Genomic DNA, 72,089 nt, shown 5'->3' on the forward strand with positions numbered 1-72,089 from the left:
ACAGGTATTTTCATGATAAATGTTATAAATATAAAGAAAGACAAGGGTGGGATAAAATAAGGTGATACCAAAATAGCAAAATAATGTTGCAAAAAATACTGTCTAAATTTGTAACATACAAGACGTTATTTTTTTTTTATATATGATTAAATATGTTTTTTCTTTATTTATTTTCAAAGAAAGTTAGTAAGACAAAGTCCTAAAGAAGAGAGTGTGATAATTAAAAAATGACAAGGGAAATTGCGTGCAGGTCTTTAATTTGATATGAATTAAGATAGAAAGAAATAGAAAAAATTAGGGGTGTTGGTATGGGTATGAAGTTTGCGTCAATATGGTGTTATGTTTCATTATCATTAATGCTTCTCCAAACAGAAGTAGAGAACTCAGTTTCTAAGCCACACAAATTCATAGGAAGAGCCGTCCTACAAAGGGCATACCTAATACCTATCTACCATCCCACCTTTCATACTTACTCTATACGTACATACACATACACATACATCATTCAATCATTTTGTTAGGTTTTCCATTTCAGCAATGGCCCCATGCATCCAAATAAAGCTATTAACTCCTTTCTTTCTTTCTATTTCCTCATTCGTTCTCCTTGCACATGATGTTTGGATGCGTCAAAAGCCTCATGAACTCAACCTCAAGCAAAAGCAACTCTTCTAGTAACAAAATAATTATTACAACATCTGAATTAAACAACTAGATTAGGTATCTTATTCTTGTACGCAGTTTTTCTTCTTCTTTTATGATGTTTTTGTTCTTATTCACCTATATTAAAAAAAGTTATCATGTTTGGATTATGTTTAGAAGCTTTTTGTTTCGCGGATACGAAAGGTCTTAAAGTCTCTTATCACGTAAGTAGCTATGCCATGCATGGTCAATGGATTTAAAACAAAAGAACAAAACATGCGTATGGCTGCCCACATAGACATACCTTGGTCTTTGAAACTATGACATTATTTGACATGTTTCGAAAGTGTAAGAACGACTTTAAATAAAATGAAGATCAAAATATAACGCTTTTATGTTTGACATACCTTGTGGAAACGTAATGATTTTTAACACTTTATTTTTAACACATGTTCTTTTGCAATTTGTACCTATTATTGACAAAGAGCCCAATGTTTTGACAAAAAGCTTTGCATCTCTTCCAAACCTGTCAAAAATAGGTAAAATCTCATATATATATATATATATATATATATATATATATATATATATATATATATAAATTTATATATATATAAATTTAAGTTTTTTTGTTGTTGAAATTATTTATTGTGATTTTCATGATTTTTAGAAATATAGTATTATCTATTATATTACTACTGAAAAAAGACTTTTGACGTCTATTATTTTCGACATTTAACGTCAAATTCAGATCCGATGTCTTATCGAGAGATACCAATTGGACGTCGGATCTCCTTTCCCGGACGTCAATTTTGATGTCAAACCCCTCCTAAACCCACATTCTTTTTATTTTTATTTTTTTAAAAAGAAATTAATTTGTTTCTACAGTATTACCACACCTGAAATATAGAAAATCATTATAGCACATCATAAAATTGTATATACTGTGAGTTTCAAGCAATGGAGATTAGGCACTTGTTGCCGTTGTCAAGATTTATCAACTGACGAATAAAACTGCATCATAAGCCAAAACTAATCGGTGCAAACGAAATTTAATCGGTGCAAACTAAAGTTAATTGGTGCAAAATAAATTAATTGGAAGAAAATTAATCAAACATACCTTATACCAATAATGACGAATGCGAACGCGATCGAAGATTAATTGACGTGTGATTTAGGGGGCACTGACGTTTATTTTTGGACCGTTTAGACGTCTGATCTAGGAGGGGGCGGGGGGAGGAGGGAGAGGGGGAACGTCTAAATGGGGATTTGACGTCCGATCGGGAGGATCGATGTCTAAAGCTTACTTGACTTATCGTGAAGGAACCGACTTCTATAATAACGTTTTATTTACAAAGATGTCACTAGTCATTTTTTGCTTTGGATTTTATTTCGTTAAACATTAAACGCGTTAAACACTATTTATGCACTAGTGTATTTTATACATTTGTTTTTCTTTTTATGAAATTAGTGATTTTTTTAAAATTTACGAAAATGGATAATATTTTAAAGAAAGTTATGGATACAAGTAAGTCATACTATCTTTAAAAAGGTTTTAGTAATGATATGATTTTAGTGTAAAGTATTTTTAAAATGAATTCATATCAAAATGTTACAATTTTAATTTAAACTGAAATTGTGTTAAAATGATATGATTTTTATTCAGTATTAATAAAATTCATATTTAAATAATACGATTTTAACTTAAATAAAATTGTGAACTAAAATAATATTACCTTAACATGATTTATAATTTTTGTAAAATTACCCAATTTTGATAAATTTAAAAGAAAATTACACTACTTTGATAAAAAAAAAATCTATACATTTATCTGTGATTAAAAAATATTTTAATATTTCTAAAATATCTTTATTTACTATCCGTTCTTCTTTAAAGATACTTCGTATTTTTTTCAATATTTTTCTTTATATATTATTCATTATTGTCCGTTGTTTAAAAAAAGAAAAAGAATGCATAATTAAACCAATAATATAATATTAGTGTTTTTTCAATATTTTTCTTTATATATTATTCATTACTGTCAATTGCTTAAAAAAAGAAAAAAAATGCATAACTAAACCAATAATATAATATTGATGAAATAGATAAAGCATAATTTGAATGCAGTTAGATTTTCAAACCAGAGAGGATCTACATCCGAAACTTATATATTGACAAACTTTATCCAGCTTCAGATTACAAAGCAAATTGCACGATTCACAACGTAATCGAGGCCTTGGGTTGTTCACCAAAGGATTCAGGAATATTATGATTGTCTAGGGGAAATTAAACAAAACCAAACCAAACCAACAGATATAGTTCTTTTGTTAAAACACAGCAATTCCTATGACCTCCAATTCTCGAAAAATACGTTTTGGAGCATTGGAATCAATTTCTTACTTGCTATTCTTCTCTCCCCAGTTTGTTCCCGAAAGAGAAACATAAAGTCTGAACAATTGAACTCACATTATGTCACAAGGCTAATTTACTGTTTTCTGTATTTATAAAAGAACAAAAATACTTTCGGAAACCCAGCAAGCTCCTTTTCTGCTTGGTTCCTGTCCAGTTACAAAATGATCCATGGGGAAATTTACCCAGTGGTTAATTATATTTATTTATGTGTTGCTGTTACGTTAAAATCTGATTGCAACAGTTCCTTTATGGTAGAAGAAGCACTGTTGCACTGCACACATGTCTCGTGTTGATTTCATGTGGAACTACTATATATATTTTTTCCTTTTCCTCATCCCGTGAGTTATGTAAGAGTATGACAATGATATATATATGTGGCATAAGCATCTGCATTATTTTGGGTTGGCGTAAATCAGACACATGACAAAGACCCTGTAATACATGGTTATGTTATGATTACGGTTGCGAAGGAAAACAGTTCTCGACATCGAATCCCAAGATAAGACTAAAATACAGTATGATACTGTATTTAACCTTGCACTACTTTCCTTTTCCTATAAATACCCACTAACTTGTACTCTCCTATCATCGTAGCACATTTCCATTTCCAAAGAAACAGGTTTTATTTCAGCACTTTGGGACTCCAAACTCCCAAAGTTTTTTCCCCACTCTCTTCTGCAGATTAGGCAGAAAGAAAAAAAAAAAAAAGGATAACAAGAGAGCAAAGGTCATGGATGTTGCACATTTATTGTTTGGCATATTTGGTAGGTTTAACACCCTGTCAAGTTTTGCAGGAGTTTCTCTCATTTTTTCTTGTTACCCTGATGGAAGTTTTTCTTGTGGAGTCTTGGCTTCTGAACTTTTGGTTTCTCTGTTTCTCATTGTTCTTCTTTCTGGCACAGGGAATGCTTCCGCTCTGTTCCTCTTCTTGGCTCCAGTGTATGCATTACACAGCTTTCTCCTCCTCTCTCCGTTTCTCTCTCTTAAACTGTTGTGGCTTTACTTTCTTTTTCCCATGGATCCTGTTAAACTATTTTTGAGGTCTCACCTATACTATATTGGTACATGTATATAAATAAAACAACTCTGATGAATCACATTTTGAGATAGCCTTTTGGGTTAAGTTATAAAGCCAAATGATATTTGATATTAAAACTTGTTATTGTACTTGTTTAATTTATATTGGACTGCTGTTCAGTATTATGAGTTTCATGCTCAAAATATATAGTTTTTGTTCTTAGAGAACCTTTTAAAGATTTGACTAGTGATGTAAATAGAATAGTGCATGTGTAACCCATGTCTTACGAACTTAGTTTTTGGAGCTAAAGGCAACTCATTCAAAATCATGAACATGATATACCAAATCGAGCAATTCAACTATCTGTGAATATAAAAGTAGCATTTGTTTTTGTATTGTTAATCAATATGCGAAATAGTGCAAGTTTGAGTGAAATTTGTGACGAACTGGGGTTCGTAGGATCACATTCAAGAGGATTATACAGAACAGATCAACAGAGAAATTCTCGGGCATTCCATATGTCATGACACTGCTCAATTGTCTCCTTTCAGCATGGTAAGCTTCTCGCATGTTCTTTCTTTTTACTGCATGCCTTTGTGATCTCCTCCTCCTCCAAATCTTCTATCAGATCTCGTGTACTTTCTTTTTAAATTTTGTGGTGCTCATTTTCGTCACTTCTTTCAATTGTCTTTATTTATGCCTCCTTTTTCCTGATGTTAATTGTAAATTGTCAATTCTTATACCCGGATAATAATATTTTCGTAAGTTGCCTTTTGATTGACAGAAGTTGCTTGTCTATTGGTTTAATCATTAAAGTGTGCAAATGACAGGGACAAACTTTGTTTTTTGGGAGAGCTCAATAATTTGTCGGACTAGAATTCAAACAGTGGTTGAATTTTCGCTTTCAATTGCTCAATAAATCTTTGCGTAGGAAACTATATATCCTTATCTTGCTAGCTTCTATATGGTATATCGTTGTTTTGTTCTGTATTTGTAACCGATTGGTTTGTTTGCTCTCGTAATCTATTTTACATATTATGACTCACGTTCTAATCTGAAGTGTATAATTGATTAAAACTACTTTAAAACCAAGATAGCTAGTTCCTGGTAAATCTTTTTTGGCTGTTGGTAATTTTTAAAATCCACAGGTATGGTCTACCTTTTGTGTCTCCCCACAATATATTAGTGTCAACAGTGAATGGCACTGGATCTTTGATTGAGATCGTATACGTGTTGATCTTCATCGTATTGGCCCCCAAAAAGCAGAAGGCTAAAATTCTTGGTCTCTTCACCTTCGTGCTCTCTGTGTTCTCTGCTGTTGTTTTTGTGTCCCTTTTTGCCCTTCACGGCAATTCAAGAAAGCTCTTCTGCGGCTTTGCTGCTGCAATATTTTCCATAATCATGTATGGCTCTCCACTCTCTATTATGGTAAGCTAATCTTCCATCAAATTGAATACTACTAGTACTTGTTGATTCAAAACCAACTAAGTGTGGGTGTGTGTTAATGGTGGATTTAAAACTACGTGCAGAGACTAGTGATCAAAACCAAGAGCGTGGAGTTCATGCCCTTCTTCTTGTCGCTGTTTGTGTTTCTCTGCGGCACTTCCTGGTTTATCTTCGGTCTGCTAGGCCGTGACCCATTTGTTGCAGTAAGTCACTTTTCAATTTTAACTCTTTAACCGTAGAAGGTAGTTTTATGTTAATTTATTGGCAGTGAAGAAGAATAGAGTAAGGTTCATGTATGGTTTTTCAGGTACCTAATGGTGTTGGTTCTGCTTTGGGGGCAATGCAACTGATATTGTATGTCGTATACCGAGATAATAAAGGTGATACGGGGAAAAAAGCCCCAACAGTGGAGGAATTCATGGAGATGGGGGATGCAAAACCCCAACAAGGGAAGCAATCCAATGCAAATGGAACTCAAGGATGATACGTCAAGGAACACATCTGGCTTACAGAATAGTCATTGTCAGCTACGTAGTTTTTAATGCAACTGAGAGCAAACAACTCTATGATTTGGTCTTTTCTTATTTTAGTTCTATAAATGCTTGTAATTTACTTCAAGCTAAGGCAACCTTTAGCCGATAATATTGAACGGAAACAAGCATGTATGAGAGTTTACCTCCTTCCCCTGGTCTCAGGGATTTTATGTTAATGTATTTTCCTAGTGTATAACCTACAAATAAAAGTGCAGATTTTCATTTTCAACTAGAAAATTTTATGCCAATGTGAAGATGCTAATACTATGATAACTTTTTACTCTTTAAAGTTGGTGAGGCTTCCTCACGCTAAAGTCAGTTAAAAGTCAGAGCAATATTGTGGCTAGAGCTTCACTAATTACTTCATCTCAAAATTGAGTCAATAGTTTGGGATTTGAGAAATGCCTTAGCCTAGTAAAAGCTACGTCTGGAGTCCCTCTTGTATTTCCTTCAATCATGGATGTTGACTCTTGAAGAATAATAGGTAAGAGAAGGGAGAAATTTTATATGGTTAGTTATTTTAGGTGGGATTCTCTCAACTTGGAATTTCCCTTGTGCTACTAGAGAACTTATTTATGTTGTATGTTTTTCCGTTAACTTAGGCCTATTGGGCTACTATAAGAAGTTACGGTTCTAATTTGGCTCTATTGCGTTAGGATATATAAACCTGAGTCAGGTCATGAATTTAAGAATAAAAACGGTAGCTTATGCAAGCGTAAGGTGCCGACTTGTCAGCGTTGCTTGATATATATTTGTGTAGTGTTTATGCTTTCTTCTTCAACAATGTTCCTTTCTAAGATTTGATATTCATTACTCAAGTAGTTTTTTTTTAGTTTGAGATTGTTTGTCACTATGATTATCAAACTCTCGAGTTAATTCATAAACTCGTACGAGTTTACTTTTTCAGACATGACTTTTGAGTTAACTTGAAAGTAAACTTTTTTTTGCGTAAACTCGATAAAATTGACTGTGAAATCGGTAGGATCGTGTAAAATCGCGAATTTGGAGCGATTCTACAAGCTTGAAAAGTGGAAATATTAAGAAAATTGAGGTCGTTTGGGGTTTAGGGTTTCATGACCTGATTGTCACTATCTCTTGTGCCCCTCTGTCTCTCTCCATGGTCATCGCCATCGCCTCACCTCCTTAATGAAATGCATCAAAATTAATGAGAATAATTCAAATATTTATGTTTTACAATATTTATCTATAAATATTATTTATTTAAAGTTATATAATTTTGTAGACTTATTTGAATTAAGATATTATTTATATAATATTTTTTCATGTGAAGTAAATTTTTACGAGTTTACGAGTCGAGTTTCCTTGACTCTCACGAGTTTCCTTGACTCTCACGAGTTTACATAAACTCTCGAGTTTTCATAAATTCTCGAGTTTAATAACTTTGTTTCTCACTCTATTCCTCTTTATTATCGTTACCCAATTGATTATGGTTAGAATTGTTTGTTTTCGCATGTAGTACTACCCATTTTGTAGTCCAAATTTGATACTTTCACATCCATCAAACAAAATACATCTATTACATAATCCAAAATATTAATATTTTAATTAGATTTCTTTTATTTTTTAACTTAAAACACCAATATATATTAATATATTATTGAAATAGTTGTCATGTGGATCTGACTTTTTTGAGTGTTAAAGTATAGTTTTTCTTTGTAGTCTGTGTTTTATTGTGTAAAAGTGTATATGGGGATTGATTGTGCTGGGCTTATTGTAGGTCCAATTTGTAGAAGGCTACTTATTTCTACACATCCCTTTTTTTTTCTTCCCTAATCCCATAAAATTTGATATCTCCATTTTTACCCTCATTTAAATTATAATAAAAATCATAAATGATTAATCTTCAAGTCCCACACCAGACGCTACTACTCCTTCGGACTATGAATGACAACGGGTCGGGTCGGGCACGGATAGTGCCTACCCGCAACTCGACCCGACAAAAAAAAAATCCATCCTCTACCCGATCCGTTACCCGCACGGATACCCGCTTAAAAAATATTCGCGGGTATTTTAAAACCTGCGGATACCCGTGGATATCCGCGGATACCCACCAATATTTTAAAAAAATATATTTTAATAAATTATTAAAATAATTTAAATAGAATTACAAAAAATATATAAAATATAATATAAATTAAATTAAATATAAATTTAAATTCAATTTTAATTAAATTTAATCTTGTAAAATATAAATTAATGTTAATTTTAATTAAATTTAACTTAATAAAATATAAATTAAATTTTTATTTTTATTTTTTGCGGGTAGCGGGTATCCGCGGGTACGGATAGTATAATACCCGCACCCGACCCGTTTATATGCGGATATTAAAATATCCGCTACCCGCGGGTTACAGGTAGTAAATATCCGCAGGTATCAACTATCCGCCGCGGATTTTATCCGCGGGTACGAATTTTTTTGTCATCCCTATTTCGGACCCTATAACACCTGCTATGAATCCAAAGAAGCGTGAAGTGGAAAGGAAGGAGAAGAAAAAGTGGATTCACCAAATTCGAAAGTACTTTTTTAATATTTTTCGGATTTCACAGTCCAAAATTTATTTTAAAAAATTTACATTATAAAATACACATTTTGAAACGTATTTTGAAAATATATAGATTTTGTGATATTAACCAATTAATAGTTGTTAAACACTTATCAACTAACTTATTGAAATAAATAGTTATTTCTAGAAAGAGGTTGACTAAAACTTAAATACTTTGAAAAGTTTACACCAAAGATTTATTTGATACCATAGAGAATTGTTTATTGATTTACAAATATAACTTTCTCTTTATGTTTTCAAGTAGACAATATATGCGAAGCATTTAAAAATAAAAAATGAAAATGCACAAATCACGTATGTTTCTTTTAAGTCTTTTTACATTCGTTCATTTAACAAACTTTTATGCATGACTTTATTTCTATCTATAGAAGTCACAAAAAGATCTATTTAGATGCTTTGAGTTTGCTTTTGTTTCAGATTTTAATACATTATTGTCTTTATGCTAACACTTTTGTTGTAAAACAAATTTTGCCTTGACAAATTACAAACAATGCTTAGAAATAGGATGTGCAAATATCATAATCTTCTATGAAAATCACCTAATAACAAAAAGGAGAAAAAAAGCTTAAGTTTTATAGACTAGCACTAGTCTAAACTCATGTTTAACTAGTATAACTAGAAATTTTATCTTCATTATTTCATAATTATGTAGATACTACAAGGTGAATTATCATGTTTATGAAGAAATTATTAATAATTCTTTTTTTACAAGATATTTTTAATATGCATATATGAAAGAGAAAACCAAAAAGCCAAAAAAAAAAAATTAAGACAGTTCACAAGAAAATTGTATAGTATCGACAAACATAATTCATTAGAAATAACAAAAATTCGTTGATATTTCAATTTTACCAATGGATAACTAACAATAAAAAAATCATCGATAAAGTAATCGTCAATAAATTTTATCGACAAATTTTATGATTTACCAATAATTACTGATGACAACAATTTCGTCGATAAATATCTAAATGTTTGTTAGTAAATATTAGTTGGTAATTATTGTTGAATTTTGATCATTGATAAACTTCATCGGTAAAGTTAGCAACTAAGTCTTCTTCTTTCTTCTTATCGTCCTCTTCTTTTCCTCTTTTTCTTTTTGTCGTGTATTCACCATTGTCACTTTATCAACCGGTGCCACTGTTAGCTCATTTTCCTTATTTCCCTCTTCCTCCTCTCTTTCTTCCTTTTCATTTTTCTCTTCTATCTTCACCTACTTTAACTCTAGCAATCACTGTTGCGCAGCTCTGAGTCATTGTCTAACATTAACATTGCCTCCAAGTTGTCATTGTCATCATCATTGCACCCTTGCTCTCGCCATAAGCTCTGCCCTCCTTGTCATCCTCCTCCACCTCCTCCTTCTCTTCATTCTCTTCTTTTTCTCACTCATCTCCTCTTTATATATAACTTTTTTTTTTTTATCAAACTTGATGAGAAATGTAACGTTTAATTTGTCGACAAAAAAATCAATTAAAATTTAGAGTTATAATTTATCGACGGAACTCATTAACAAAATAAATCGTCAAATACATTACCAATTAAAGTATTCGTTACTAATACACATTCTAATTTACCAACAAATCTAACTATCGAAATCATTAGCGATAAAAAATTTCATTACTAATTTAAGTTCTAAATTCTGTTGATAAAATTTATTGTTAAATAAATTTGGATTTATCAACAAATTTATTATGAGAAATAAAAATTCGTTACTAATTACAAAAATGATCAAATGCCTTACTAAACTCTATACAAAAAATATTTTCAAAAACAATTTTAAAACTCACACCACACCATTTTAACGGTAGAAGTTCTATAATATAGAAAGTGACTCACTTTTGCGTTGTCTCCAAGTCGTCACTATTATATCATCATTTGTTTTATAATATGAAAAATGACTCACTTTTGCGTTGTCTCCAAGTCGTCACTATCATATCATCATTGTGCCCCTGTAATCGCCACAAGCTCTGGCCTTCTTGTCGTTCTCCTTCACCTCCTTTTTTTCTTCATTCTCTTTTTTTTCTTACTCATCTCCTCTTCATATATAAAATCCTTTATCAAATTGAATGAAAAATTTAACACTCAATTTATTGACAAAAAATATCCATTGAAATTCAGAGTTATTATTTATCGACAAAATTTATTGACAAAAAAAAAATCATAAAATACGTTACCAATGAAAGCATATCCGTTAATAATATAAATTCTGCAGTTGATAAATAACCAAGGAATTTATTATCTATGAAAATTTTCATCACTAATATAAATAATAAAATTTGTTGATAAATAAATTTGAATATATCAGAATTTATTTCCTTAGTAAAAATCTGTAGTAATTATAAAAATTCTTATTATCAAATGCCTTATTAAACTATATAGATAATATTTCCAAAAACAACTTTAAAACTCACACCATACCATTTCAGCTGTAGAAGTTCTATAATATGGAAAATGGCCCACTGCGGCAACTATTGAAGTTCTATAATATGGAAGTTGGTCCACAAATGAAGCAACTTGGAAGTATACAAGGATAATTTTCCCATTTCAACCTTCCAGTACAAAGTTTTTAAACTACCTAAAATTGATTATAAATGTATTGTTGGCTAGAACTGTACAAATAATTCCCCATTTTCTATTATGTTGGTTAGAACTGTTATTCAAGTTTGAACACTACCAACACTGAAGTTTGAACGCTAGTGAGGTGCTAAAATACTAATATGTTCATGGGTATTGGTTTCAAGGAAGTTGCCTCACTTGTTATAATCATAGGGAATAATTGATTCCTGAAGAGTCTGTAAGTACATGGACTACATGCCCAACCTATACATTACACTCTATAAGAATAAAAGACTTTCCTTTCTCTCTTTTTTTGTTCCCTATCTTTCAAAATGTCCCTCTTCCAAATTCAACAAACACAGCCAATATGATAACTTATTTGAATCACCGAAGGTCTAGCAATGAACACCCAATTTTCTTTTAGTTGAGACACAGCAATAAGGCCTTACTACCAGGAAAACTCAGTCAAAGGAAGCTTCTCACTGGAAGGAAGCAGACCTTGTTTCCTTGTATTCTATTGTGCAGCAATATCAGTTTTTTTCTTATGTGATGTGAACAAAAACTACACATGCAAATGACGTCCAAACAGGGTTTCAGAGTATAAAATGTCAGACAAGAACCTAGATCAAAGACGCTGCTGAAATCTATGATGTAGCAGTTGGTTATGCTTCATTCCTGTTCTACATAAACTGTTCATCTGGGTATGTGCTAATTCCACAAGTAACATTAATACTTGTGCAAAGACACAAACAGACTGAAAAACATCAGTAAACTCCAGCGGTGGTTTCATTTAATGAAATATTGTAGGGTTTTGCTATTCAATACTCGTCATTGTCATCTAAAGTACTGATTATAATACTTTTATGCTTACAAATGAACACAATGTGATATATCATTTTTATGAGTTGAATTGTGAAATTAATTTTTCTGTAAATATAATTTTATTAAGAGTTAAATATGTTTTTGTCTTTTAAATTTAAGAAAAAATTAAAATTAGTTTATTTTCAAAATTTTGACTTAATTTAATTTTTTAATTTTAAAAATATCATAAATTTAGTTTAAAAGTGTGTTAAGCCGTGTCAAATGTTACCATAAAATATATTTAAAATATTAAATAAATTTTAATAAAAATTTGATTAAAAAAACTAAATTCATGTTTTAAAAATAAAAAAATTAAATTAATTTAAATTTTAAAAAAAATAGTATTTTCATTTAAAATGAATTAAAAATATATTTAAATTTTTTTTATTAATAATGGTTTGACTGACTTCAGGAGAGATTTCCCTTCATTCCTTTGGAAATATTTCTTACCTTCTTAGTTTTGACAAAAGAAAATAGTAAAGCTCCCTCTTTTATTGTTTCAAATGGAGCTCATGGCTAAATTAAATTACTCTTACATGCTGGAGTACAAAGATGCTTGGGGTTGGAGAAGGTAAAGATAGTAGTTGTTTCCTATCTTTTTTTTTTAATTTTTAATTCCACTTTTTAATTTTCAATTGCACTTCATTGTACAAAGATGTTGATTTTTTATTTTTTTTAAATGAGGATTTAGGGTTTAAAATCATCGATTTCAAATGTTGGTATCGCTTTTGGGTTTCTCAAATAGGGTTTTGGGGTTTAAAATACATTCGATATCTGATTTTGGTATCTCGACATCAATCAATTGCCTTGGCCTTTGTTTCTTTTTTCTGATCTTATGTCACTTGCGTCTTGGTTGTATAATTTCTGTCACTTATATCGACATTGTCTTTCTGTTTATAATTTCAGTTTTCGTTTGTTTGTTTGACTGTGCTATAATTCTAGTTGCAACATAAGATTTTTTTTTATTAAGAAAAGATTTATTGTGGTTTTCCTGAATTGATTGATCAAGTCATCTTGCACATCATTTGTATTCAAAAGTTTGTTCCATAATTATCAGTTGCAGGTTCAACTAGTAGTAAACCGGTGATCAGTAGATTAAGAATGAATGGTTCAAGTATTGGATAATTTTTATGCTCCCATATAAAATGTGTTAATTTTAATTTTCTCAGTTGTTTTTTATGAGTTTAATGTGTGAAAGTATTGAATCCGAGTGAAGCAATAATTAAAGAGTCTTTCTGATAAGACAGACATTTATAGTTATAATCCATGAATGTAATGTCTAATACTATTGTATGATGAAATAAATAGATCATTAATGACATCTCCCAGGGTATAATGTCTGTCCTAAACATTAGTTGTTTGCATATTCTCTACACTTAATACTAAAAAGGGTTTTGGTATTTTTAGTTGATAAAGAATTTTAAAGTGTTTGGTCTGTTACCAAAAGACAATAATTTTTGTTCATAAAATGGTATTAGTTAGTAGCTATATATACATATCCGTACATATATATGGTCTTTGTTAATAAAGTCTTGATAGCCTAATCTAAAGACATGTTGAGTTATTTAGCTATATACTTAGCTATATAGGTTCTTATTTTCTTTTAAGGGTTAGTGATCTAGTCTGGAACTTAGTTCAATCTTTTTAGATGACGAATTGGAGAAAATAAGTACTTGGGGTCAATTTTTTCAATCCAATTTGCTTGCATCAGTAACAAGGATGTAAGCAGAACACTACACTGATTGTTGTTACAATGTCACAATTTTCAGTTTTTTCAGGTGACCTCAGTTTACTATTCTCAGTTTCAAAGTTCTACTGATGATGAGACAAGGTTCTATAAATGGTTTACGGAGGTGAGTTTGAGATTGGCTCCTGTGGCATTATTGTTGAGTGAAATCATGGGATTATGTTTTGATTTTGAGTGTCATTCTAATTAAGGTGGTGAGAAAGGAGAAGGGTGGCTTAAGAATCTTCATCATGATGTGTTTGGGCTCCGGAACAAGAAGTATGAGCATTTTATCAAGGTTGGCACTTAATTTCTACACTTTTTTTTTCTAAGATTTCAATTTGATTTTAACCACTGACTTACTGGTTGTTCTGGGTAAAGGTGTCGTTTAGGCCTATAACTAAGAATAACAACTCATCCAGTCGGAGTAATATCTTCTCGTATTATAATAAAAAAATCTATTTATTATTTAAAAAAATATTTGTGAGTATTTTAAAATTGATATTTTTAAACAGGATATTTTATAAATTTTTAAAATAAAATTACAAAAACATTATATAAAAAATATAATATAATATAAAATAAATATAAATATAAATTTAAAATAATTTAATAAAATATACATTAATTTTAGTTTCAATTAAATTTAACTTAGTAAAATATAGATTAAATTTTTATTTTGAATATTTTGCGAATAATGGATACCGTGTTGGGAATCCAAGTATGAGTTTAAGTTCTACATTGGATAGAAATGAGAAAGTAGAACATTATACAAAGATGAAAGACTCATTAACCCATTGTTGTATCTTCCTAGTGAACATCTATTCCATCTCCATTGTCCATGGAACCCGCTCTAAATAACCCCCTTTTGCTAGATTATTTCCGCTGTAATCATAAAAAGCTAATTTTTCAGGAATTTTAGATCAAGCTTCTGATAAATTTTGATTTTCGGCTAGTCCAGTACAACTCTTCAATGTATTTCTTGCTTGAAGTATCCCTAGATAGACCTAACAACCCGATACGGGTAGTATGACATCTGCACCTGATCAGTTTATAAGCGGGTATTAAAATACTCTCTACCAACAGATAATAACTATTAATCGCGAATTTATCTGCAAGTACCGTGGACACGAATATTTTTGTCATCCCTATCCATGATCGAGAGGTTGATCTTGACCCCTCTAAAAGTAGATCATATTCTTTTAACCCATTCAATTAGGATTTTTTTTAAAGACCTAGCCCCAAAAGTCCCATGTGAAAGGAGTTGGAACAGGATTTGGGTGGGACTATATAAAATGAGAAAAAAAATCTATGGATCTATAAAAATATGAAACATTTCAGATAAATTATGACTAACATTTTCTAAAATAATCTATATGTTTATAAATATCTATATACTCTACTATTTAATTTAATGTAAGTCAACGTCTACCACAAAGAACCAAAATACATTTCTTTTACCACAAAGAACCAAAATACATTTCTTTCAACTGTTACTTTCACATTGTACTATCTCATATTTTATATATCACATCAACTATTCCTTTAAAAATTTCAAAATACTAACGGGTTAAGACGTTTCTCTAACTTTATTTGTACTATGGAGAATGTTACCAAATTCATGCTAGTATAATGCAACTCACAACTAAGATTTAAGGAGGGTAACATGCATAAACATTATGTGGATGATTAGGAAGATGGGCAACAGTGTTAGACATGATAATTTTGTTTGACTATGCTCTGACTACTACGGAAACTAGTTGCTCTTTGGCAGGTAATATATCCTAGGGGATTATGGGAAACAACATACGAGAATTTACTATCTTAAAGCATTTCAACATCAACATCCATCCCATGAACACAAGGTCACAAATTTTAACTAGAGACAACCACTAGTAGGGATGACTAAATGTAACGTTGATTGATGCAAGAGGAGCACCTGGACCTTTTTGCTTCTGCTGCCATTTACCGTCGTAACAGTGGCGAATACATAGGAGGCTTCATTTTACTGGTAATGCGTTTGCCTTTAGAGTTGAACTGATGGAAACCATCCTTGCCATTGAATCAGATCTTAACAGAGGTTGGTTCTATCTTTGAATTGAAACAAACTCTATATTGGTTTTAGGAATTAGGACATTGTGACTTGGATATTAGAAACAAATGAAGAAGCTGTTTACAAAATATTAAAGGGATATAACTTACGATTACATACATATATAGAGAAGGAAAATGTGTGTGCAAATATATAGGTAAACATTGATTTGATATGCAAGTTGAGTTTTTTATATTCCTCTTATTTCCTCCTTCCAGTGGAGTTTACTTCTTTTAAAATAGAATCGTATTACCAGAAGTTAGGTTTTCTGAAATTGTTGTTGCTTGTTTTATGTATATAGCCCTCCTATGCTTTCCTTACCTTGTGAGCTCTAAACTCAAAGATGGAATCTTATATATATATATATATATATATATATATATATATATATATATATATATATATATATATATAATTCACTGATGTATTAAATAATTTATAAATTTATAAAGAATTTATAGATTTAATCAACTCAATAAGATTTTTAATTTAACAAATAAAGTATAATTTATTAAAAGAACAGCGTGGAAACAAAAGAAAAAACAGCAAAATTCTTGCTGAAAACCATCAGAAAACAAAATTTAATTCGTAAAAAGATTTCTTAGAGGTTGTAAGAATGAAATCAGGATTTACAAGTTCAAAGAATTATAACTAGCACAAAAGCAAAGGAGAAAGCTGGATTAGGCAGCAGAAGGAATTTTCTGCATATATACAGTGCTAAAACAGCGTTGTGATACAAAATTGAAAACATCACTGGTGGGAGTCCAGGAATTATAAATAGGCTTATGTCTTCTTTATTAGTTTGGGATCGGTTCTGCTGCATGAGTCAAGGTGGGTGTACTTACACATAGTTCATACTAAATAGTGTATGTGTCTAGTTGACGTAAGAGTTCAAAGCACTTGGCATGTGAAATATTTTTGGATGGCTAGTTCTATGTGTAAGGGATGGAATTCAAAATATAATTGGATATGTTATATATATTTGTTTTCAATAAGTTAGGCTGATTAACAAATCGACCAAACAGATCATTTTTGGATCGATCACTTGGACCAATCACTTTCGATTGATTACCCTTGATTATCTTTGGACCGATGATTTTTGGGTTGATTTTCCTTGAGTCGATCACCTTAGATCAGTCACCACCAATTGATCGATCATCCTAGTCGACTGGTTGTAAAATAAAAGTCAAATTAACACTTAATCAATGATAATCACAAGTAAATCAACTAATTATTAAGATATGATTGGATTGTAATTAAGTTAGCAAAAAGGTAAAAGCTCATAACGTCTAGAATAAATAAAGATCTAAGATATGATTGTACACACATGCATCACTGCATTTAATACCTTTTTTATCGGTTACTCACTGACCTTAACATTAGAGTATCTTCTATAGGTAACATTTGAAAAGTCTTGGACGAACAATACACTTTAAAGACCGAAAGGTCAAGAGACAGGAGCAGCGTAGGACAATGTTGTCCAAGAATTAATAGTACTCAACCATTAAAAAGTTGTGGAAGACATCATCAAGCAACATATCAACCTTTTGGTCGGTCATTCGGTCTTAATATCTTGGTCTTGATTTTTTTGTTAACTTTTTAGTCTTGATATTTAAGTCAGTCATTCAGTCTCAACTATTCGGTCTTAACCAATCGGCCTCATCATTCTTACTTCTTTTTAATATTATTATTTGTTGTCTATTTTTACTTTTTAGAATATTGTTTTGATAATTTTTACATAAGTACTTTTATTTTTCTAATTTATTCTCATAAGTGTAATTTTACCACCACAATTGTACAAAGATGTTTAATTTACTATAATATAATAATTTAATGTTCGTGTCACTAATTTTGTTTATCACCATCCAATATATATTGAAATTTAAAAGAAGAAAGATATATATCTAAATTCGAATGATTATTAGTTTAATCTTTTTTTTCTCTATATAATTTTGATCAAATGATGTATTATAATGTGTATAAAAAATAATTTTCATAAGAATTTAGACAAAGTTTGAAATATTTTTAAACTTAAATATTTGTTTATAATTTTAAAAGTATTCTTTAATTTTGTCAACTTTGTTTCATTTAACTTGTTTAGATTACTCGTCTTACTAATAATATTCTTTTTCCTTGATTTAACACTTTTAAAAATTTCTCTATTAAAAACCTTTAAATCATGTTTAATATCTTTTATAATGGTGAAACCACACACAACTACTATGTATGCAGTCCATTGTTCCCTAATATAACCATCATAATCATTTGTTGATTGCCAAATATCTCAAGTTTAAAAGGTTTCTATCTAAATCCATTTAGTGTTGACAATAAAATCATTGTACAATGATGAGATTTCTTTTCCTTACACATTGTTTGCAACCTTACCAAACTAATAAAAAGTTTAAAAAATAATTTTGATATATTATTTCAAAGAGTAGAGTATCATATATATATATATATATATATATATATATATATATATATATATATATATATATTCAAGGATCCTATAATTTTTCATTTATTAAAGGAATGACAGGTGCACAAATCTGTACAAATTATAATAATATCTAAATTATAACTAACACAATATTTGATTGCCTAATATCCTTTAATAGAATATTTGACATATCTTAACACCCCCACTGAAGTTGGTGCATAGATATCACACATTCCCAACTTGAATAGAGACTCATTAAACAATCTTCTTGACAATCCTTTGGTGAGAACATCAGCCAACTGCAATTCTGATCTTACAAAAGGAAATGAAATTATTCCAGCTTCAAGCTTCTCTTTGATGAAATGTCTATCAATCTCCACATGCTTTGTTCTATCATGTTGCACAGGATTGTGAGCAATTGCTATAGCCAAAGTATTGTCACAGTACAAACTCATAACTTCATTTTGTTTAAAGCCCAAATCTGATAGCACATTTTTAATCCACAAAAGTTCACATACACCTAGTACCATGCCTCTGAATTCTGCTTCAACACTAGATCTTGCTACTACAGGTTGTTTTTTACTCCTCCAAGTTACAAGATTTCTTCCTACAAAAGTAAAGTATCGAGAGGTAGATCTTCTATCATCTTTTGAACCTGTCCAATCTGCATCAGTGTACCCTTCTACCTTTAAGTTTTCATGATTTGAGAACAAAATTCCTTTTCCAGGAGCAGACTTCAAATATCTCAAAATCCTTTCAACAACATCCATATGAAGCTTTCGTGGGTCATACATAAATTGACTAACAACATTCACTGCAGATGTGATATCAGGACGTGTATGACACAAATAAATTAATTTTCCTACCAACCTTTGGTATCTTCCTCTGTCTATGCTTGTTGAATTTGAGCATTGAAAGAGTTTATGATTTTGTTCAATTGGTGTATCAGCTGGTTTACTCCCAAGCAGCCTAGTTTCCGATAGTAAATCAATAGTATATTTTCTTTGGCATAGAAAAATACCATGTTTTGATCTATCTACTTCAATACCCAAAAAATATTTGAGGTTTTCAAGTTGTTTCATCTCAAATTCAAATGCAATGTATTGTTGTAAACTAGAAATCTCATCTTGGTCATTTCCTGTAACAATCATGTCATCTACATATATAATCAAAGCTGTAATTTTTCCTTTTCTTCTCTTAAAAAATAAGGTGTGATCAAAGTTACTTGCTCTATAGCCAAAAGCCTTCATAGACTTGGTAAACCTTCCAAACCATGCTCTTGGGGATTGTTTTAATCCATATAAAGCCTTCTTTAATTTGCAAACCTTCATTCCAATTGAATCAGTCATGCTTGGTGGAGAATCTATATAAATTTCTTCTGAAATTTCTCCGTGTAGGAAAGCATTTTTCACATCAAATTGTAGAAGAGGCCAATCTTGGTTTGCAGCTAGCGACAAAAGTATGCTCATAGTATTGAACTTGGCTACCGGTGCGAACGTCTCTTGGTAATCTACATCATAAGACTGAGTGTAACCTTTAGCCACAAGTCGTGCTTTATACCTCTCAATAGTTCCATCAGTCTTATGCTTAATTGTAAAGACCCATTTGCAGCCCACAGTTTTCTTCCCTGTTGGTAAGGACACAAGATCTCAAGTTTTGTTTTCTTCTAAAGCTGTCATCTCCTCAACCATTGCTTCGATCCATCTAGGATCTGCCAAAGCTTCCTGTATATTACTAGGAATAGAAATTGAAGATAATTGAGATACAAATGATGCATATGACTGAGATAACCTGTAAGATGACACATATTTACTAATGTGATATTTAACTTTGGCTTGGAGGTCTGGTTCATATTTAACTAGAGGTTGACCACAGTTAGGAAGAGGTGGAAGAATATATTGAACAGTAGTAGACTCAGTGTTTGGTTTGATGGTGGTCTCAAGCAGATTCCATGATCAATTTCATCTAAATTAGTATTATCAGAGATAGGATCAGAAGGTCCCTCTAAAGAGTCAAGTTGAACTTGTGGAGAAGATTAAGCCAATTGATTATGATCAGAAGACACTGTATTATCCAGAAAAAAAGGGTCCATATTTAGGATTGACTCACTTCCTGCAGAATGATCCTCACACGATAATTTATCTTCACAATCAAACATACCAACATCATGATTATGCATTTCACTTTCATTGCCTCCCTGAAGTGGAGAATCAACATAAAAAAAATCATGCTCATTAAATGTCACATCCATAGAAATATAAAATTTCTTTTATGGTGGATGGTAAGCACAATAACCTTTTTGAGTTGATCCATACCCAACAAAAACACATTTGATTGCTCGTTCTTCAAGCTTTGTACGTTGATGTAGGTGTAAGTGAACATATATAACACATCCAAATATATGAGGTGGTAAATAAACTATGGGAGGAAGGATACAATGATCAGACAACACATCAAAAGGCCTTTGAAAGTTAAGCACACTAGAAGGGGTTCGATTAATTAAATAAACAGCAGAGCTCACAGCCTCACCCCATAAATTATATGGGACATTACCATCTATCAAAAGTGATCTTGTCACCTCTAATATATGTCTATTTTTCCTCTCAGCCACTCTATTTTGTTGTGGTGAATAAGGACATGTAGTTTGATGCAAGATGCCTTTAGAGTTCATGAACTCTATTAATTCAGTCTTAAAATATTCTCCTCCATTGTCTGATCGAATGACCTTAATAGATGTGTTAAATTATGTAACAATCAGATGATAGAAGGAATGAACCACATCACACACATCACTTTTATATTTAAGCAAATATACCCAGGTTATCCGAGTACAATCATCAACAAAACTGATAAACCATTTTTTTCATTATGTGTAGATTGTGGGGCAGGGCCCCAAACATCTGTGTAAATTAATGAAAAAGGAAAATCAGTTTTGTTATTGCTTAAAGGAAACACAACACGATGATTTTTTGCCAAAACACAAGTTTCACAAAAAAATCAGATATATTGCATTTATGAAATAGTGATGGAAATAATTTTTTTAAATAACCAAAAGAGGGATGTCCCAACCGTCTATGCCACAACCAAATTTCTTCTTTGTTTTTATCTTGTATGTGATCATTCGCAAGACAAGACAATCCTTTTTTATGGTTTGATTGTGAGACATTTTCAAGATAATACAGTCCTTCACTCTCTCTACCACTAGCAATCTTCTCCTTGGAATGAATGTTCTGAAAAAGACAATGGGTTGGGTAAAACAAAGCAACACAAGAATGTGATTTGGTTAACTCGCTGACGGAGATAAGATTACAGTTTAATGTAGGAACAAATAAAACATCAGGAATCGATAAGGAGGGTGAGAGGTGTTAGCAAAATGATGAAGATGAAGTTTTGATGATGTCCAAATCAAGACAAGAACAACCAAGACTCATGAAGAATGATTTTTGAAGACTTATAACTTTTGTAATAACTGTATGAACATAGGAAAATAGTGGTTTTATGTTTGCATTCAAAAGTGATGTAAAAATGTACCAAGAAGCAAAAACTGTGCAGTGCTAATCGATTAACAGAGGTCAGTAATCGATTATTCCAGAGACGAATGGAGAAGCACAACACTACATGCTAATCGATTAACAAGGGCTGTTAATCGATTAGCGCTAATCGATTAGCATGGGCTGTTAATCGATTAACAAAGTGACCGTTTGAAAAACTAGCCGTTTTTAGAGCCGTTGGACTATCCGTTGGTGCGTTAATCGATTAACCACTTAAGTTAATCGATTAACACAGTGAGAAAGGCTGAAAACGAAAAATGGAAGAGCCTTTGGATGAGTGTATAAATAGACTCTCATTTCCTCTCAAGATCATAACAGAAACTCTTCCCTTGTGCTCAAATACTCAGAAACTCTTGAGAATTGTGTGCTCTTGCTCAGCTAAGGAAACTCTGTCTGTAGAGTTGGTGAAATACTGCTACGGTGATAGAGGAATAGCTGGTTCATCCTTGGTCTTGTGCATTATCACCTTCAGCACGGACAAACATGTTGCCTTGTCGAATAAAACCCATTTGATGCAGTGCCGATTCCTCAATTTGATGAGATGGTAAGACGTGGACAAATTTTTCGCCCGTAACATCAACTCCTTTATAGACACAGATTAAGGAAATAAGGAGGTGTTCGGAAGAGAATCATCCTTCGTGAAGTATTCGGAGGAGGTGTTCATCCTTCGTGAAGTATTCGGAGGAAGTGTTTCATCCTTTGTGAAGATTCAAAGGAGGTGTTGGTTCATCTCTTGTGGCATCAAGAGAGGTGTTTTCTAAACTTTTACAAATTGTATCTGTGTGATTGTAGTTTGTAACTGTTTTGTGATTAGTGAATTGTTTATCTTGTTTTGAGATAAGCGACTAGACGTAGGATTGGTAAGATCCGAACCAGGATAAAATCATCTGTGCAAATTTCTCTCAACCTTACTCTATTTTATTGTTATTATTAATTACTAAGTAAGTTTAATTGAGTAGAAATTTTTAAGGCACACGTTTTTAGTAAGAACCAATTCACCCCCCCCTCTTGGTTTGTTGTTCCACGCTAACCATTCCGCTGCAGACGATTCTGACAATTGGTATCAGAGCTTGCTTTGATAGTCATTCAAATGGCGGGATCGTATCAAACATTCGTAGAGGGTCCTTCTATCAATAGACCACCACTATTCACAGGTGAAAATTACGCATTTTGGAAGGTCAGAATGCAAATTTTTATGGAATCTATTGATATAGATATTTGGGATGTTGTTGCATTTGGTCCTTTTGTTCCAACTAACAATATGCAGGAACCAAAGCCCCGTGACCAATGGACTGCTGAAGATAAGAAAAAATTTGGTAATGATGTAAAAGCTCATAATATTATTTCATCTGTTTTAACTGTTGACGAGTTTTACAGGATTTCTGTTTGTAAAACTGCACAAGAAATGTGGGAAGAACTTAGAGTAACCCACGAAGGTACAGATGATGTTAAGAGAGCTAGAAAGAATACCTTAATCCAGGAATACGAGATGTTCAGGATGAAGCAAGGGGAAACAATAGTAGATGTTCAGAAACGCTTCACCAACATCGTAAACCATCTTATTGGACTAGGTAAGTCTTTCGATACTGATGAGCTTAATATAAAAATTTTGAAATCTTTAGACAGGTCTTGGCAACCAAAAGTGACTGCAATTTTTGAGTCACAAAATCTCAACACAATGACCATGGCTGCATTATTTGGAAAGTTGAGAGAGCATGAACTTGACCTCGGAAGACTAGATGAAGAAGAAGCAAAAACTAAGAAAAAGACTCTAGCCTTCAAATCTGAGGTAGAAAAGAGCAAAAGCAAAATGGAAGATGAAGACTCAGAAGAAGACGAAAATTTGAGTCTACTAGTCAAGAGGTTCAACAGGTTCATGAAGTCAAAAGGCAAAGGGAGATTCAGAAACGAAAAGAGAGAAAATCAAGGATCTTCCTCAAACTATAGATGTTATGGTTGCGGAGAAAAGGGACATTTAAAAGCAGACTCCCAAATCAAAAGAAGGGTGAAGAAAAGAAAGAAAAGAAATTCTTCAAGAAAAAGAGAGCATACATCGCATGGGACGATGACAACGAATCAATTTCTGACTCGAGCAATTCTGATGAAGAAGCAAACATATGTCTAATGGCGGATGACGACACTGCTGGAAGCCAAGTAAGTACATTTAACGATTCAGATAATTCTAATCAATATGATAGTGAAGATGAATTGCATGATACTTATGCTGCTTTATTAGTAGAATCCGAAAAATTAGATATAGCTCATAAGAAATTGAAAAAGGATTTCAAAGAGTTAAAATTAAATTTTGAAAATATTCTTGAAGAAAATGAAAATTTGAAGTTTACTTCTGAAAATTTCTCTAAAATAAATGATAATTTGAAAACTGAATTTACAAATTTATCTGAAGAAAATAGAAGTTTGAAAAATAAATTTTTATATCAAGCAGAAGAAATCAGAGATTTAAAAAGTAAAGTTTTATATTATGAAAAAGAAAAATATATTGCTAATAATGAATGTGAATCTTGCTTAAAATTCAAATATTTTTCTGAAAATACAACCACTGGAGAATGTAGTAAAATCTCTGAAAATAGAACTGCTAAGAAATTTGTTCCTAAAAATAAATATAGAACTCGCAGAGCATGGGTAGAAAAAGGAACTATTAACAGGAACACAAATGTTGCATCATGCTTTTATTGTATGAAAAGGGGTCATACATCTAACAAATGTAAAATTAAGCATTATGGTGTTCCAAGTGGTAGATATGCTTGGGTTGTAAAATGATTTCAATCTTTTTAATCTAACCCAAAGGACCCATACAAAGTAGTTGGGTACCTAAATAGCTTGTTCTTTTTATGTTGTAGGAATTATCAAAACCAAGGAAGTATATGTGGTGTCTTGACAGTGGATGTTCAAAACACATGACCGGAAAAAGAAATTTACAAGCTTCCGGAAAAAGGAACGAGGCTTTGTCACCTATGGTGACAATAACAAAGGAAAAATCCTTGGAATAGGAGATATTGGAAGTGAAGATACCTTGATGATCAAAGATGTGCTATATGTGGAAGGATTAAAGCACAACTTAATTAACATTAGTCAATTATGCGATAAAGGATTCAAGGTAACCTTCGAACAAAATTCTTGCACTATTTATAAAAATGATTCTTCTAAAATTGCTTTGAAAGGAATTAGGCATAACAATATTTATTTGATTGATTTAGAAAATGCATCAAATAGGAATATTTCATGTTTAGTTGTAAAAGAAGAAAATCCATGGTTATGGCATAAAAGAGCTGCACATATTCATATGCAACAATTGAATAAACTCATTTCTAAAGACTTAGTAATTGGTCTACCAAAACTAAAATATGTGAAAGATAAATTGTGTGATGCATGTCAAAAGGGAAAACAAGTGAAATCATCTTTTCATTCGAAAAATGTTGTTTCTAGTTTAAAACCCTTAGAACTTTTGCACATGGATTTATTTGGTCCCTCTAGGATAAAAAGTTTTGGAGGAAATTATTATGCTTTAGTTATTGTAGATGATTATTCAAGATATACTTGGACTTTCTTTCTTACCCTTAAAAGTGAAGCTTTCAAAGAATTTAAAAAGTTTGCAAATTTAGTTCAAAATGAAAAGGATTTGAAAATAAAGGCTATTAGAAGTGACCATGGAGGTGAATTTCAAAATGAATCTTTTGAAACTTTTTGTGAAGAATATGGCATTTCTCATAATTTTTCTGCACCTAGAACTCCTCAACAAAATGAAGTTGTAGAAAGAAAGAATAGATCCTTAGAGGAACTTGCTAGAACTATGTTAAATGAATATAGTGTTCCTAAACAATTTTGGGCTGATGCTGTGAGTACTGCATGTTATGTATTGAATAGAATGCTTATTAGGCTAATTTTGAAATGTACTCCTTATGAACTTTTTAAAGGTAGAAAACCAAATGTTTCACATTTAAGAATTTTTGGATGCAAATGTTTTGTCTTAAATAATGGAAAACAGAATTTAGGAAAATTTGATTCCAAAGCCGATGAAGCTATTTTTCTAGGATATTCTCTAACTAGCAAAGCTTATAGAGTTTTTAATCGGAAAACATTTGAAATAGAAGAATCTGTGCATGTTGTCTTTGATGAAATTGTAGACCTTGAGGCAAAACCTCTTGAGTCAGATGAATCAGATGTAGGTGAAAATGAAGACTTGCAAAAGACAACCAATGAAGAGAAAATGAATAATCCTCAAGATGATGAAGATCTAAACAAAATATGGCAACAACCTAGAGGATTATCATTGGACAACATCATTGGCGACATATCAAAAGGGGTAAACACTAGAAGAAATTTAGTTAGTTTTTGTATGAATGTAGCTTTTATGTCGCAGATAGAACCTAAGAACATTAAGGAAGCTCTTCAAGATGAACAATGGTGTATAGCAATGCAAGAAGAACTTAACCAGTTTGAAAGAAATCAAGTTTGGGAATTGATTCCTAGAGAAGATACTCATCAAGTAATTGGAACAAAATGGATATTCAGAAACAAACTGGATGAAGATGGAAACATCACCAAGAATAAAGCTAGGCTTGTGGCTTAAGGATATAGTCAAGAAGAAGGTATAGATTATGATGAGACATATGCTCCAGTTGCCAGGTTAGAGGCAATACGCCTACTTCTTGCTTATGCATCTATAATGAAATTTAAATTATTTCAAATGGATGTTAAAAGTGCATTTCTAAATGGTTTTATAAAAGAAGATGTGTATGTTAAACAACCACCCGGTTTTGAAGATTTTAAATTTCCAAATCACATCTATAAGTTAAAGAAAGCACTTTATGGTTTAAAACAAGCACCTAGATCCTGGTATGAAAGACTTAGCAATTTTCTTTTAGAAAATGATTTTAATAGAGGAAAAGTTGATTCCACTTTGTTTATTAAAAGAGTCGGAAAACATATTTTGATTATTCAAGTATATGTTGATGATATTATCTTTGGATCAACTAATAAACCTCTTTGTGAGGAATTTGCTAAGACTATGCAGGGTGAATTTGAAATGTCTATGATGGGAGAATTAACATTCTTCCTCGGTCTTCAAATTAAGCAAATGAAAGAAGGTACGTTCATTTCTCAAACTAAGTATTGTAGAGAAATTCTTAAGAAGTTTGAAATGGACAAAGCAAAGGAAGCATCTACACCTATGGGAACCTCTTGCTATCTTGACAAAGATGAGTCAGGTAAAGAGGTAAATCAAACTAAATATAGATGCATGATAGGTTCTTTGTTATACCTTACTGCTAGTAGACCGGATATTATGCAGAGTGTTTGTGTGTATGCTAGGTATCAATCTAGTCCTAGAGAACCTCACCTTACAGCAGTTAAAAGAATATTGAAATATCTTAAGGGAACTGCATCCTTTGGTTTATGGTATCCATCAGGAACGGAACCTAGTCTTGTAGGCTTTTTCGATGCAGATTATGGAGGTTGTAAGACAGATAGAAAAAGCACTAGTGGAACATGTCATCTTCTAGGTAGTTCCTTAGTTTCTTGGAACTCTAAGAAACAAGCCTGTGTAGCCTTATCAACCACTGAGGCTGAATATATTGCTGCTGGAAATTGTTGTGCGCAAATTTTATGGATGAAACAACAATTAGAAGATTATGACATTCATTTAGATCATATTCCACTTAAGTGTGATAATACAAGTGCAATAAATCTTACAAAGAATCCCATAATGCATTCTAGAACTAAGCACAATGAGATTAGGCATCATTTTCTTAGAGATCATGTGCAAAAGGGAGATTGTGAAATAGAATATATTGATACACAACATCAATTAGCTGATATTTTCACCAAAGCATTGCCTAAGGATAGATTCTATGAGCTTAGAAGAGATTTAGAAATATTGAAAATATCTTAAAATTGGAAATAGGTAAAATTTGATGGTTTTCGGAAATCAGCGTCAGTTAATCGATTAGTCAGTGCCACTAATCGATTAGCGCTAATCGATTAGCATGCCTAGTTAATCGATTAGCAAACGTTACAGGCAATAAATACTGCAAAATCTAGCCGTTGTAACGGCTATAAACGGCCATTTTTTTAATTTTGAACGTTGGGGAGTGATTCTTCAGCCTATTTTAACCCCTACCATCCCTCATTTTACCCACTCACATTACCCATCACTCTACAACTCCAATTCTCTTCATTTCTTCACTCAAAAATACCATTATCTTGCTGTCCAAATTTTTTTTCTCCTCATGGCTGAACCCTCAAGAAGAAGAAGAAGAAGAAGCTATGCATCGGAAAGCACTCCTCCCGCACATGGTCCAAATATTCATGGGTGAATTTCAGATGATGGAAGGCATGAGGAATATCTGCAAATGTGGAAAGAACGGAAGGTTCTTCGTCAAAAATTTGTTGATCTAAACTGGTTTACTTCAAATCAATTTCAGTTTTCTCAGCAATTGGTTGAGCAAGGCGTCCAGCATCTCTTGCAACTTCAAGGGCTCTACTATCCAGATTTGGTAAGAGTCTTTTACTATAATCTGAAGGCCCACAATGGTATTGTTTACACTCGTGTTAAGGGTGTAGATATTGTTCTTCATCATGACATTTGGACAAATGTCGCTCATCTTCCAATTCTAGAAAATAATCTGCATGTGCCAAATGACTTTGGTGATTTCAACAAAATTTTGGCCTATCGCTCTTTCATGCGTAATCCTCAACAACCTCTACCTAATAGGAGATATCTTCTAGTAGGACATCTTAGAATGGAGGAAAGAGTGCTTCATTATCTTATTGTGTGGTTGCTTAGTCTAAGAGGGTCAAACTTGGCACAATGCCTTGAAACAGATTTGATACACATGTCTGCTATCACTCAAAATTTAAAAATCAATTGGGCAAGTCTAATCTCTGATACTATGGTACGTGCAAAGAGGTATGACCGAGCTCATCTTCCGTATCCTCTCCTTATTTCCTTAATCTGTGTCTATAAAGGAGTTGATGTTACGGGCGAAAAATTTGTCCACGTCTTACCATCTCATCAAATTGAGGAATCGACACTGCATCAAATGGGTTTTATTCGACAAGGCAACATGTTTGTCCGTGCTGAAGGTGATAATGCACAAGAAGCTGACGAATCAACTGAAGAAGATGAAGCTATTCCTATGCCAGATCCAACAAATGTGGCTGGACCATCCCATCCTCCACAAGAATATAGTCTAGAAAGTATATCTAGACAAATTGAAGCAATGGCCTTTATGCAACAAACTAGGATGGATGACATGATGGCTTATCACACTCTTCGCTATGATGAAATTAATACTCACCTCAAGGAAATTGATGATAAACTAGCCAAACTATATGTTCCCGATAGTGATGATGAGTCTTAGGCACTTTATGCTTCTATGCTTTTTGTAGTGTGTGTGCTATATATAACTTCTTTGTATGCTTGCCTCTTTAAATTCAATAAAATGTAGGTTGTTTTTCCTTAATATTTCTATGCATATGTCCTTTTATTAAAGGGGAGTATAATTTCTAATAAATTTAGGGGGAGCAATTATACATCACTTTTTAATAATGATCAAAAAGGGGGAGAAATATTTAAAGCCTTAAACTTATTTCTAAGTACACTAACAATTGTTTCTTCCTTAAGTTGTGTTTTAAATACAGATTATTACCAAAAGCTTTAAATCAAGAAGTTTTGATCATCATCAAAAAGGGGGAGATTGTTAGCAAAATGATGAAGATGAAGTTTTGATGATGTCCAAATCAAGTCAAGAACAACCAAGACTCATGAAGAATGATTTTTGAAGACTTGTAACTTTTGTAATAACTGTATGAACATAGGAAAATAGTGGTTTTATGTTTGCATTCAAAAGTGATGTAAAAATGTACCAAGAAGCAAAAACTGTGCAGTGCTAATCGATTAACAGAGGTCAGTAATCGATTATTCCAGAGACGAATGGAGAAGCACAACACTGCATGCTAATCGATTAACAAGGGCTGTTAATCGATTAGCGCTAATCGATTAGCATGGGCTGTTAATCGATTAACAAAGTGACCGTTTGAAAAACTAGCCGTTTTTAGAGCCGTTGGACTATCCGTTGGTGCGTTAATCGATTAACCACTTAAGTTAATCGATTAACACAGTGAGAAAGGCTGAAAACGAAAAATGGAAGAGCCTTTGGATGAGTGTATAAATAGACTCTCATTTCCTCTCAAGATCATAACAGAAACTCTTCCCTTGTGCTCAAATACTCAGAAACTCTTGAGAATTGTGTGCTCTTGCTCAGCTAAGGAAACTTTGTCTGTAGAGTTGGTGAAATAATGCTACGGTGATAGAGGAATAGCTGGTTCATCCTTGGTGTATCTAAGGAAGTGTTCGGAAGAGGAAGTCATCCTTCGTGAAGTATTCGGAGGAAGTGTTTCATCCTTGGTGAAGATTCAAAGGAGGTGTTGGTTCATCTCTTGTGGCATCAAGAGAGGTGTTTTCTAAACTTTTACAAATTGTATCTGTGTGTTTGATGTTTGTAATTGTTTTGTGATTAGTGAATTGTTTATCTTGTTTTGAGATAAGCGACTAGACGTAGGATTGGTAAGATCCGAACCAGGATAAAATCATCTGTGCAAATTTCTCTCAACCTTACTCTATTTTATTGTTATTATTAATTGCTAAGTAAGTTTAATTGAGTAGAAATTTTTAAGGCACACGTTTTTAGTAAGAACCAATTCACCCCCCCTTCCTCTTGGTTTGTTGTTCCACGCTAACCATTCCGCTGCAGACGATTCTGACAAAAGGGATATAGTACCTATACCTTCAATAGGAGATGAAACCTCATTGGCATTAATAATAACAATTTTAGAACAATTAGAGGAAAAATGAGTAAATATATCAGGATCACAAGTCATATGATCAGTAGCACCCGAAGAAATTATCCAATCACTACCCTTAGTAACAACAGAAAGATTAAGGGCAGAGTTAGATATACCTGACTTGGTCACAAATCCGATAGTAGTAGAAATATAACTCTTGGAAGCAGCGGAAGTTCCAGAATCATGTTTCTCCGATTGATTGTCATCGGAAGAAGCCATCAGAAATATTCAATGAAAAAAAACATTGATTCCTATATTGTAGAGGATATCAATTTTTGGCTCTGATACCATAATAAAAGGATCCTATAATTCTTCATCTATTAAAGGAATGACAGGTGCACAAATCTACACAAATTATAATAATATCTAAATTATAAACTAACATAATATTTGATTGTCTAAAACATAAATTTACATTTGAGTTACATGGCTCATATGTAAATTTTAAAATTTTCATCTAATTCTTATAGGTCAGATGTAAAACTCTTTAAAATTAACCTACAATATCCAATTTGCACTTTCTTCTTTGTGCAAACAACACTATTCACAGCAACAAACTTTGTGAGTGTTAGGCCTTCCATTTGTGACTAAAAGGTGTGTTGTGAGGCATTTTTGTGCGTGGAGTTTTGAGAAAGTTCTTTCTCTTCGAATATTTTTATGCATTAAGGTTATTTTGGCATCTCTATCTATCCCTATAATGTAGGTGCGTAATTGTTTTTGGAAGGACTCAGTCATTGTTTTGCATATGTCCTCCTTGTTTGTCTTGTTGAATGCGAGTTTTATTAATTTTGATTTATATTAAGTGTTTGATTAATTTTATATTTATTAGATGTTTTATTTTATATAATTTTAGGTCTATTAAATGAAGAGGAAGGAGAAGAAAGAGAATAAGAGAAAAAATGAATAAGGAAATAAAGAAGAAGAAATTTGGTGCAGATATGAGAAAAATATGTATAAAAAAATTATATATGTTGTTATTGTAATAGACTTAAATAATTTACATTTGTTATAAATGCAATAGTTAGTAAATTTATGTCTTAGGCAATTACGTCTGAGCTACAACAGACATAAAAAAAGCCTAAAATGACTTACGTAAAAAGTTTTTTTGTGTGTTAATGATATAAAATAATCTCTTTAAGCAAAAGTACACCAACAAATAAAAGTATTATTACTCAAACTACAAACTTTCTTATGCTTTTTTTCTAGAAAAAGTATAAACCGTTGAACAATTAGATTAATAAAAATTGTAAACCTTCACAAACATTTTTTCTTAAAAGATTACAAATCCTTCAATGACACACAACTATCCAAGTTCTCCATACACTTAAAGAGATTTATTGAGTTGTGATAATACCTCTCAAATCGATTTTTCATTTTTATAATAGTTTTCTTCTCCTCCCTTCTTCATATTATTCTACAGTGAATATACACTAAAGAACCAACATTTTCTCCCTTCATCAAAAGTTTCAGATGTTCTGGAGCAAACATTTTGACACACTTGAACTGCTATTTCCACTAGTGATCTACATAGATTGATTGTCGACAACAATTTTTTTTTCTCTCATAAACCCTTTTCACCTTGTATATCATATTCATTGTAAGCAATTTTCACATCATTGTTCCGCACAACTCACTAATACTTAAGAAGAATCAATCACCAACATCACATCGATCAAGGTAAACCCTACCACACATCAATGAAGTCATTGCACAAAAGAGATAATAAATCTCTTTTTAAGAAGTGAAACAGGTAATGTTGACTTTGTTCAACATGTTGTATTGTTTTCCTTCCTCTCTAGATTAAAACCTCAACTTTGATATCAATTGAGAATCACACAATAAAAAAATAATCTTTTCAAATAGAAATACATCCACAAATAAAAGTAAAAGTTTAAATAAAAGTACATAAGAAATTTAACGTGACTTGGTAAATCATTACTCTACATGTAACTTTTCTAATAAAAATTACAAACATTCATTCAATTTTTTTAAAACTGCAATTTTCTTTTATTACTATACAACCAACTGAAAGTAATATCCTATCTAGTCTATTTTTGGTAGATTCATTCATTTTATTCCATGTATACTTTCGACTTATTAAAGAAATATTAATCATTTGTGTATAATGAACTCTTAGAACCTTCTATTTCCAACTATACTCGTAGCTTTTGTCTCCGCGGAATTTCTCACAATGTTGAACCTAGCATGCATACTTTAATACTCTTCCCTATTTTGATTTGATTTAGCTCTTCCGACATTTTTCTCTTCCCATTTAACTTGCACAATGAGTACATATTCACAGTATTCAATGATATATCCTTCTCCCTTCACAAGGAGTGAACTAGATTAAGAAAAAAGTGATAGACAATCTATAATATTTCCGTTTTCACCTGCAGTATTCTCATGTATTTACCACTGGTATTTCGATGTTAAATAGAAGTTTTGCAAATGTAATAAGGAAACTTTATCTTTGATCCAAATATAAAGTATGTTATTCAAGGATCTTGAAACCTGCATAAATGCACTTTGTGCAAGTTTGAGCCTCTTTTTAACATTCCAAAAACACAACATACCACTGGAAACTTTTATTATAGAAGTGAAAGAGAGGTACACACAGAGATCGAGAGATAGGATGGTTTAATGTTTTCAAAAGCTTAAATTTAATGTTTTTTAAAAGGTTTTTGAATGTGACTTTTATAAACAAGTCAGATCTTGATTAGACTCGGCTCAAGACTTTTGATAGTTATTCTGACTTATTACATCGCTGATTGGTATGAACACATTTCACACTCTTTGAGACAAGGCTAATCTGAAATATCACTTCCTCAAGAAAAAGTTAGATCTACAAGTTTGAAATATAAATATATTTGAACAAAAATATCCTTCCTATGAAATTTACCAAATTGGTTTTCTAACAAACATTTTCTTTCCTAAATGTGACACAGACGACAGATCATCGAAAGTTTAGAATAGTGTTTCCCTTACATAACACCTCAGCTGTTCTTAATCCTCTGCACTTTTGCCATCATTTAAGTATCCATTAAAAAAAAGTGAAATTAGTTTAAATTTGTCAAAAATCCAATGTGTCTTGAAAACAAATCCCCCAACATCCCTTCCTAATTGTATTTATCTGACATGAAACACACAGTGAATGAACAGTACTTGTAACTTTTGATTATTATAATAGTGGTAATAGATTTTTCTTAACAGAAAATTGATACATTTGAAAGGAAATTGAAACTAGATCGGCAAGGTCCTGAATCGAAACAAGAGTAGCATTTATTTAATGGTAATTTACAGCTATTTAACATGCTAATGCATGTCCATAACACTAATTATTATAAATACGGTGTACACTGCTACTCATCTTTTCCTCCTTCTTATACCTCATCGACCTTCTCACACTGCCTTGCGCTTCCTTGGGTTCACCTTCACCTTTATAACTTCAGCAGGCTTTTTCATTTCCTGCAAAAATCGAGAAAAAACATGTCAAAGTTTTTACTTTTGGGAAAAAGCCAAAATTTTTAATTAGATTCTGTCGTGACTCTTAACAAAAAAAAATAAAGTTATTCCTCAGAAGAGCACTTACATCAAGAACATTAAGAGTCTTTTCCTCTTTATCAACCTAAATATATAAAAAAAATTCCAAAAATGAGTCATGAAAATATAGATACGGCTACAGAGATAGATAGACCAAGGTGGAAACTCACATTGACGGCAGGAAAATTGAATTTTGGTTCATCATCAGTCTCAGTAACACCCTGTGCATAGAAATTAACATGAAGTTAGTACAGAGAAGAGTGTATATATAGCTGGAATCAGATATAACATGAATTACTCAAATGCATGCAATTGCATAAAATTTTAGAAGCCAAAACAAAATCAGAAACTTTTAAAAATGAAAAATTCAGAGAATTAACATATTCATCTACCCTTTTGAGATGTCTCTCTTCGATATCTGGAGTTTCAGGCACAGTAGGAAGAGGTTGTCTTTGAAGAGGAGGAGGAGGGGGGTGGTTGCATGCCATTGTAGAGGACTTTGCAAGAGGTGTGTTGGAAGTAAAATACGTGTTTGCTTCCTATTTATAATAAATATGTAAGAGAATCATAAATAGGAGTGATAAGAAGCTTTTGAGTAGTGTAAAATAAAAAAGTTTTCTTACCAAAAAAATTACAAGAATAATTGTCAACATCATCTGGTCCATTCTTTAAAAGAAATGTTAGGTGATTATGATGCATAGGATCCGACTTAACCTCTATGGGACAATCGATTTAATATTTGTTTTCATAAATTTTTAAAATATAAATAAATATTAGGTAAAAAAAAGTTGGAATTATTGTGAAGCGGTGGTCTTGGATGAGTATTTCTTTTTTAGGGTGAATATACCCAGTAAGAAAGAGAAAAAATAAATAAAAACTTAAAAATATTTAATCAAACTGTAGATTCAAATTTGTTACTGTTAACCAGAGACAGAAAAACCCTAACACGTGTGACATTGTCATTAATTTTTTAAAATAAATTTAAAAAGTATAACTTCCTTTTTCTCTTTCCTCTTTACTTCTATATTTTTTTTTTCCAAATTCTCTTGCCTCAGTTGAAACACATATTCTTGGTATTCATAGCATCTTCTTTTATTCATCTTTGTATTCAACTTTTGCATCAGTATTATCCTTAACGAGGGAAGCTTTCTATGATTTTATATCAGACCACATATAAACCATTATTTTATGTTGTAAATTTCTCTTCCATTCCTCTATTTTCTTCTTTTCCAATATAAGATAGATTTCATTATTGTTACTTTCAAATACATTTTGATGACAGAAGTTTGAAGTATATATAATGTTTATGTAAAATAAGCTGATGAATTAGTGCAAATCAGAGCAAAGTTAAACTTATTACTAAACATGTTTAATAAGTTAAAGTTATCAGTAAACAACTCTAACAAAAGAAATAAATTAACTTTTAATAAGCTACTTTTAAAAAGTTAATCTTGGAGAATCAAGAAAGAGATTTTATAAATTAACTTATTTTTTATATTTGATTATTATATTATATTCAGAGATAAATGGATATAAAACTTTTCACCCACTATATTTTAAGAAAAGTTTATCTGCAGTTAGATGTAAGATGGTTGATATAATATTATGTTATACAAATTGCCATTTTATAGAAAAAGAACACTTATACATCAAGTTCAAGTTTCTGGCAATAATGTCTTTTATATAGTCAATTAAAATAACTTATAGATATATATATCTAGCATAGTAACTTGATAACTTACTATCAGTAGGTCAAGGAAATTACATATGATAGACATTTTTGGTAATGAAGATTGTAAAGGATCAAGGATACAGTTTTGTAAGTAAAAAAATATCACTACAGAAGAAAGTCATTGTTACACATTTTTTGGATAAGGAAAGATTTTATAATAATAAATAAAATTGTCTTTGGTTTAAGCATAATGTGTACCTAAAAGTAAAGATGACTGAATAGATTTAAAAAGACACAGAAAGAGCATCAACCTGCAGGTGCTGTAGAAGACAAATATAGAAAATATAAACATGAATGGCCACAAAAACAACAAATCATCAAATGTTATGCATATAAGTCTAAGAGCTGAACTTTGAAAAGGCATCAAACCCTATTCATCTCATGCTGTACTGTACAGAAATTTCATGTCTTCAAATATGTTCACTTAGCCAATAAAGATATTTATTAGCTCGGTTGTGTTAACAAGAAAGAGTATGCCAGTCCAAAATCCACACTGATAGCTACGCAAGTCTACAGTGAAAGAATACATGTCAGATACCTTTTTTTTTTTTTCTTTTTTTCTCTTAGAAAAACCTAGTCTGTTTTTCATGTGGCTGAGTATGTTTGAACACAAAACTAGAAAAGGGTTTTGAAAATTTTTGAAAGTTTTTTTTTTCTTGATAAAAAAAAAATCTATATTGAAAGTTAAAAAACACTACACAAAATCAAGTTTAACTTGTATCTGAGTGGTCCACTGTTACACTAAGAGTGTTTTCAATAATCACAAGTTTGATATATTTGTCAATAATTGTTTTATTAATATTTTTTATTGCTAATTATTTTATTAAAAATTTTATTGTCACTGCATGTATAGATTAACTGGTGGGGGAAGTTGTTTCACTTTGAACAGTGGTATCCGACCCACTTAGAATGTTAGCAAACCTTTGTCTCAAGATAGAGAAGAATGTTGTCTAATAACAAAAGGTGAGAAATAAATTATCACACATATCAAACTAATATCCACATAAATTCTTATTTCTAAGAAGTGGTTTGTTATTTTAGTGAGATTGAGAATGATAAGATACATAGAATTCTTTATTTGTATAAATATGAAAAGATGGTTCAGTACATACGCAAAATCATATATATAATTTTTTTTTTCACCTCTTTCTTTATTGCTTTCATCCTAGCTATAAGACTAAGAGGTCTAAACTATTAGAGAACATTGAGTACTGTATCAAACATTGTTCTGCAGATTGTTTTGATAATTCTCAAAATCAAAGATCTCTGAGTTTGCTTTTTTTCATACCATGTTCCTCCTTTTCTTCCACCCCCAAACTAATTCCAGTGGCAACTTCTGCCAGAAGATGAACTCCAATGTTGTCACAATCTGTTTCAAAGTCCTTCGCATTTGCACATCCAGAAGTAGTACCTGCATTCTCTTCCTGAAACCACTACTTTAACTTAAACTTTTCCAATCAAGAACAAAGCCTGTTATATTTAGTTCTGAAACACTTACACATGAATTTTTTTCAGGAGTTTGCTTGTTTATATAAACACAGGCAGCAGCAGCCTGTGAATTATCAGGGACAAGAAAAAAGAACTACCAATTTAAATATCATAATTAATGAAAGAAATCAATTCAAGAAACTTTGTCATAATTCATACCCTTACCTTTAAGACTTTCATTTTTTCTTGCCAAGGTTTGGTCTGCAATAAATATGGCCTTTTAGACCTTGGTCGTCGTCTGCTCAATACATTAATGAATTTCTCTCTTCAGTAAATGTTTATACTTGGTATCTTATAGTTTCAGTAAGAAAAATATTGAAAAACATTATATAAAATTAATTTTAGTGAATCTAAAGATGAGATAAATCAGTCTTTGTATGTTCCAAAAAATTTATAAAATTCATCAACTGTCTCATTAAAAGATTATACTTCATTAGCAGTACTTATTCATCGATTCAGGAATTAGGATTTCCCTAACACGCAGTACATTTTCTTAATCGAAAAACAAAACTCAATTGGCCAACTCATGAAAAGAAACAAAAGTAGCTTCTTAACAGCAATCTGCTAAACAAATACATGTTCATACTCCATTAGACTGATGCAAATACTGCTACTCACATTGTCTTTCTCTTATTGACTCCACCATCAGTACCACGTGCTTTTTCTGGGTTTTCAATTTTTACCTCAGAAGGTTTTTCTTCCTGCAACAACCATGAACAATTCCAAGCTAAAATTTCTTACCAAAAAGGGGGAAAAAGCAAAACTTGGTCATATCTCTCTGTTAATTAATTAAATTCTGCTGTGACTCTTATGGAAACAAAGATTTGCCATAATATAATAAATATCTCCAGATGAATAGCAAAAAAATAGATACACATGACAAATATACTGTTCAAAAATAATCAGTGTCAGTAAGATTCTATTTGTGTGGATTAATTTCAAAATGAGTCAATGAAACAGACTTAGACTGAATTAGAAGCATGCAATTACACAAAATTAAGATGCAAGCAGCAATGATTTTTTAGAAATTTTAGAAATGAAAAATGGGATCAATTAGCTTATGCATTTACCCTTTTGTGACGGTTTTCTTCCCTATGGTGAGGTTGGGGAAGAGAACTGTTCCTTCCTAGAGGAGAAGGAGGCAGGCGTCTGTTGCATGCCATAGTACTGTGTTGTCTCTGTGTTGGAGGAAGAAATGTGTATTTTTCTGTAAATTAAGAAATGCCAAGATGAACCATAGATATAGTTATAAAATGTTTGAATTAATCAGAAATAAAATAAATAATGAGAAATAACAAGTGATAGATAAGATTAGAAAATAAATAATAAATAACATTTGAAAAATTATATATATTAATATTATTACTGAGATAATTAATATAATATCAGTTACATTGTTATTAAAATTCATAGCTTTAAATGAACAAAAGAAAATTAATTGTATATCTTATCTTTCCTCTTTTAAGTTCTCTATTTTGATATCTCTTTTCTCATGTCTAAACATGTATTAGATATTTAAATCCTCTTCTTTTGTTGCTCAGATCTTCTACCTTGATTTTCAACCTTTATAAATTGGTGCTAAACTAGCTAAACTTTGTGTATCTTAACATTTTTTATCTCTCAAACATATCAATTTTCCTTTCCCTTCCTTAATGGCGGAAGCTTCTATTTCATAAACTAGTTTTAGTTCAAACCCGTATAATCTCATTCTTATAAGTGTTGTAAGTGTTTTCTTCCATTTTTTTTTTTAATTTTCTTCTGGAATAAATTTCATCATTGCTGTTATCAAATATACATACAAGATAAGTATATAAAGCAGTATGAATGTAAACTAATGTAGGATTAAATCCCTTAACCATCTAAGAAACAATGTTGTGCACTTTTAGTGAATAACTAACAAAAGATAAGGTGTTCTATAGATTAATAATATATATATATATATATATATATATATATATATATATATATATATATATATATATATATACCCATTTGATTAAAAAATTTATGTTTTGTTCTTACGATGTCTTTTATACATTGTCAACTAAATATCTTGTAACATTGTAATAGTGGATGAGAATTTACTTAGTAAACATTTAATTTGTAATTAATCAAGAAAAAAAAAATAACGTACACAAACTTTAGTGGTAGATAGTATATTTTGAAAATATTATTTATTTATTTATTTTCTCTGTTCCGTTTCTGTAACTATGTTTTTAGCATTGTCTTTATTAGATCTGTTTCCACCAATAATATTTTAAGCCAAACAAAGTTTTTGTTGCATGTCTAGTTGTTCTTTACTTTATTATAATATTTTTTTTCTTATTGATAATTACTTTATTAATATTTTACTTTAATTCTATATATTCTCACATGTCGGATGTTGGAAACGAATTCACCCCAGAAACCAATATACAGAGTATAAGCATAAGGATAACATAGATTGAGACACAGAAATCTACCTTATTAGAACTTCCATCAAGCCAATCTAGAATTAAAATGTTACAGTGTATAATCAAAATCTTGAAAGTTCACCAAACTGCAAATATGGATAATAGAATATATACAATTAGATTTTAAAGTTGAAACAATCTCAATCAATAACTTTATCCATATAAGTCTAATTAAGACTCAATATTAATTTTTTAAAAGGAATACATTAAATTATAAGTTAGAACCTCCCTTCAACCTTACAAACCTGGAAACATAATGGTGGTTAAATCTAACAAACAGCTAGTTCAATATACTGTTTCATATTAATTGAAAAAAATAATGATAAGTAAAAAAAAATGAAATTTAGGTTGATATGGGCTACTTAGTAACTTCAGTTCTTTTAAATTCTAATTATAATTGTTCTAAGATTTATAATGATTTTTCTTTCAAGTAACAATATTTAAGAGAAATCAGTCAATCAATAAAAAGAACAGTAACATTTGAAAAGAATGAAAAAACAGAAGAAAGGGAAGAATTGGCTCAAGCAAAAATGTACAGTTTAGCTAAAATCTAGTGGTCAATGTCAATTAAAGCAAATATTGTTTAAAAAAATTACCTTGAGCATAGGATTCACTCTAGAAAAAATTTATAAAAATATAAAGCACTTGGTCGCCAAAAGAGCAGGAGTTCTATCTTTTTTATTGTACTCTGTGTGTGTCATTTTGAGAAATATTTGAAAAAAGAACGAAGATTAAATCAACTTGAAAGAATATTCAAAGCATTTGCCCTCAAATTCATTATAGTGTAAAAGGAAAAACCATCGTTACTTTGAGTGGGAAATTTATTGTATTGAGATTGAATATAACAATTTTTTTAATTCTTTATATTATTTTTGACATACATAAATAGTACATAATTTAAATAAGTATTATTGATTTGTTTTTTTTCTATATATTTAAATGAATTTATCACTTGTCATATTTAACTGATTTAGATTAAGATTGGAAAACAAATTTTAAAAGAGGTTGAATGGGATAATCTAATATGTTTTAACATTAGAGATAAATTTAAATATATTAGTTGAATCAAATTCTGAGTTTAAAGTAAAAAAAATATTATGATGATTTTAAGATGTTATAATTAAATCCTTAGACTTTAATAGATTTGAGATTTAGAAGGATCTTAAAGTTTCAATGATATTGAGTAACTAAATGAATATATGTTTAATCACAAAAAAATAGTAGAAACAATAAGTGAAGTCAATCTCAGTACTTTTTATAATTGTTATTTCAGTTATAGCAGTATTTACTTTTGAAACTAAAATAAATTTTATAAATTTAACTGTTAAGTAGATCATTGGTAACATTATTTTTTTTAAATCTTCCTTATAATTTTTAAATAGATTATAAGTATTGTGAAATTTGCATAAATTTATGTAAATACAACACTGGTTAAAAGTTTTACATCAAATCAGTACATTTATTTACTAAAAAAAATCTTAATAGATAATAACCTACCTATATAAGTGAAAACCAAGAATTTGAAAGTCACAAAGACAAGTATGCATTTAGTTTGAGCTAGACAAAATATTTATGATAATAGTCAAACTTTTGAAAGTCACGTTATTAGACTGTGAGGTTACACACAATTTACAAAATAATGGTCATAAATTTTTCTTTCTCTAATCATAATATCTCAAAATTATCAGTATTCAACTAAATGAAGTGATCTATATCCTGCTCAAGTATGAAGATTCATGGGAGATATCATACTTTTTTGTATGTTGGATGAATGATAAAGAGTATGAAAAGATTTTCTCTCCCACAATATTTCATATAACATTATGTTATATTTATAATGTTATTATTCATTTTAAAAATATATTTTAGTTTAAATTTATATTTTTTTTTATAGAAACGTTACCAAGTTGATTTAACTTGCCAATTCAGAATGTTGATCAGGTAAGGTAAATTTAAATACTTAGACTAAAATAAAGTGTAGAGGAATAAAGATGATAAATATACTTTAACAAATTACTTGTAGCTTCTAAAGCTTGTATATTAGTTAATTATAGAATGATAGAGTATTTATAATATTTTATAATTGTATATATTATGTACATACATGTGCATAGTTGTATATTCATTGAAGAACTCAAAGTAATTATGAGATCAAATACAGATGTTTTAACAAAACAAGTAAGATATAATTTTTTCTATCTTCCCCATCTTTCTCTTATAAGAAATGATAAAAAACCATCAATACTTAAATCATTAGATTTATTTATGGAACAAAACATAACTGCAATATAATAAGTGTTGTTTGATCAAAACAAGTCATGAATAACTTTGAATGATCTAACCAAGAAATTAATATTAAGAAGGAAAAAAACAAGTTGAGAAAGAGAAAATTTGAAATATTATCCACAGCAAGACTAAAATATACAGAATCCCTCTACCAGACATATATATCAATCACACGGTATGTTTAACATTGAGCATTCTCTCTAACACTAATTGATTATTTTATTTGGCAAACCTTGACATATCAGGATATATTTTTATCACACCTTGTTCCCCTTTTTTATCAACGGTCCTCTTCAGTCCAGAGGCAACTGCTGCGAGCAGTAGCACTCCATTGTCATTATCTTCCTCCCTCACGTTTTCGGATTCAGGAACACCTACCCTATTCGTTCCCTGAAATCACATATTAATAAAAATAAAAATAAAATTGTCCACTACTTTAAGTTGAAGTTTCTCCAATCAAAACATTTCACTTTTTACTTATTGAAACACTTACCGAGAATTTCTCTGCAGCATTTTGCTCGTTAACATAAACACGAGCAGCAGCAGCCTATGAATCATCATGAGAAAAAAAAAATGAATTTATATATAGATCATAACCAAGAAAAAAGCTATCAAACTATTTTATTTTACATCCTTACCCTTAACACATCCAGCTTTTCTTGACTAATTGGCTTGACCTGCATGAAATCTGGCTTTTTAAACCTTGCTGGTCGTCTGTTTAATACCATTGATCAATCTCTTTAAGAAAATGTTTGAAGGAGAAAATTTTGACAACAATGATACAGATAATGAAGTATATATAAGAAACCAGAACGAGCTAATATATATATATATATATATATATATATATATATATATAGTTTGGCCAGCTTCAGTTTAGACACAAAGTATATACATATTCGTTAAAGCAGATGACTTTATCAGACTTAAACAATTTCCAGTGGAATCGACACACATGAATAGCGGTTTCAGGATGTCCCGGGTTTCAAAAAATAGTAACGTTAAAGCTATAGCTTGTAAAAATAAGCTATGCTATCAGCCTATATGTCATATCAGGTAATTAATTTTAATTTTTGACTGGTGGAATATATATAAATAAAATAAAAAAGGAAAATAATTATTATGATTGAAAGCATTAAATGAATTATTAATTGCATAAGAAACAAGAAATAACGCGTGAAGCAGTGAGGTGTAACGAGGGGAGACCCTAGGAAAACAAAGAAACACTGTCATATAGTAAGGTGAAGAGTAACCGTCATCGATGGTGTACTTTGTCTTCTGAGTATCTTCTTTTGGCACCCTGAATATCAGATAACTGATAACTGTAGCTTAGCTTAGCTGTTAAAGGCTCAGGCAGACGAACCAGCGTTACTCACGTTGAACTGTACCTGCATGTAATCCTGTGCTTATACATAGCTATGTTAAAATAAAAATAAATAAATATATTTAACTTTTGCAGGTCCACCAATTTGTATTTTACACACAGAAATTGTGTATTCCGATGTCAATTTATTTTCTTTTGTGGAAGGGTTATCTTAATGTAAGCCAAATTTCATCTGACACCGCCAAACAAACCTCAGCACCCGTTTCATGTGACAAATTATGTTTTGTCCGTTTTATATATAATTACTTTCTCTTCACGCTATCATCATGAAAGATAAAAAGTTAATCGCTCTTCCTTTAATGATCTATTTGGCGTTTTGCTTTCAAATAATAAATTAAGAAAACTAATTAATCATTCTTACATTAAATGTTTTTTAATATTATTAATTATGAGTTTCGGTTTTGAATTCTGCATGAACATATGTACTAGTTGATACTAAATCAAATATTAATAAAAATGTGCTTTAAAAATTTACTTATTAGGATAAATTACAAAAAAAACTTTTAAAACTGATGCAACATAGTAAAATTTAATAAAATTAAACTAAACCAGTTAGAATCACTCCGGTGATGAAAATGCTCTTGATCTTTTGAATCTAATACTCACTCAAGTACTCACTATTTTTTTTATTTTAATGTACTATACTATAATTTTAAATAAAAACACATCTTGAATCATACTCAAGTTAAGTTTAAGACTTTATCATTACATTATACTAGCACAGTGGTAAAAAGTTCAAGACCTTTGATCATAAAAATAAAATAGTACAGTTTCTGTCAGTTATTAAATAAAAATTAATTAAAGTGTGATTCTTATAAAAATTTATTGTAAAAGTGTCTTAAAAATTGTGGGAGTTATATTATAAATAGAATATTTAGGATATTCTAAACCTTGTATTACAGCAAACATTGTAATAATATATCACTTAAATTATATTTCTATCAACCTTGAGGCTAATACATTTTAAGCAATAGAGTTACATAAGATAAATCTCATTTTGAGTTATTCAGCTAAACAATATCTCTAACCAACATTAAATTTTGGAAATCAAAATTCATATTACAAAAGAGTGCATTATATCTTATATCTTATGTAAAGTAAAAATATTGTAAAAGATGTAGAAGTAAGTGACATAATAGAACTAAAAAAAAAGTCAATTAAAACCTCATCAAATAATCTTTTCAAATGAATATGACTTAATTTCAATCTCAATATAAAATTATCAAATATAGTTCTGTTATGTTTATGGTGAACTATCTAATCATCACCAATCATGCACACAACATAAAGAAACGTACATTTTTTGTAGATTAAAATGTGTTTTATTCGCACGTTTAAAAAAGAATGTTTTAAAAAACTATATAAGAAAATTTGTACCAATTAACTTATAAGTGAATTATTTTTATTTTTGAGTTTATTTTTTCTTTAGGACATTTGGGAAAATCCACTGTTCAATAATTTAACAATTATAATGACAAATCATATTTTTTTTAACAAAGGATCATCCAAATTTGTTATCCTTGTAGTCAACAATGATTGTTATAAAGGATTTAATCTCAGAATGAGATAAGAAGTATGTTGTGGATACACTGAATACTTTTAAAAGTTATATATATATATATATATATATATATATATATATATATATATATATATATATATATATATATATATATATATATATAATTGGCTTACTCAAAAATCTCTCTATACATTCACCTCGCATAGAAAAACAAAACAGCATACTTTAAATTTAATTAAAATGAATAAAGACCTAACTAATTTCAGAATAGGGTTTAAAAACAAGAACTTTAAAATAATGTAAATGTAATAAGATAATGAAGAATAATCAATTTGTTTCAAAATATTTGTAAGAGATATTTTTTTTTTGTCATGTTTTATTTCAATCTAATTATCTTAATAAATAATTCATATTTTCATTAGTAATGGTAAGGCTAACTTATCCTTCTGTATAACATCTTTTTCATTATACTAGTAGAAATTATATTTTCAAAGGATTATAAAGATAATTTTTTTTTGACATTGGAAACTTAAAAATACAAATTAAAAGTTTAAATTGCTTATAAATTAAGTTTTGTATTACAAACTATTCCAATCTACCTTGGTTGAGATGTGCTTCTTCCATATATCAAAAACTAGTGACTTCCAAAAAATCTACTGTCGCTTCTAATCACATATATAACAATTTTAATATATTGTTATATGTATAAAAAGTGAAAAAGTTATTGTTTCTTTTTCCACAAATATTCATATTCATGATTTAGTTTTCACTATATTCATCACAAACCTTATTTATTGTAACTTTACACTCCCTTGGGAATGATAATAATTTATAAATTTTTGAAATTTGACATTCAATTGGAATACTACTGCATTAACTGCATAAATAAAACTGCATTGAAGAATTTACTGCATTTATGATATTATCAACAATTGAAGAGCCTTTAATGCTTGATGAAGAAGAACTCAGTAAATTTTAATCTAAAACTGCAATAGAGATCATGAAGCAAAACCAAATAAGTCAAATGCGAAATTTGAATAGTTCAGAATAACAGGACAATAACATTCTCAACTGAAGGAAATGAACTGTTTGATAATTTAAACAACAATAACAAAAGTACTAAACCAGAGAAAACACAGAAATAAGCACTCCTTAACATTTCCAGCACCATCATAGCATATTCCAATGGAACAATGTTTCACTCGTAGTCATCACAGTCAGACACGACAACATCCTTTTTCACCTGCTTTGAGGTTGTTTCCACTGGCACCAAACCCTAATACCACAAAAAAAAAAACACAATGAACACATGATTAGCTTCCAACATTTCACCTTAATTTCGTTTTTTCATCAGAAAAAAGTTAATTGATATCGGTATTTAAAAAAATTGTAATTTCTGATGCATAACAATCTTAAGAAACTAATTAAGAATCGGTCATTCACTAGCACAGTGCTTGTTACACAGATCCTGTTTCATTCAGAAAACTTCTCAAAACAAGAGTAAATAGATCTGATGTACCCCATAAAAGGAAAAATTCTGATGATTTGCTAAAATAAAGGTAAATCATGATTACCAAATCTAAGAAATCATTTCAATTACCGTCAGGAATATTTTCAGAGCTTCCTCCTTGGTGTGGGAATTGATGATTTTGAGGGCTGCCTCCTGCAAAGAGAATTTTAAGAATAAAGAAAAAAAATGGAAGAAATGAATTGGATCTTGGAACAGTAAAGAGAAAGATCAGAGTAAAATTATAATAATAATTTAGAAGAAAGAGAATGATCAAACCCTGGCATTATCCATTTCCTCCTGAAGTAAAGTTTTTGGTTCTTCCTCAAGGGAATTTTTTCTTTCAAGCTTGGGAGGAGGAGACGCTGGTGCTAATGGTTTCTCGATCTTGTCATTGTTCTCCACTGGTGATGGTGCTGCTGCAGGCGCTGCGTAACGCTTCATCTTCAGGCTTTGCAGAAAGAAACACAAGCTCGCTAGAAGCCTTGGAAATTTAATAGAATGAAAGAGATACTTAATTGTGGGTGGTTTTTTCCAATTTGTAACCGATGGGTGCAGAAAATTGGCATCTTTGACTGTCATTATGAAGAGGGTGAGAGGGGCACAGCTGTGGTTTCAACAGATGAATTAACGTGGCAGCCATGGCGAGGAACAAACAGAAATGCACATACAAATGGCAAGGTAAGATGAATATAGGTTTCTTAGGCTCTAGTAACGCATGAAAAACCAAGCTCAGTACAAGCCAAAACCCTTGTTTCTCTTCCTCTCTCTCAGCTTGGAGGTTTATTATGTCACTAGCGGAAAGCAGGCATGTGATCCTGTCTTCTCAATCATCTCTATTTTCTAATTTCATCTTAAAATCACTTTAAATTCACACAAATTTAAAACATCACAAGCACTTCTAAATAAAATAAAAGATTTCAAAAACCTTAACTAAGATTAAAAAGAAAATGAGTATTATCTGTTTCATTTATGACTATTTATTAAATTATTTAATATAAGCCTTTATTCCCTATTGAATGCCCTAATTCTTTCAAAGAGAAGAAGCAAGTGTTTTCAATAACTAAATTGTTCATGACTCAACAAATACAGAGTCCCAAACTCCAAACCATACCCATTCATTAAACATTCATTGAACACACATAAATTAAAAGTCATACCAAAAAGGGCTAAATCTTACCACACATTAAGAACAGGATGTCAAGAATACAAAAACCAAAGAACCAGATGAAGAATATTTGAAACAATTTGCAATAGCAAAGTGCTTGGTCAATGCTTGATACTCTATTATCAGGCTGCCACCACCATTGCGGACTTGTTCTAGTACATCCATGTTGTGACTAATCTTATCGATATTTTTCTGTAGAGGTTTTAGCTTTAGCAGAAACAACTTCAAATATTATTTTTAATTTTATCTGTAAACTGATCTAGCTTTTTAAATCTAAGATGATTGAGTATTTATCAACTTTAATCTAAATTAGTTTTTAAATGTTAAAATTTGTCACGCCATATCCATAAAGATATGTTAATAGTGGTTTATTGGATGCTTAAGTCGATGAGATTACAATGAACAATGCAGTCTGAAATTCCCAGACACCTAGAAGAGAGAGACAATACATGTTGGCTTCTCTCATTTCTAGTCTTGTGACAATGTCTTGGCTTGACATTGATTTGGATGTTCCTCACCTTGCTCATCCCCTATCCCCGCAGAACCCACCTTTTCGTTCTTTGGATTAATCACTGCTGCATTAGAATTGTTTGGACCATTACAACTGTAAAAAACTAAAGAAAACATTAACTGGTAAAATAATTGGTCACACTATTACAAGTTGGTGAGAATGGGTGAAACGATGGTGTAAAAACTGGCTTGAATGGATCTATTCAATTTTTCTTTTTTTTTTCTTAAATTTTGTAATATTTTATTTAATCAAAAATGCTTTTCAAGTAGATGAAATTCAGGTTCTAATACTATTAGAGTGTAATGCAAATTTGTAAAGAATATAGAAAATTCTAAGATAAAAATATGAAAATGTCACGTAAATTCTAGAACAATGAAAAAAAAGCCTAATGGACTATAAAATCTAGAACATATTACATAAATTATTGTTGTTAGGATTTTTTAGAATAATCATGTGGGTGAAATGAAGTCTATAAATATCATGTATACTATCACTTGATTTATGACAAAACACACCACGAGACAATATCTAACACAACTATTAAATACATTTCTTTAGATTACTACTTTCAATTTTTACTATTTTTACATTTTTTCTATCCCATCAACTATTCATTTCATAACCTTAAAATATTAATAATGACATTAAACTACTTTCGATCATCCACTAGGTGTAGATAAATTTTTCAATTACTTAAAAAAAACCTATGACTTCATTTTATACACTACTTCCAAAATATTATCTCAACCTATGGTCACTACCAATCAAACATCATCAATTCCAGTACCTATTTTCACAGGAGAAAATTATGAATTTTGGAATGTCAAAATGAAAAAATTATTTCACTCTCAAGATTTATGAGACATTATAAAATAAGGATTCATTATTCTAAACTACAACTCAGAAGAAGTTGAAGGAAAACAAGCAAAAATATTCAATGACTTTATTTTCTTTTCAACAAGTAGTTGATGATACAATCTTTCCAAGAATAATAGGTGCAACAAGTACAAAAACAAGTCCCAGTTGCAAAATCAACTGCTGAAGCATAATACACAATTGATGTTGAACCAAGGAGTGAAGTTATATGACTTTGGAAGATACTCAAAGATATGAGAGAAAAACAAAGTGGACCTACGTACTAGAATCAACTATGATAATAAATCAACTGTTGCAATGATGAAAAATCAAGTGCATCATAGTAGAATGAAGCATATAGTAATTAAATATCATTTCATCATTAAGCAAAGACAAATATGAATATTTGACTCAACTACCGCTCGACAGAAGATCAAATTACAGATTTTTTCACTAAGACATTACCAAGACCAAGGTTTGAACTACTACGCATAATGTTTAGAGTTACTAAATTTTCATTAAAGACAAGGACTAAAGAATAATGCAAATTTTAGAATAATATAGAAAGTCCTCTAGGATAGAAGTATTGAAATGTCATGTAAATTCAAGAACAATGAAGAAAATCATAAAATAAAAAGTAAAATCTAAAACATTCTACATAAGTGATTGTAGTTATGATTTTTCTAGCATAATAACGTGAGTGAAATAGGGTCTATAAATACTCAAGTATACTATCATTTGATGTATGACAACACACAACACAAGACAACATCTAACACAACTAAAACAATTACAAAATACACTTTTTTCATCTATATTACTTTCACATTTTATTTTCTCCACGTTTTCTCTATTTCATCAACGATTCCTTTCACAATCTCAAAATACAAAAATATATGTGTTTGAGTAAAAACACACCCATTTGCATAATATCTATAGAATATAGATATATTATACCACTTATATTTTTTTCTGTTCAAGATCGGAACCTAAACCACTTACTATGTTAGATGGTAGGTTAGAAGAAAAAAATTTCAAAGATATGATCAGGAAGGGGTGAGAGGAAATTAATATTCTGGAGATAGTAACACTTATTCTAAAGGAGAGAAATTGATGGGCTTAAATTGAAAGTTGAAGCAGTGGAATAATTATCCTTTTGGTAATATATATATATATATATATATATATATATATATATATATATATATATATATATATATATATATATATATATATATATATATATAAAACCAGAATAAAGACTTAATATGGAAATTGAATAAGTTGAATAAGAAGGACACATAGCTTAATTAACTGCGGAGGATATATAGAACAACAAGAAAAAGAAATTATGTAAGAGGTTTTGGCAGGTTACTGTGTGCAGGGAATCTCTGAATAGAAAACAAAATATAAACTTAAGTGGGCAAAAGATGGGGACTGCAGCTGATCTTTTCACATAACAATCAAAGGAACAACAATATAACTGAGGGTTGTAGATACAAGGTTGTTGGGTGCAATTAAGAACCTTCAGGTTAAAAAAATTTGGGGGCATGTTCAATTAGGAAGACTGAAATAAACCTAAGTTAGATGAATACATTTACAAAAATCAAGGATGAAATTAACAACTTTCTGCTGCTAAATTTGACTCCCAGTGGGTAAAGGAGATAAATTTTCCGCACAAGGCAAATCTGATCGCTGTTGTACAAAAAGTATACTAGAAGACACATAGAGATGAACACGGACCAATATTCTTAATAGGATGTAAGTGTCAAGTGATAGCAAAAATGTCTGAAAAAATGGAGCTATTAGTGAAAGTAGCTAGTTACTTTTGGAGAGGGAGAAGTTTATTACATAATGTACAGGTCACAAATAAGTATATATGTAAATAAATCTTAGAGAAAGAAAAGAAATGAAAGGTTATTTAGTTGCTAAGATAGGGAAATTTTAGGAGGATTAAGTGTGAGAGAGTTAGAAGTGTTTAATTTTTGTTTTATTAGGTGAATAGAAACGGAGATCAGGTGATAATTGGTATTATCATGTGTTGGAAGTCCTATATCGACTAGAGATAAGATCAATTTATAATATATAAGTGGGTGCTAACTTCACCTTACAAGCTGATTTTGTGGGATTGAGTTAGGTTTAAAGACCACCTTTTAAGATGGTATCAGAGTTATGGTTAGACTTCGCTTCTTAACATCAAGTTTTTTATTTTTATTTTTTATTGGAATTTTGATTATTATTTGTTTAAATAATTAAGATTTTATAGATAAATTTAGAAAAGATGAGTGGTTTATCTTTTATTCGTATTTTGATTATTATCTATTTAGATAATTAAGATTTTATATATAAATTTGGAAAAGATAAATATTTGGTTTATAATTTTGCAGATAAGTGAAAATTACGAAAGATTAAATAATATATCAATAAAATCAATTATCAACACTTCAAGTACAAGTTTCAAGTTTAACCTAACAAGTTGTGTGTTTTGAAAATTTTATAAATTAAAGGCTTTTATACAGTTAAAATTAATTCTTTTTGGAGAGAGGGAACTTAATCTAAAAGGAGAGAAAGTAGATACTATTTTAGAGGCATTTATCATTATTCTTTTCTACTATTTGAAATGTATATAGAAGTAATTAGCTCTCTTATTCACCGGGTTAGACGTAATGTATATTAACTCTTTGTGATTTCTATATTCAATATATTTTTTCTCATTACTATTAATTCTATTATCGTTCTTAACTGCATGATAATTTATTGATGACATATTTATGGATATTTGATTATTAGATACCATGTTAGAACCTAGAATATGATAGAACAACTAATATATTCAATTATAGACATAGAGATTTAATCATTAGTCATTCTAAACATCTGAACTTAATGCTTAACACAAATTTATGTGGTAAAACTATCTAAGAGATTAGAAATTTTATTATTAAAGTTTAAACTTTTCTAAAAAATTAAGGCTTGTTAAATAGTAGTGTGAATGCTGGAGTAGGAATTAGAAGTATATTGTTTTGTGTTTTTACATTAAATTGAATCAAGAAACCCAACTCTGGTTAAATCTTTACTATATATTTCATTTAATCAATTTCATTGTTTTCTAGAAATTAGATTTATTTTATTATCTGTATGATTTGGTACACTAGTCAATATTTTAACACTGGGCAAAGAAAAACATGATTTGTGGAATGATGCTTTGGAGTCAAAGTATGGATAATGGAGAAGCTTAAACAACAATAATGAGAATAAATGAGAATCTTTGTGGTGGAGAGGTCTTATACAGGTATGTGGGAAAGGACAAAAGGGAGTTTGATGAAAACATTAGTATAGTGGAAAAGGAAATCTTATTCAATTTTGGGAAGATAGTTGGCTTAGCGAAGTCCCGAAAAGTATTATCAAATGTATGTCAATTCCACCCTAAGGAGGCAAATCAGGGGAGGTTAGAAAATGGAATGAAGAATTTTGGGAATAAAAATTATAATGTCGAACAGATTTGTTTAAATGGGAGAAAGTTCATGTATCTAACTTTATGTATGAACTTAGTGTACATTAGATCAGGGCAAAGAAGATGAGTGAGAGTGGAAGGATAGTGAAACTAATATATTTACTAGTGTATAATAAAACTAGAAATAGAATAATGGGAGAAGACGCTGATATTTTTTGATAGTTTTTGAATATTAAAGTTCTACAATCAGTTTTATACTTTGCATGGAAACTAGCAAATATATTTCGCGACGAATAATTTGTACTTGTTGACATCTATTATTTGTGAGTGACGAGTAATATGTATTTTAATATTCGTTTATAAATAGGTCAGGTGCGAATATCCGATACTTAGAAAATTAAAATTAAAATTAAAATTATTTTTTATTAAGTTAAATTTAATTTAAATTAAAATTTAATTTATATTTTATTAAATTGAATTTAAATAAATAAATTTTATTTTATATTTAATTTAATTTATATTATATTTTATATTTTTATGTAATTTTATTTAGATTTTATTTTAAAAATTTATAAAATATTTTTTTTAAATATATGCGGGTATCCATGGATACCTGCGGGTTTTAAAAATTGTGGATATTTTTTAAATGAGTATGTGGCAAGTAGTGAGTTGAATTTTTTGTTTTTATAGGTCAAGTAGCAAGTGTATACTACTATGTGACCCGACCTATTGTTATCCCTAGACACAACACACCAAAATATACCAAAAAATTACTTCCAATAACAATTTAACTTGTTGTGGATAAACAATAGAGGTTCGAGAACTTGAAAATGTATGCGAATAGCTATTGTATGGTCTATTTTGACAAATAGGAACAATATAATCTTTAGGATGGGTGAAAAAGATATGGATGAATAGTTTCATTTAGCTCAAGTTAACTTATATTTAGATTACAAATAAAATACCAAAAAAGAAGTATTAATACTCAGATTGGTACCTTTTATTTGCATAAGATCTTTAAGCTTCTAGTTTCCTAAGACTTAAAACAGAGATTTCATTTTGCATATACAAGCACTAACCTTCCTCTAAGACTATTTAGTTTAGAATGTTCTTTTCTAACATTTTTAGTTTATTATAATAGGGATACATAAATTATATTTATTGATGGACTACCGATGGATCCAATAACTTGTCGGTAAGTAGCAAAAGTCATAAATTTGTCAATAAATGTTCGTTTATAAATATTCGTTGGTAAATTATTGGATCTCCTTTTATTTTTCTTTTACCTTTATTTGTTCTCTTTTTCCTCGTCGTGAGCGTCAGGCCATCAAGCCATCACCACCACTTCTAAGTCATTTTTTATATTTTGGAGTCTCATTTGTCTCCATTTGTCTTTCTTTTTCCTCTTCCACTTGTTCCACATCTTCCACCTTATTCTATATCTCCGACAACCACCATAACCATCAAAGACATCCTCCACCTATGCATCATCGTTTTCATTAATAAGGGTCTCCTCCTCCCTCCTTATCTTCCTTTTCTTTTTACCCAACTCCTCTAAATATAGAAAATAAAAACTCTATCAGATTGGGTAGGAAATTTATTATATAAAGTTCCAACAAATTTAGTGACATAACGAGACCATTGGTGATGATAAAATCAACAAAAATATTTCACAATAATAAAAATTATAATTTATTAACAGATAATTCCAACGATATTTTCATTGATAATTGTGATAAGTTATCAATAAAAATATTCATTAGTAATAAGAATTATAATTTATGGACAAATTTTTCTAATAAATTTTATAGAAAAATAATGTATGATAAAAGCATTTATCAATAAATTAAAGGGTTAAATATGTTTTTGGTCCCTTAACTTTCAGCGAAAATTGGAATTAGTCCATCTTCAAAACTTTGGCCTAATTTAGTCCCTAAACTTTAGAAATGTGTGAATTTAGTCCTTTTAACTAAATTTTGTTAGGTTTATTTGATGTTTTAAGTGCGTTTCATGATAGCATTTGAGTTGTTTTCCCCGTTTGACACATTTTTGTTTCAATGTTCAGTGAGAAATGCGTTTGAAACATCAAATAAAGTTAACAAAATTTGGTTAAAAGGACTAAATTCACACATTTCTAAAGTTTGGGGACTAAATCCAAAGTTTTGAAGAGGGACTAATTCCAATTTTCGCTGAAAGTTAAGGGACCAAAAACATATTTAACCCTAAATTAAAATATAAAAATTTTCAAAAATTTGTCAACAAATTTAAATTTACTGACATATTTATTGTCATCAATAATATTCGATCAATAATTAACAAATTCTTATAATGAATATTAAAAGTGTAAACTTATATATATATATATATATATATATATATATATATATATATATATGGATTTGCTAACGCGCGTACGCCTGTTTTTCAGTTGGTACATTTTAGCAATGTGTATCGGGTTTTAGTAGACAAAAATACCCTTATATATCATGGATTCTAAGTTTTAAGGTTAAGGGTATTTTAATAATTTTCATTCTCAAAACTAAAAAAAAAACCCCAAACGCTTAGTCACCTCTCTCATTCCTCTCAATCCTTTCTTTTTCATCTTTCTCACTCCAACCTTTTCTCTGTCATCCCTACCGTGACTTAATTTAGTAATTTAATAATAATAAGAAGGGAAAATATATAACACAGTCATCAATTATTTTATTAGTAAAGTGGAAAACAAATGAACGAACAGAGCAAGAGCAACAAATTGCGGTGTCGCGGGTTGTTGTGTGTGGGTGAGAGAGAATATGGAGATGAGAGAGAAACAAATTAGATAAGACAAATTATAAAATGAAAACTCATTATAAAATCATTTTTTGTAAGAAATTGTTTAACGAGTGTTTCTAATTTTTTTCCAAGCCAATTACCAATTCTTTTGATGTCATTATCCTTGTGAAAATTAGATAAAATTATATAACACAAAAATTATAAAATGAAAACTCATTATAAAATTATTTTTTGTAAGAAATTTTTTAACAGTATTTCTGATTTTTTCTAGGCCAATTACCAATTTCTTCATATGTCATTATGTATGTGAAAATTAGATAAAATTAGATAAGACAAATTATAAAATGAAAACATATTATAAAATCATTTTTTGTAAGAAATTGTTAAACAACCAGTGTTTCTAATTTTTTTTCAGTCAGTACCATAGGATGATGACAGAGAAAATGTTGGAATAAGAGAGATGAAAGAGAAAAGGTTGAAAGGAATAAAGAAGGTCATGAGAGAGGTGAGCAAGGGTTTGGGAATGAAAATTATTCAAATACCCTTGACTTTAAAATTAGAATCCATGATATATAAGAATATTTTTGTCTACTAAAATCTGGTACACATTACTAAAATGTACCAACTGAAAAAACAAGTGTACGCGCGTTAACAAACCTCATATATATATATATATATATATATATATATATATATATATATATAACTTGAATAAAACTTGAATAAATTTGCAACAATTATCTATCATATGTAAAATATGAAAAAAAATTCTCAATTAGCAAATAGCATTTACATGTCGAAAAGAAAAACATATAAATTCAAATAAAAATTTAAAAAGCTTATATAGACTGTATACTTTTGGGAGATATCAGACAGAGAATGTCCTATAATAATTATATCTTGAGCAAATATAAATATAAGTCAAAGACATATACAGACATTATTTGACTACCATCATTATCTTTAAAAAGCTTTATATAGATTGTATACTTATGTCTCAGTATTGGTATTAGTGGAAGAATAAAAGATTCTCCTATTCTTTACTTTGTAAAATAATTTTATGCAATTAGTAATAATAATGAATACTTCTTATAAGTTTTGTAAAGGATAATTAGATATAATCCAAAAATTGGCATAAACCAGGATAAATATCTTATCTCCTTGCTCTTTAGACAGTTAATGCTCTTGCGAAAAAATCTTATGCTCCCAAGCTCCTATTCTATACCTTAATAGAATTTAAAGCGCAATAAAAAGAGACTTATGATTCGATTTATTGGAATTTCTTACTCTATAAGGCTGGAATTTTGTAGGAGATGGATGTCATATACCAATGTGTATTTAGAGTTAAACACAATTGTAATTAATAATAGTATGACCATAAAGTTAATCATAATATGAAAGAAGTTAACATGATAGAAATAAATATGACAAAAATATTTTTATATATAAATATTTACTGACAAAATCTATGGCAGATGATTACCTTCATGTATTATTATCCAGAGATAATAGGTTTATATATATATATATATATATATATATATATATATATATATCAATAAAAAAAATTAGAAGTGACTGAAATGGATATATGAGTTGGTGATTCATGCAAATGAAAATTAAGATGAAAAAATAAATTATTTATATAGGAAAAAAATACTACAACAAAGTTTACTTTTAAAAATTACAAAGAAGAGGTAGAACAATACGATGAAGATGAATGCGAATGGATGAAAAGGGAGACAATGTGTATATATTTTGTTAGGTATGGACAGCTTGTACAGACAACAACTAGGAAGTCTATTACCTTAACAGATAGTTTGAGTTACAAGTAATGTTTAATTACCAAAAGGAACATGTTTGTAATCTTATACAAAAATTGGAGCGCATAGAAGTTGTTTTACTTTCTAATTTCTAAAATATCAAATATTTACTTTTATTTAATAATTTTTTATATAATATTAAAATCTATGAAAAAAATGTATAGGATCACCCAAAATACATTTGACTACTAGAGAGTAAATGATTTCAAATGCTCATAATTGTTAGGTGCCAAGATGTGTAGACTCATTGACATCAAGAACCAATAAAGGCCCAATCATCTGTGACTAAAGCTGATAAATTTAAACACGGACCGAGCTTTATGTCTGGGCCCAATTAAGAGATAGTTGACATTTTTTGAAAATTAACTTTATTTATCATCCATTCTATCCTGGGCATTGTTATTTCATCCTTCTACAAGTTTGTTTACCTTATCACTTGTCAAAAATTATTTTTGTTTACCTTTTACAAACCTAATAATAATAATCATTCCTTAATGGAACTATAGTATAGAAAATATTTATATTATCACTATATTTAAATTTTAATAATTTTATTCTTCAGTATGGAAGGTCTACTTTGTATAAAGACGTGTAAGTTAAAAGTATTATGGTAATTTATTTAGTTTTTATACTGTGTCAAGCCTCTTTTCAAATGAAAATAAAACTATCTTTACTATTTAATAAATTATAAATAATACATGGTAAATACAAGCTTTTATTAAAAAAATAAATCAATTTATAATTTAGCTAAACTATTTGAAACGATTTCTTCTTATATAAAAAACTAGTGAAAATATCTTTTCTTATATAAGAGTGTGGATGATATTTTTGGAGACTTTGACCAAATAATTGGAACTAGAATTTTGGAACATGATGGTATTTTGTCTTAATATAATGTTTAAGTGTCATAATTATTGACTTATTTAGGTCATGTGATTATTAAAAGATTATATCTTCAGGTATTTAACCAATAATTTGTATATGTACTTATTTGTAAAATTTATATGAATTGAGACATTCAATATTACAATAAAATTATTAAATAATGTATATATATATAATATATATATATATATATATATAATTATTTATACAAGTTATTTTTTAATTATTTGCATAATTTTTTCCAAAAAATAATTATTTGAATATGATATAGAAGTTCCTCTTTTTAAATTAAATTCACTTTCTTTATGTCAAATATTCTTTAACTATTTAAAAGTGTACATGATTTAAGCACAATTTTCTCTAAGATGGTTTTAATGTTACTAGTGTCCTTATACTTATAAAATAATTTAAAATATTTGTATATATGATTATAAAAATAATTTAAATAAATTCGTCCAACATGTTCAAAAATGCAGTTTTTTTTATGGTATTATAACGTTGGTTTACATATGCCTGTGTTATTTTTATGGGTTATCTTTAGGTAGTAAATTAAAATAATATTATTTTTTAAAGTTAATTACTTCTAGAATGTCGTTACACAATTATTTATTACTGATCATCTTACACATATTTTTTTTTCTACTAAATTCCAAACTCAATATGATTTTTACTTAATTCACTTAATTAAATATAATAAAGTTTACTTAATGGTTAGAGTAACAGATGCCAAGTTTATCCTTGAGTAAACAACTTAACCAAATGTTTAGTGTGTATGTTTGTGTAAGAAAGGAGAGAGAGCGTCTTTTTGTCTTTATTATAAAAGTAAATATTTGCTTTCAGATTTATTCATTGTTAAATTCTCTTTATACACAAATTATTGCAAGATATATTACAGATATATGGCAACCACATAAATAATTTAGTTTTTTTGGCATTTTAGAATAAATTAAAATTAATATATTTAAAAAAAAACTCCTGTGAAATAATATTATACCATAAAATAAATAGTTGGGAACACATTCTATATTTTGTTTAGTTGGTGACGTGTATAAAAGAATCTTCTTTTGTAGCAGCTAAGGCGAGGATCATCCAACTGTCACCTGATAAGCTTTATATTCATAGCATTATTATAATAAGCCCTTAACGGCCGTTATACATGTTTGTTTGTTTATTCACTAACATAACACAGCTTTTCCGTCAAATAACACGTAACCCAAATCCCAACGCATTTCATGTCATCCATAATCCATCACATCCCATAATGATGTCATATTCATGTTACCATCAACCATCATGCATTTCATCTTCTATGACATGAAACTTTAGAATGTTCAGTTTATTGTGTATATATATTGTATTTTGTGAGAGGAATTCCATGGTGCTTCTAAGTTCGACTGTCTCAATAGACCTTGAACTTAGAACGGTTGATCTAGCTATGAAAGACATCAATGGTAAATAGAGATGTAAGAAATTACTCAAAGTCAAAAAGGTTAATGGTCCCCTACTAGAAAAACAATAGAAATAATTTATAATTTCTTTTTTCTTAATATTCAAATCTCTTACATTTCTAGTTATCAAACTTCAATAATTTTATTCTTTTTTATCCTAGGTTTAATTTTACACATATTAATTTTTTTTATGTATTGTTTTAATTATTAAATTATTTATTAATACATGTTAAACTTGGGATTTATTCAAATCTAAATAAAATAAATATAAGACATACGTAATCCTAAAGATGGATTAAATTTGAAAATTAAAATTAGAAAAAAAAACGGAAACACTATAAAATTCTAAATTAAGAAATAAAGTACTAAAAAAGTAATTTAATTAGTGAAGAATAGAGTGAATTAAAATAAAATATATGACAAATATAATTGAAATAAAAAAATTATTTGAAAAATATAAATAAAAAAAAATATGTCCTCTATTATTTAAGTTTTTTTCTTTGTCAAACATTTTTTTTTCATTTTTTTTTCATTTTTTTTCTTCCTTTCAGTTTCATTATTTTATATTTTATTGTTATGTTATATTTTATTTTAAAAAATCTTTTTTTTTTAATTAATGATGATCATGGTCATAAAGTGACCGCTGATATTATTTTATCTATTTTTTAGTTTTTAAGCCAAACATGACTTTGAATTTTAAAAGATTTATCAACAAAAATAGAAATAAGTTGAAAGAACTTGTAAAAAAAAAAACCATAGTTCCCTCCAGAATCACAGTACATAATGATCCCTCTTCTCTTTTGCTACCAGCCCAATCCATGGTTATATCGTTTAGATATTAATTCACTTATAGTGTCTAATTTAAATGTTAAATGGTCAAAGCTTTTAAAAAATGTAGCAAGTATGAAAAGTGAACTAAGGTGAAATAAAATAAAATCAACAATTTAACATAACATAGTATGAAACATTTATTTAAAATTTTACAACACATATTTAATATAAAAAAAACATCATTAGAAAAAACACTCTTACATGTTCTAATATGAATTTTTTTCATATATTGTGACACTCAATTTAATAGAAACTATTTATTCATTCAAAGCATATCACTAGTTTAATGAATAGACCTTTCATTGTCTCTTTGACTTAGGAAATTATATTACTCAATAAGTAAAACATTCATTCCACAAATGAAACACTTGTTTAAGGAGTTTACATAATTAAAAATTCATACTATATTGATGAAATTGCTTCTTGACTTTATAGGGTATTTTTCTCCTTTTTCAAAGGTCAAAACTAATGCAAACATTATCAAACAACCAATTCATCAATGCAATCTAAACATTAAATCACATTATCAAACCAACCAATTCATATCATACATCCACTTTAAGCAACTCAATTAATAATTTAACCACAAGTCAATACTAAAACATAATTAATCTTTAAATAACTAACTTTCCTTATCTTATTAAGAATACAACACAACCCTTCTTTATACTTTAATTGTAAAATCAATTTCTTTAAGCTATCATTCAACTGTATAGTCTCATACCTACACAGTCTCCATATCCCTCTCATTCCGGTGTATGTTCGATTCGTCCATGTACCCCTTCCACTCGAAGCTGCCAGGAGCCGCTCCTTGTCTGTGCCCCTTGCACCATGCCTCTTGCACCGGCGTCACTCCCCACCCTCGTCAGTGCCCGGATGTCATACACAGTCTCCAGATCCCTCTCATTCCGGTGTATGTTCGATTCGTCCATGTACTCCTTCCACTCGAAGCTGCCAGGAGTCGCTCCTTGTCTGTGCCACCTGCATCATGCCTCTTGCACCGACGTCACTCCCCGCCCTCGTCAGTGCCCGGATGTCACATTAATAGTCATAATTGAATAAAGATTCATCAAGAGCTTTTAGACCATGTGCCTCAAGAGACCTTATGTACAAACCCTAAAACCAATTATTCTAAAAAAAGTAAAAAGGAAACTTATTATTTTCAACAAAGTGATCTATAAAAAGATAATTTTCGTAACCAAGAGTCTTATAACACACTCCGATCTTCAACCAGACAAGCAGAGAGTCAATAATTTTAGAAAAAAGATATAAAAGAAGTATAAGATTCTATTTTTCAAAAAATAAAAAGCAACATTTCTATAAAATAAACTCACTTTAACTCTATTTATGCTAAAGTTTTTTAATAATAAAATAGTTGTGTGTTCATTATAAAATTTTTATCTCACTTAAAATATTTTCTAGGCTCTTATACTAAAGTTTTTCATCAAAATAGATGTACTTTCCTTTATAAAATAAATAATGTTGCAATGATAATAAAAAAATATAGTGCAGAGGGAATTAATTTTTGTTTTTTCAAGAAATATATTGATACAATTATAGTAAATCATACTACAAACTATAGGCCCAATCAAATGCATATAATACAATAAGTTAAGACTTTGTTTAATATAAATGGTTTTATTTTAATTAAAATGAAAATTAATATTTGTTTTCATTAATCAAAATCTTAAAATTTGAAGTTGTTTATTTTGCTTGAAGCTAGAAAGATGTGTTCAATGGTAAAAGCTTTGGATAGATGTTTACTGAGTTGGAAGAGGAGAATGCACAGAATCGAAGACAGAAGATGTTTGTTATTTGAAGAAAGCGTCATTTTTTCAAGTTTTATATTATGGCCATTAATGAGAACAAAAAATCTGTGCATTTTTAAACCAAAGTAGACATACTTACCAGCTACACTACCTTTTTCCCTTCAAGAACATACTTTCGATATATGTTTCTATGTAGAAATTCTATAAAACCTCGAAAAATATTTGATACCATATATAATATATCTCTATATTATTTGTTTTGATTTGTTAAAAAATGTGTTTTTTTTTTATCGAAAATATTAGTTAAACCTAAATGTTAGAAGAAATAATTGAACCCAAATCTCTCTCATTCAATTTTATCACTAAGCTAATCTTATAACAATTATTAAAAATATGTATTTATTATAAAAAATGTGAGTAGATTATTGTCCAAAACTATTAGACTCTTTCTGTCGATTAATATATTTGTAGTCATCTTAAATCTACAAGCAAACAAATAAAAATAAGAGATGAAAAATAAAATTTCAATTTATGATTTCAACTTTTAAAGAAGTTGAATTTTTTAATCTCACTAATTATTTTGTTTGTTCCTTATATGTAAAACAAATCATTTATGAGTTATATTAGATTTTAATTTAAAACCATGATAATTGTGGTGTTTAATATTTTATTTTCTAGTGCCATCTTTTAAGTAGTTATTTTAACTATGGATCCTCTTATGTGAAACAAATCATTCTATGTCTTTACGTTACAGTTTTTTATGATGTAGTTTGATTTAATTTTTTAGTTAAAAATGCATGCTAACAAAAAGTTTTTTTTTTAATAGGTAAAAGAAATTAAAAGCTTTATGTAGTTTGGTTTGAGCATAAAAAAAGAGAACTAAAATAATTTGTCATTAAGTTTAAATCAATTTTTTAATTTTTGTTGTAAAATTGTGTTATCAATATATATACGTTGATGTTATTTTTTATCAATTACAAAAAATTTCATTATTATCGACGAAACTTTACTAATGTATTTTAAAATTTTAATTATTGGAAATATGTGTTAGTAATGAATTTGTCAATAAAAATAATCGATAATATTGGTTGGTAAATTATTAACGAATGTAACAAATCGTATAAATAATAAAGTGAAAATTTCATATATCATTTTTCTAATATATTTGTACAACACTAGACAATTTTCGCAATTCACAATTCAATTAAAGTTACAAAAATACCAAGAATTTTTTTTTTGTATTTTTATCGAATAGTTTGTGCGAAATAAATTTTGACATAGTATTTAAAATTGGCAAGATTTTATTTCATTCACTTCCTTCTCCTATATTCACAAACATTTCGATTTCAATTTTACTTTAAAATCAACTCACAAATATACTCAAATTCTATCATTGAAAACTTTGAGCCTATGATAACTCATCAAAGTTCAATTCTTTGGATTATCAACAAGTGAAACCATGCATTAAGTTCAAGAAGTCTTAACATTACTAATGAAGAAAGTTATATTTCGAAATACAATTAAACTTTAGTTTTAGGTTCAAGCGACATTTTTCAACATCTCAAAAACCATAATCAAGTCATAGGTGTTCAAGTCACAAGGAGCATTAAAAATAGAAAGCAAATACTAACATTGGAATGGAAAAGTATATGTATTAACATCACACAAGAAATCATATTATTACATCTAATTTAAACAAATAGGTTTAGCTCTCCATGGTGGAAAACCTAGGAGGTTACAAAACTGAAAAGTAGGGGAAGAAATTGAAACCATATATTATAATCAAGATCTCTCTCAAGGTTTTTGGTATTTGCTCCTGTTGGGTTATTGGGCTCCCTTCCTATGTGGAGAATAGGCCCAAATAATGTGGACCTTTATGTCTCACTAGTCGCTGTGAAGTCGTTCACAATTGGATCGAGCTAATTTTTGGACAGTAGGTTCCAGAAATATGGTTCTTCATTCTGACCGTTCGGATTGTCAATCGGAGGTCCAGATTGGGAGAAATCGGTCCCACACCAGCAGCGCTATTTTGGAGAATTTTCATCTTCTTTGTTCTCATTTGTAAGCATTTGTACTTATTTAAATTGGCTTATTGAAAACATCATTTGGTGTTATTATTGGAGACTCTTTTGTACCCTATTATTGATCATAGTGGATTTTTCTTTGGTCTGGACGACTCGTGGTTTTTACCCTTGCATTGAGGGGTTTTCCACGTTAAAAATTTTTGGTGTCTCTTTGTGCTTTTGGATTCTATTTTTGTTCTAGTTGTTTGGTGCTCCTCGCAGATTCTTGCAAGAAGGGGGATTTAATTTCCGCTACGTTATTACTCTTTGCTAAGTTATTATATTTTTTGGCCCTTCCCCCATCAGCTCCATGCTCCAATGGTGCCTCTAATTTGCATCTACACCTCTATTGTTGTGACTCATCTTCCTCCTCAACTCAAAACGGACAAAAACTCCATGGATGAAGATAAGGACCTAAGGGAAAAGGAATAGCTTCCCAACATCCCAAATAGCCTCAAAGAGTCTCTCTCTAGTATCTTAGGTGATTTCTATTTGTGAAAATAGAAGAATATTCCAAAACCCTCATGAAAACATGTTTAAATACCCGATTTCACGTATCAGACCCAACATTCTCGTCTTGCGAGGTCTAAAAATTAATGTTCTCTAACTTATAACCCGCTATGGCATAACTCGCTGGAAAAATTAGTCCTTTCTAATGGATGAATTAGGCCAAATTAACTAAGTCTGGAAAGTGAACTTGGATAAATTATAACTTGATGATAATCTTTGGAATAGTCTTCAATCTTATTGGATTTCCACTTAACTACAAAATATTCTACAAATAAAAACCAAATATTTCTCTTTCCAAAATTATTCAATAAAACACTAATTATTTATAAAGTAACAATAAAGGTACTAATAAAGAATAAAAGTAAACATAATAAAAAAAAATGATAATGAAAATTGTAAATTATCGATACTTATTTTCGTTGGTAATGTCTGTCAGTAAAATATGAAAATATTATCACTAAATTATTATTGTTATTACACACATATTTGTTGTTTTTCAGTAAGAGGAACATTACACTTTTTGTTTTGGGTTTTGACCAATTTATGTAAAAAATTTCAGTAATTATGTCTTAAAATTCTTCGATAAAATCTATCAATAATTTATAATTCTTATTACACATTTTTTTCAATAGAAAATCCATAGTTTAAAAAACAATAAATTTTTTGTCAAGACTAGTGAAAAATACAATAATAAAAAAGGATAGCAAGAAAAAAATTAAATTACAATAATTACTAATAAATTTTATCGATAATAAAAATTTGTTAATAATTATTAATTAATATTTTGATTGTTAATAATTACTAACTAACTTAACAAACTTTTTAAGGAAATAAAATTTTATCCACAAACATTTTATAAACAAATTTTTAATTATTAGTAATTTGTGAATGAACTCAAATTGTCAACTGATTTTATTATTAGTAACGAATTATTTTCATTAGTAATTAACCATTGTTTTATAATATAATCATATAATAACATCTAATAATTAATGATTTTATTATAAAATAATAAATAATTTCATTTCATTCATGAATTAACTGTAATTAAATACTTATATTAGGTATGATATTAAATAATTTACTTATATATTGATTATTGATTATGTTCGTTATATTTTATAATAGGAAATGAATTATAATAAAATAAAATAAAAACGCAAGAATGTTTAATCTTCAACGACAAAGAATAACAAAGTACAAAGTTGTTTATATTAAATATATTTAGTGCAAAATAAATTTTTGATAAATTTTGAGATTTATCTCTCATAAAATACACAATCTTTATGCACACTTTTATATTTTTCCAATGTTTTTTATGAATTCAAAATAAAAACATTAAAATCAATTATTTTGTAACATTTTTTTTTGCCTAGCATCTAATTTTGTCTAAGACAAACCATTTAAGTTTACACCACCAAGACACCTATTTCACCACTATATTTATATATTAAACATACTACATTACTCTCGTATCATATTCATGACAAATAAAATCAAATTATATATATATATATATATATATATATATATATATATATAATAATAATAATAATAATAATAATAATAATATAAGAGTCTTATAATTCTTCATCTATTAAAGAAATGATAACTGCACAAGTTTATACAAAATATAATAATGTCTAAATTCTAGTCAACACAATATTTGATTACTTAATATATACTAATAAAATATTTGATATATTTTAACACCCTTACTCAAATTGGTACATGGTTATCACACATTCTCAACTTGAATAGAGACTCATTATACAATCTTCTTGACACTTCTTTGGTGAGAACATCAGTCAACTGAAATTCTGATCTTACAAAAGAAAAAAAAATTATTTCAGCTTCAAGCTTCTCTTTGATGAAATGTTTATCAATCTCCACATGTTTTGTTCTATCATGTTGCAATGGATTGTGAGCAATTGCTATAGCCGACGTATTGTCACAGTACAAACTCATAGCTTCATTTGGTTTAAAGTCCAAATCTGATAGCACATTTTTAATCCACAAAAGTTCACATACACCTAGTGTCATGCCCCTGAATTATGCTTTAGCACTAGATCTTGCTATTACAATTGTTTTTTACTCCTCAAATTTACAAGATTCCCTCCTACAAAAGTAAAGTATCCAGAGGTAGATCTTCTATCATCTTTTGAACCTACTCAATCTGCATCTGTATACTCTTCTACCTTTAAGTTTCCATGATTTGAGAACAAAATTCCTTTTCCAGGAGCAGAGTTCAAATATCTCAAAATATTCTCAACAACATCCATAAGAAGTTTATGAGACAAATAAATTAATTTTCCTACTAGCCTTTGGTATATCCCTCTGTCTATGCTTGCTGAATTTGAGCATTGTAAGAGTTTATGATTTTGTTCAATTAGCGTAACAATTGTTTACTCCCAAACAGCCCAGTTTTCGATGTTAAGTCAATAGTATATTTTCTTTGGCATAGGAAAATACCATGTTTTGATCTAACTACTCTAATACCTAGAAGATATTTGAGGTTTCCAAGTTGTTTCATCTCAAATTCAGATGCAAGGTATTTTTGTAAACTAGAAATCTCATCTTGGTCATTTCTTGTAACAATCATGTCATCTACATATATAATCAAAGTTGTAATTTTTCTTTTTCCTCTCTTCAAAAACAAGGTGTGATCATAGTTACTTGCTCTATAGCCAAAAGCCTTCATAAACTTGGTAAACCTTCCAAACCACGCTCTTGGGGGTTGTTTTAATCCATATAAAGCCTTCTTTAATTTGCAAACCCTCGTTCCAATTGAATCTGTCATGCCTGGTGCAGAATCCATATAAATTTCTTATGAAATTTCTCCATGTAGGAAAGTATTTTTCACATCAAATTGTAGAATAGGCCAGTCTTGGTTTGCTGCTAGCGACAGAAGTATTCTCACAGTGTTGAGCTTGGCTACCGGTGCGAACGTCTCTTGGTAATCTACACCATAAGATTGAGTGTAAACTTTAGCCACAAGTCGTGCTTTATACCTCTCAATAGTTCTATCAGTTTTATGCTTAATTGTAAATACCCATTTGCAGCCCACAATTTTCTTTCCTCTTGGTAAGGACACAAGATCCCAAGTGTTGTTTTTTTTCTAAAGTTTTCATCTCATCAACCATTGCTCTGGTCCATCTAGGATTTGGCAAAGCTTTTTGTATATTACTAGGAATAAAAATTGAAGATAATTGAGATATAAATGATGCATATGATTGGGATAACCTGTTAGATGACTCATATTTAGTAATGGGGTATTTAAATTTGACTTGGAGGTCTAGTTCATATTTAGTTAAAGGTTGACCACGGTTAGAACGGGGTGGAAGATTATATTGAACAGTAGTAAACTCAGTGTTTGGTGTGTTGGTGGTATCATGCAGACAAGAATTAATTCCATGATCATTTTCATCTAAATTAGTATTATCAAGGGTAGAACCAAGAGAAACAATTTCATGATTAGTTCCATCTACATTACTATTATCAGAGATAGGATCAAAAGGTACCTTTGAAGAGTCAAGCCGAATTTGGGGAGAAGATTGAGCCAATTGGTTATGATTAGAAGACATTGTATTATCTGGAAAAGAAGTATCCATGTTTAAGATTGGCTCACTTCCTACCGAATGATCCTCACAAGATAATTTATCTTCACAATATAATTTTATATCTGAGATATCAAACATACTAGCCTCATGATTATGCATTTCACTTTCATTGTCTCCCTGAAGTGGAGAATCAACATAAAAAAATTCATGCTCATTAAATGTCATATCCATAGAGATATAAAATTTCTTTGATGATGGATGATAAGCATGATAACCTTTTTTAGTTGATCCATACCCAACAAAACACATTTGATCGCTCGTTCTTCAAGCTTTATACGTTGATGTAGGTGTAAGTGAACATATATAACACATCCAAAAACATGAGGTGGTAAATAAACTATGAAAGATTATAATGATCAGACAACACATTGAAAGACCTTTGAAAGTTAAGCACACTAGAAGGGGTTCGATTAATTAAATAAACAGTAGAGCTCACAACCTCACCCCATAAATGAGATGGGACATTACCATCTATCAAAAGTGATCTTTTCACTTCTAATATATGTCTATTTTTCCTCTCAGCCACTCTATTTTGTTGTGGTGAATAAGGACATGTAGTTTGATGCAATATGTCTTTAGAGTTCATGAACTATGTTAATTCAGTATTAAAATATTTTCCTCCATTATCTAATCGAATAACCTTAATAGATGTGTTAAAGTGTGTTACGATCATATGATAAAAGGAATGAACCACATCACACACATCACTTTTATGTTTAAGAAGAAACACCTAGGTTACCCTAGTACAATCATCAACAAAATTGATAAACCATTATTTTCCATTATGTGTAGATTGTGGGGCAGAGTCCCAAACATCTATGTGAATTAATGAAAAAGGAAAATCAATTTTTTATTGGTTGAAGAAAACACAACACAATGATTTTTTGCCTTAACACAAGTTTCACAAAGAAAATTAGAAATATTAAATTTATGAAATAATGATGGAAATATCTTTTTTAAAATAACCAAAAGAGTGATGTTCTAACTGTCTATGCCCTAACCATGTTTCCTTTTTGTTTTTATCTTGTATGTGATCATTTGCAAGACTAGTCAACACTCCTTTATGAGTTTGTTGTGGGACATTTTCAAGAAAACACAATCATTCACTCTCTCTATCATTGACAATCTTCTCCTTGGAATGAATGTTCTGGAAAAGACAATTGGTTGGGTAAAATAAGGCAACACAAGAATGTGATTTGGTTAACTTGCTGACGGAGATAAGATTACAGTTCAATGTAGAAATAAATAAAACATCAAGAATCGATAAGGAGGATGAAAGGGATATTGTACCTACACCTTCAATAAGAGATGAGACCCATTGGCATTAATAATAACACTTTTAGAACAATGAGGGGGGAAATTAGTAAATTTATGAGGATTACAAGTCATATGATTAGTAACACCTTAATTAATTATTCAATCACTACCTCTAATAACAACATAAAGATTAAGAGCAGAGTTAGATATACCTGACTTGGTCATTAATCTGACTACAGCAGAAATATGGCCCTTAGAAGCAGCGAAAGTCCTAGCACTAGTAAAAAAAGAGGTTTTTAACTCGCACATTACACTTCAGTTTCAAAAAAATCGAAGCGTATCAAAACGCGTGGCAATTTTGTAATTTTTGTGAAACTATATGCCTCGGTTCAATTGGAACCGATGCCTAAAGGGTATATTGCCTCGGTTCTCTGACCGACCAAGGTAAAAAACCTTGCTTTTTCTCTGCAAATCAGACTTTTCAAAATAGGCCTACTGCCTCGGTTCCGTGCAGAACCGAGGCACTATGTCCTGCCAAAAGCTGACAAACTCTGTATTGGAACGTTTCAAATCCATTTTGTCAACCTCTACTTCCTCAGTTCCATTTGAACAGATGTCATAAGGCCTTTATGCCTCGATTTAACCGCGAACCGATGCCTATAGTTAGAAATATCTTTAAATTTTTCCATTTATAATTTTATTCTGAATTTTTTCTGAAAGGTTTACGTCTCGGTTGTCTTTAGAACCGAGGCAGTAGAGTCTTATTGCCTCGGTTATCAACTTAACCGAGGTAATAGCTTCTTCGATTTTTAAAATTCAGACCTTTCATTCTCCCCTTTCATTCTCCCGTTTCATTCTCCCATTTCATTTTTCCCTTTCATTCTCCCCTTCCACAGGCTTCTCACCACCACCATCCTCAACTCGCACTAGTCAAACTCAACCTCATGCGAATTGCTGCTTCCCATTTCGCGCGAATAGCATGTCGTCGTGTCGCCGTTACCTCCACCACTAGTCATCGTCGCTGCCTCCACCATTGGTCTTCATCGCTGCCTCTACCATTCGTCGCCGCTGCTACCTCCATAACTGGCCGCCATGATAAGATTTTTTAACCTATTGTTCCAAGTTGTTGCCTCTACTTCTCTTGTGCGAACTACGTTTTTTGTTGTCGCCATTGGCCATTCGCCGTCGCCACCAGCTATTCGTCACCGTCTTCAGTCGTTCGTCGTCGCCTTCGACCGTTCGTCGTTGCCTTCGGCCGTTCGTCGCCGCCTTCGACCGTTCGTTGTCGCCTTTGATCGTTTGTCACGTTGTTTTGTCGCCGCCTCCGTTGTCGCAAATATAAAAGAAAAAAAATATTTTTGAAAAGCAAAAGTCCGCATTTTCTGAAAAAAAGAAAAGGCATCTACCACCTTGGTTCGAAACCAACTGGGGCAAAAGACCCCCACATACTACCTCAGTTTAGAACCGAGGCATAAAGGCTACTCTTTTTTGTCTCACTTGTAGATACCTCGGTTCAGGAACTACTGCGTATAGACAAAAACAACCGGTGTCGTTTCCCTTGACTGCACTAGTGTAGAACCATGTTTCTCCGATTGATTTTTATCGTAAGAAGCCATCAAAAATATTCAATGAAATAAAGAAGCACCAATTCCTATATTGTAGAGGATGTCAGTGTTTGGCTCTTAATACCATATAAAAAGGTTTAAAGAATAATTTTGATGTATTATCTCAAAGAATAAGATAACATGTATATATACAAGGGTCCTATAATTCATCATCTATTAAAGGAATAACAATCATCTATTAAAGGAATGAGAACTGCACAAATCTGTACAAAATATAATATTGCCTAAATTATAACCAATACAATATTTGATTACCTAATATTTACTAATAGAATATTTGACATATTTTAACAATAGATAGTATAATAATTTTTAAATAATTTATTTCAGTTTTGTTTTGAACGACTATCAAAGTAAAAAATTAGGTTGAACCCTTTTATTATTATTATTATTATATATATATATATATATATAATAATTTTAATCTATTGTTAAGTTTTATGTTGGTTACTGAATTCTTTTATTCGATTTAAACATCTCTAATTATTGTAAACTACAATCATTTTCTAAATTAATATAAGTTAAATTTATGTTATTTTCACATGGCTTAATTTAGACTTCTTTCTAATTAGGTTTGAAGCAAAATTTTAAATATATATTTAATTTTAATATTTTTAAATTTCATCAAATCAAAGTAAAATATTTAAATTCTTCATGAATCTCCTATTTATTAAAAGAAATAATGTGATGTAAATTGACACCAATGTTATATTAATACTTCAATTTAAAATATTGGTAAACGTAACACATATTTGAATATGTTTTTTAACTTAAAATCCATGTCTATACACGAATTGATGTTGGTTTGTGTGTTAATTAAAAAATAATTAGAGATAGAAAAAAATAATAAACATTGTTAAG

The 72,089-nt window shown here is 29.9% G+C and overlaps 3 protein-coding genes and 1 long non-coding RNA gene across 4 annotated transcripts; 2 read left to right on the forward strand and 2 right to left on the reverse strand.

Moving 5' to 3' along the window:
• The first annotated feature begins 3,624 nt into the window (after positions 1-3,624).
• On the forward strand, positions 3,625-6,278 carry LOC108330685 (bidirectional sugar transporter SWEET1). The gene is made up of 6 exons (XM_017565195.2): positions 3,625-3,816; positions 3,955-3,991; positions 4,530-4,625; positions 5,219-5,498; positions 5,600-5,719; positions 5,824-6,278. The coding sequence occupies exons 1-6, from the start codon at positions 3,783-3,785 to the stop codon at positions 5,998-6,000; spliced, it is 744 nt and encodes a 247-aa protein (XP_017420684.1). The 5' UTR covers positions 3,625-3,782; the 3' UTR covers positions 6,001-6,278.
• A 6,528-nt stretch (positions 6,279-12,806) lies between these two features.
• LOC128196298 (uncharacterized) lies at positions 12,807-15,999 on the forward strand. The gene is made up of 3 exons (XR_008248431.1): positions 12,807-13,904; positions 13,990-14,075; positions 15,538-15,999. It is a non-coding gene; the product is annotated as an uncharacterized LOC128196298 (long non-coding RNA).
• A 21,051-nt stretch (positions 16,000-37,050) lies between these two features.
• On the reverse strand, positions 37,051-42,984 carry LOC108331321 (uncharacterized). The gene is made up of 8 exons (XM_017565976.2): positions 42,863-42,984; positions 42,718-42,771; positions 42,488-42,614; positions 38,556-38,692; positions 38,104-38,186; positions 37,651-37,723; positions 37,496-37,549; positions 37,051-37,421 (listed from the first exon to the last, which is right to left on the reverse strand). The coding sequence occupies exons 1-8, from the start codon at positions 42,950-42,952 to the stop codon at positions 37,254-37,256; spliced, it is 786 nt and encodes a 261-aa protein (XP_017421465.2). The 5' UTR covers positions 42,953-42,984; the 3' UTR covers positions 37,051-37,253.
• Positions 42,985-46,131: 3,147 nt separating this feature from the next.
• Positions 46,132-47,268, reverse strand: LOC108331223 (uncharacterized). The gene is made up of 3 exons (XM_017565870.2): positions 46,917-47,268; positions 46,731-46,793; positions 46,132-46,406 (listed from the first exon to the last, which is right to left on the reverse strand). The coding sequence occupies exons 1-3, from the start codon at positions 47,217-47,219 to the stop codon at positions 46,329-46,331; spliced, it is 444 nt and encodes a 147-aa protein (XP_017421359.1). The 5' UTR covers positions 47,220-47,268; the 3' UTR covers positions 46,132-46,328.
• Positions 47,269-72,089: the final 24,821 nt, after the last annotated feature.

The sequence above is a fragment of the Vigna angularis genome, chromosome 4 (assembly GCF_016808095.1).
Source record: "Vigna angularis cultivar LongXiaoDou No.4 chromosome 4, ASM1680809v1, whole genome shotgun sequence".
In the NCBI taxonomy this organism is placed as follows: Eukaryota; Viridiplantae; Streptophyta; class Magnoliopsida; order Fabales; family Fabaceae; genus Vigna; species Vigna angularis.

Bases quoted from the DNA above. Each gene is read 5' to 3' on its own strand.
- LOC108331321 (XM_017565976.2), bottom strand. From the start codon at position 42,952: ATGGTATTAAACAGACGACCAGCAAGGTTTAAAAAGCCAGATTTCATG. The intron at 37,724-38,103 runs GTGAGTAGCAGT...TGTATTGAGCAG, and splicing joins GTCAATAAGAGAAAGACAAT to ACGACGACCAAGGTCTAAAA. The intron at 37,422-37,495 runs GTAAGTGTTTCA...TAGTGGTTTCAG, and splicing joins CTCCTGAAAAAAATTCATGT to GAAGAGAATGCAGGTACTAC.
- LOC108331223 (XM_017565870.2), bottom strand. From the start codon at position 47,219: ATGACAGTCAAAGATGCCAATTTTCTGCACCCATCGGTTACAAATTGG. The intron at 46,794-46,916 runs GTTTGATCATTC...TTCTCTTTGCAG, and splicing joins AGGAAATGGATAATGCCAGG to GAGGCAGCCCTCAAAATCAT. The intron at 46,407-46,730 runs GTAATTGAAATG...TTGTGGTATTAG, and splicing joins CTCTGAAAATATTCCTGACG to GGTTTGGTGCCAGTGGAAAC.
- LOC108330685 (XM_017565195.2), top strand. From the start codon at position 3,783: ATGGATGTTGCACATTTATTGTTTGGCATATTTG. The intron at 4,626-5,218 runs GTAAGCTTCTCG...TAAAATCCACAG, and splicing joins AATTGTCTCCTTTCAGCATG to GTATGGTCTACCTTTTGTGT. The intron at 5,499-5,599 runs GTAAGCTAATCT...AACTACGTGCAG, and splicing joins GCTCTCCACTCTCTATTATG to AGACTAGTGATCAAAACCAA.